At 34.6% G+C, this 70,053-nt stretch overlaps 10 protein-coding genes and 1 long non-coding RNA gene across 12 annotated transcripts in view; 7 read left to right on the forward strand and 4 right to left on the reverse strand.

The window, feature by feature from the left end:
• LOC144572965 (putative disease resistance protein RGA4) overlaps positions 1-1,954 on the forward strand; it is a 2,955-nt gene extending 1,001 nt beyond the window's left edge. Inside the window, exon 2 of the mRNA XM_078322608.1 lies at positions 489-1,954. Within this exon, the coding sequence (XP_078178734.1) occupies positions 489-1,954 (1,466 nt within the window). The remainder of the gene's footprint in view (positions 1-488) is intronic.
• Positions 1,955-2,176: 222 nt separating this feature from the next.
• Positions 2,177-3,376, forward strand: LOC144573080 (putative disease resistance protein RGA3). Its single transcript, XM_078322769.1, has one exon. It carries the CDS (start codon positions 2,177-2,179, stop codon positions 3,374-3,376), a length of 1,200 nt encoding a protein of 399 aa, XP_078178895.1.
• A 9,517-nt stretch (positions 3,377-12,893) lies between these two features.
• Positions 12,894-14,760, forward strand: LOC144573081 (F-box/kelch-repeat protein At1g57790-like). The gene is made up of 3 exons (XM_078322770.1): positions 12,894-13,375; positions 13,466-13,520; positions 13,639-14,760. Exons 1-3 carry the CDS (start codon positions 12,894-12,896, stop codon positions 14,758-14,760), a joined length of 1,659 nt encoding a protein of 552 aa, XP_078178896.1.
• Positions 14,761-17,050: 2,290 nt separating this feature from the next.
• Positions 17,051-21,370, forward strand: LOC144573082 (F-box/kelch-repeat protein At1g57790-like). The gene is made up of 3 exons (XM_078322771.1): positions 17,051-17,227; positions 17,981-18,736; positions 21,290-21,370. Exons 1-3 carry the CDS (start codon positions 17,051-17,053, stop codon positions 21,368-21,370), a joined length of 1,014 nt encoding a protein of 337 aa, XP_078178897.1.
• A 971-nt stretch (positions 21,371-22,341) lies between these two features.
• EMB3126 (Ribosomal protein L1p/L10e family) lies at positions 22,342-26,176 on the forward strand. The gene is made up of 7 exons (XM_078322648.1): positions 22,342-22,813; positions 23,317-23,496; positions 23,698-23,752; positions 24,489-24,616; positions 24,747-24,830; positions 25,424-25,549; positions 25,773-26,176. Exons 1-7 carry the CDS (start codon positions 22,469-22,471, stop codon positions 25,908-25,910), a joined length of 1,056 nt encoding a protein of 351 aa, XP_078178774.1. The 5' UTR covers positions 22,342-22,468; the 3' UTR covers positions 25,911-26,176.
• Positions 26,058-26,368, reverse strand: LOC144572998 (uncharacterized). Its single transcript, XR_013517856.1, has 2 exons — positions 26,258-26,368; positions 26,058-26,218 (listed from the first exon to the last, which is right to left on the reverse strand). It is a non-coding gene; the product is annotated as an uncharacterized LOC144572998 (long non-coding RNA).
• Positions 26,369-31,148: 4,780 nt separating this feature from the next.
• LOC144573065 (protein RETICULATA-RELATED 4, chloroplastic-like) lies at positions 31,149-35,618 on the forward strand. The gene is made up of 8 exons (XM_078322755.1): positions 31,149-31,801; positions 32,449-32,517; positions 32,820-32,951; positions 33,928-33,981; positions 34,089-34,133; positions 34,484-34,623; positions 35,109-35,234; positions 35,315-35,618. The coding sequence occupies exons 1-8, from the start codon at positions 31,262-31,264 to the stop codon at positions 35,349-35,351; spliced, it is 1,143 nt and encodes a 380-aa protein (XP_078178881.1). The 5' UTR covers positions 31,149-31,261; the 3' UTR covers positions 35,352-35,618.
• A 426-nt stretch (positions 35,619-36,044) lies between these two features.
• On the reverse strand, positions 36,045-41,914 carry NADK1 (NAD kinase 1). Of its 2 annotated transcripts, XM_078322754.1 has the most exons (12): positions 41,685-41,914; positions 40,804-41,005; positions 40,321-40,440; positions 39,684-39,880; positions 39,089-39,202; positions 38,886-38,980; positions 38,663-38,769; positions 38,401-38,474; positions 38,038-38,116; positions 37,207-37,514; positions 36,485-36,790; positions 36,358-36,429 (listed from the first exon to the last, which is right to left on the reverse strand). In XM_078322754.1, the coding sequence occupies exons 1-11, from the start codon at positions 41,775-41,777 to the stop codon at positions 36,485-36,487; spliced, it is 1,695 nt and encodes a 564-aa protein (XP_078178880.1). In that variant the 5' UTR covers positions 41,778-41,914; the 3' UTR covers positions 36,358-36,429. The 2 variants fall into 2 exon arrangements, with proteins under 2 accessions (XP_078178879.1, XP_078178880.1); XM_078322753.1 differs by having other exon boundaries at positions 36,045-36,790.
• A 9,062-nt stretch (positions 41,915-50,976) lies between these two features.
• Positions 50,977-53,917, forward strand: LOC144573552 (amino-terminal glutamine amidohydrolase). The gene is made up of 6 exons (XM_078323335.1): positions 50,977-51,261; positions 52,452-52,557; positions 52,803-52,880; positions 52,966-53,105; positions 53,418-53,542; positions 53,628-53,917. Exons 1-6 carry the CDS (start codon positions 51,113-51,115, stop codon positions 53,780-53,782), a joined length of 753 nt encoding a protein of 250 aa, XP_078179461.1. The 5' UTR covers positions 50,977-51,112; the 3' UTR covers positions 53,783-53,917.
• A 1,459-nt stretch (positions 53,918-55,376) lies between these two features.
• On the reverse strand, positions 55,377-57,262 carry LOC144573502 (Protein kinase superfamily protein). The gene has a single exon (XM_078323285.1). The coding sequence runs from the start codon at positions 57,041-57,043 to the stop codon at positions 55,511-55,513; it is 1,533 nt and encodes a 510-aa protein (XP_078179411.1). The 5' UTR covers positions 57,044-57,262; the 3' UTR covers positions 55,377-55,510.
• Positions 57,263-62,238: 4,976 nt separating this feature from the next.
• LOC144573083 (uncharacterized) lies at positions 62,239-63,700 on the reverse strand. The gene is made up of 3 exons (XM_078322772.1): positions 63,525-63,700; positions 62,429-63,347; positions 62,239-62,333 (listed from the first exon to the last, which is right to left on the reverse strand). The coding sequence occupies exons 2-3, from the start codon at positions 63,330-63,332 to the stop codon at positions 62,239-62,241; spliced, it is 999 nt and encodes a 332-aa protein (XP_078178898.1). The 5' UTR covers positions 63,333-63,347; positions 63,525-63,700.
• Between the last annotated feature and the right edge of the window lie 6,353 nt (positions 63,701-70,053).

Genomic DNA, 70,053 nt, shown 5'->3' on the forward strand with positions numbered 1-70,053 from the left:
TGAAGGATGTCTTCCCAATTATTCCAATGTATCATGACAAGTTGACTCCCAGCCAGAACCATATCTATTGAACTAGGAGTAGTTAAGGAAAAGATGATCTCTAGTTTCTAAGTCTATACAAAATTGATATTGTTGGTTCCTTACCCAACCTTTAGCAGTAAGGGTATCTTTGATCAGTATTTTTTTATGCATTGTTAACTACATGAAAATTCTGATTTTTGGATAGGTTTCAATTGTTCAACCGAGATTGGAAGGAAAAAGAAGATATAAAGAAAATAGAGATAGCTCCCAAATTATAGTAGCTCTAATTTCCATAGTCTTGCATAATTACAAAATATGATAAAAGTTTGTCACAGGAAGATGTCAAGCGGGTACGGAGTATAGGCTAAATATACATTAGAATAGCCTCAAATATTTGCCTTAAGATGTTTCAAGTTTCAACACCATGTCGGTGACCTCATCTTCTGTGCCATTCTTTCTGCAGGCAGATCGACGATTGCTATCTCTATTAACATTCATAAAAGATTTAGTTAGTAACTCAACAAGCAAGGTGAAGGATATTCAAGGGAGACTTGATTTTGTTACTGCTGAATTGGAAAGAGCAACAGATTTGTTCGGTTCATCTAACGGATCTACTCCACATGAGACGACCTCATTTGTAACCGAGTCAATGTTGGGCCGTGAGAAAGAAGTGGAAGTGGTACTCCAGCTTATGCAAGAATCAGGTGATCTGGCTGGTTCTTCTAATAGTGCAAAAAGAAGGAAAACAGCAGGTAACTTATTAATTTTGCCAATTGTTGGTATTGGAGGGGTTGGAAAGACAACATTGGCTCAACAGATTTACAATAATGAGAGGGTAAAAAATCATTTTGATTTGAGAATTTGGGTTTGTGTATCGGACCGCTTTGATTTGAAGAAGAAAACCAAGGAAATGATTGAATCAGCAAACAGAGAGTTAAGGAACAAAGAGAGCGAATTTGACATCAATGACAATCTCACTAATCTGGACTCTCTCCAACATACACTAAAAGGAAAGGTACAGTCTAGGAGGTATCTAGTTGTACTCGATGATGTTTGGCATGAAAATTCTAGAGACTTAGAAAGTTTGTATAACCCGCTAAGGTCGGGGCTTCGAGGTAGCATGATATTAGTTACCACTTGTTTGTCAAAGGTTGCTGAGATAGTTGGTACTCATGACCCAATAGAGCTTGGCGGTTTGCCTGATAACATTTATTGGGATCTTTTTAAGAAATGTGCTTTTGGATCTTTGGATCCGAGTTCATTCCCTGAATTAGAGGACATTGGTTTGAAAATTGCTGTCAAGCTCGAGGGGTCTCCTTTGGCTGCTAAAACTCTCGGTGGAATTTTGCGTGCCAACATGACCACACGGCAATGGACGAATATCTTGAACAGCGAACTGTGGCAAATAGAACAAGCTGATGGTGATATTCTACCAGCCCTACGAGTAAGCTATCGATACTTACCTCTACATCTAAAGCAATGCTTTTCCATTTTTTCGTTGTTTCCGAAATATTATCCTTTGTACTTAAATTTTTTGAGCCCGATCTGGTTAGCAGATGGTTTATTCAGTCGAGAAGAGAGAATTTTCTTAGAAGAAGAGAAGGGTCACTGGTATTTTCAAGAATTTAAAAATAGATCCTTCATTGTGAGAGGTGAGGATAACAATACATATTTACATGACCTCATGCATGACCTTGCAAAATCTGTATCTTTGGATATATGTTATTGCCAAGAAGAAGATGAATGGAGTTTACAAAACCACGATACTGTTCGCCACCTATCAGTGTATAGAAAACAGATTGAGTTGATTGATAATGAGATAAGCAAGTGCAAAAAATTGCGGTCCCTTCTATTCATTGATGGCCTTAATTATGAGACCAAGTTGGATTCTTCATCACTCAGGTATTTGTTCAATGAACTGCCATATCTCTGAGTGTTAGACCTGTGGTGCTGTAAAATTGAGGAACTACCGGAGAATATTGGAAACTTGAAACTTCTATTCCACCTTAATCTAAAAGGCACCGAAATTACAAGCTTACCAGAGTCTATCTGTCGGCTTTATAACCTCCAGTTGCTCTATCTAGACGGATGTCCAATTGAGAGTTTTCCCAAACTTTTCACTAATCTTATCAATTTGAGAATAATCACTGAGGAGATGGAGATAAGTTCAATGATACCCAGGATTGGGAAGCTAATTTCTCTCAAAAAACTACCAGAATTCAATGTTCTTCGGGAAGATGGGCATGGGATTAACGAGTTGAAGAATATGACCCGACTTCGGGATTGCATCAAGATTAGTAAGCTAGAGAATGTAAAGGATAAAAAAGATGCTGCTCAAGCTTGCCTTAACAAAAAGAAGCATCTTACTTCCTTGACTCTAAGTTGGTCCATGGGTAGAAATACCAATCCTGGTAAAAAGGAAACTTTTATTGATGAGGATATTTTAGAAGGCCTCGAGCCACATCCAAACCTTGAACAACTAAATGTCAACAACTATGGAGGAATAATACCAGCATCTTGGTTGAAAACTGAAAACCTGCCTAGCTTACATGTTCTCGGTATTAAAGGATGCTCTAACTTAAAAAGCCTTAAAAATTGGTTAGTGCCTTGTCAGCTGTTATCACTCCGGTCGTTGGAGATAAATTGTTGTGTAAATTTAGATTTATTACCAGTGGAATGGATTGGCAGTTCTTCTATCAACTGGCTAATAATAAAAAATTGCCCGTGGCTCAAATGTCCTAACAATCTAACCTTACCTTCCTCCCTGTCTCATCTTGAGCTAGATTCATGCGGTATGCTCGACAAGTCACTTCCAGGCTGCCTTATGAAAGTGCCCTTTCTGAAAAGCTTAAAATTATATAATTGCCAACATGTAACCTCCCTTCCTAGCCAAATAACTCATCATGTAAGGTCCCTTGTGCTTTCGAACTGTGCAGAGCTTCAGTATCTTGAACTGAGTAACCCATCCATAATGGAAATGTTGAGCATTGTAAAGTGCACAAAGCTGATACGAGCTGATGATCCATCGGCAACTGACAACAAAACACCACTGGAACGAATCAAGCAGCTTCATACATTGGTGATTGATAACACTTCTCTTCTGAAGCTACCATTTTTAAGAAACCCACCGCATTCATTGGGTACATTGATAATTCGGGATTCTACCGAGGAAAGCATTTTCACAAGGGATATACAGGGCTGGCTGAATGGACCTGAAAATCTAGTACAACTGATTTTGAGGGATTGTCCCAATTTTGAGTCGTCATCGGAAGAATTACATGCCGTAATTAATGTGAAATGGTTACAAATAAGTAATTGCCCGAAATTGCAGTCCATACCATACTGTCACTTATAGAGCAATTGAAACAGCCTGAAAGAGCAACATATATATATAGCTACAATAAAGGTACTTATTGTTGCTAATTCCAATTTCCATATAATTTTTAATTATACAGCTCCCTTTACATGTATATATAATCCATTATGTTTATGCATTTTGTACTGGGCAATCTGAAGCACCAAAAAATCCATGTACATTATCTAAGATTGATAAAGCATTTGATCACTAGCATAATTCCTATTAGCATTATGAATGAGGTCGTCCTGAGAGTCGCCTTGGTTGTACATTATTCAATGCTCATAATTTTTATTTACGTTCTTGATTGCTTTGCATTCTTTTGTTACTTTGATGGCATCCTGCGTGCTCTGTTTGTTATCAGGAATGAATACTTGTAAATATTACTGCAACCGACTATTCAATTCAACTTCTCTTATCACTAGTGGAGAATGTACAATTAGTGTCGCCTTAAAAAGCCGATACTAATATTTTAGTATCGGTCATTTACAAAAAGCCGACACTAATAATATTAGTGTCGACTGTTTATAAATAGGCGACACTAATAACTGAGAATTAGTGTCGGCTGGTTATAAATAGGCGACACTAATGTATTAGTGTCGGCTGTTTATAAATAACCGACACTAATTATTAAGTATTAGTGTCGGTTGTTTATAAATAGCCGACACTAATACATTAGTGTCGCCTTTTTATAAACAGCCGACACTAATTCTCAGTTATTAGTGTCGCTTATTTATAAACAGCTAACACTAAAGTTAAAAAAATTTCATTTTAAGTCCCGCGCACCTCTTTCACAACGCACACCTAGGGTTTAAAACACAGCCTCCTTTCTCCCTCCGCACATCTCTTCCGCTCAGAAAAACCTAGCCGCCCCTCTCTCTTGAGCGTTCACTTTGCTTCACGCTTCTCTCCGATCTGATCTTCTCAAACCTAGCCGCTTTTTCTAGGCGAATACTAGAAGATGGCGCTGTTTCATTTCGTCAACTGTGCTCTCTCGCTACACCACCTCTCTCTCGCGACACCAGGCGCTGCCTAGATGGCGTTGCCTCTGTGGACTCTGCAGCGAAGTAGCGAAGAGGTGAAAAGAACGCTCTGGTTCACACCAAAACCTCAAACATGGCAGTAGTAAGCTTACTTCAACAACAATGCCTTTTCTTGCATAATCCATCTATAAGAGTGTTAAAGGTCACGACATCAGGTTCATACCCTTTACACATCATGTCATGTAAAAAATCCACTGTTGTCTCAATTTCACCATTCTTGTATAATCCATCTATAAGAATGTTATAGGTTACGACATCATGCTGATGCCCTTTAGAAATCATGTCATGTAGATAATCCATTGCCTTCTCAATTTCAACTTTCTTGCACAGCCCATTTATAAGAATAACGATAAATTATATATGAGCAATTTGGATGATATTTTATTTAGTGAGTTTTATTTGTAAATTATGATGAATTATTTGATATCTTTGTTTTATATATAGTTCAACAAAAATATATGAGCATCCCAGAACAAAAATTTTCATTTTTGAAATTTTCTATGATTTATAGTGAATTTTTGAATTTTTTTTTCTTAAAAAAAGACATTAGTGTCGGCTATTTATTAAAAAGCCGACACTAATACTTATTAGTGTCGACTTTTTAATAAATACCTGACACTAAAAGTTAGTATTAGTATCGGCTATTTAATAAATAGTCGACACTAATGCCTTACTTTTAGTATCGGCTATTTACAAAGTATTAGTATCAGCCTGATTAGTGTCGCCTAATGTCCAACACTAATACCCATAAACAGCCGATATTAATTCCAAGTTCTCCACTAGTGTATGATAAGAGTAGAACTAGGGTGCTCTTAAGTTTATCAAGCCCTTTGGTGAACTCAAGTCTCAAACCCATCAAATCAGTTTCAAATTACGAATTTGAATCGTTGAAACCTGCCTATCGTACGAGTGATGCGTCTACATGTGAAAATTTTAAACATTCAAATTAATTTAGTATAAAGTCGAGCAGTCAAAATAGGTTCAAAAAAAGAATGCATCAAAATTAATTTATTAAGCTTCTAATTTTGACCGCTTGACTTTATACTAAATTAATTAGAATGTTTAAAATTTTCACATGTAGACGCATCACTCGTACGATAGGCAGGTTTCAACGGTTCAAATTCGTAATTTGAAACTGATTTGATGGGTTTGAGACTTGAGTTCACCAAAGGGCTTGATAAACTTAAGAGCACCCTAGTTCTACTCCTTATGATAGTATTTTTTAATGAGTAGGGTTAAAATATATTATTCGTTTTGTATCCAATTAAATTCCACATCTTTATATTAATTTTTAAAGTTCAATCAGTCAATTCAAATAGCTCAACATGATTGGAGATCAAGTTTTATGTTCTTTGGAAAAAAAATACTTTTATTTTTATATAGGTATAAATTACTGCAAAACATTATGGACAATTAAAAAAAAAGTGATTTTGTGGATAAATAAAAAAAATAGTAAGAATATTCTTTTTTAGTTGAGCATTTTAATGTGAAAATTATGTTCAACATTTCAAACGAAGAATACATGACATGAATAAGACACAAAATCAATAAAGTATTTTAACCTTACTCTTTTTTAATATTGTTAAACCAGGTTACCTTATTTTGTCACAATATATTGTTTAACCGTGGCTTAGGAATTAGTTTAGTTACTTCATTTTTAATAAAATAACGCTTCCGCTGATTTTTTTCTGTCATTTGAATTTTAGATACGATGGTAAAAACACTGGTTCTCTCTCAATTTATACGTTATCACGTAGAGTGTTTATTTCTGATCCGACTCAAACGGGTCGGTTTGATCCAAACTTGAATCTTATATGGATCTAGAATTTGTAACCCGTCAAACTACATTGCTAACAAAATGAAAATAATCCACTGTTCTATTTCTAATTGGGCTTGGGCCGCTCAATTCATATTTTTACATCTTTCAATTTTCATCTTATTACATTATATAATGGCCCATTGCATGCTACTTTTGATCTTGCTGACTGGATGATAGAAAGAATATGGGCTTGATTTCTTGATTAGGCCCATTATATGGTGTATATTGAAAATAAGAAAACCAAGCCCAATAAAATTAATTAGTAGTTGGAACAGGCCACAGTTGTTGATCCACACAATGATTCTCTCAGGCGGTGGGGAAGGGGTGATGATCAGGGATTTTTTTATGGAAGCAGCTAACAGTCCCCCAACTCCAATCTCCCAAAAATCCCCGGACTAATTCTGTAAACATCAATACTAAATCCTGTAAACATCAATACTAAATTCTGTAAACTAATTCAACAAATTCTGTCAACATAAAACTTTCAATTATGTGTGGTCCCCAATAACTTCCACTTTAACTACCACTTTAACCACCACTTTAACCACTTTAACTACTTTGATTGGGACTACTTTTAGACCTTTAACCAGGACCACATCTAGAAGATCTAACAGCTTTTCAAAACTAAAACTAACCATGACTACATTAAAACTTTGTAAACAAAAATATGTAAAAAATATTTGAGTTTTTTTTTCAAATTTTTTTTTCAAATTTTTTTTCAAAACTTTATATTCGTAATTTTTATTTTCCAAAATTTATTTTCAAATTTTTTATTTGGAATTTCAAAACTTTTTTCAAAATTCTTTTTTGAATTTTTTCTTCAAAATTTTTTTGTCTCCTTCTAGATACTACTTTTAATTATTTTGAATTCTGTAAATCTTACTACATAATTCTGTAAATAGTTTCGTTTAATCCTATAAACCGGTAAAAAAAAATTCAATTTTTTAATTTTTTCAATATTTTATTTTATTTTTTAAAAATGTACAAAAGAATTCGATTTTTTTTTCAAATTTTTTTTTTCCAAATTTTTTTTTCAAATCTCCTTCTAGATACACATATTATCCTGTGAACATATACATATTATCCTGTGAACATACATATATTATCCTGTGAACATATACATAGTATCCTGTGAACATACACATATTATCCTGTGAACATACACATAGTATCCTGTAAACATACACATATTATCCTGTAAACATTATCACATAACTCTGTAGAGAGTTTCATTGAATCCTATAAACTGATAAAAAAAATTCAAATTCAAATTTTTTTTCAATTTTTTTTTTTTTATATTTACATCTAAATGATACTTTCAATTGTTCTGAATTCTGTAAATATAATCACATAACTCTGTAGACAATTTCGTTGAATACTGTAAACCAGTAAAAAAATTTCAAATTTTTTTTGTTTAAATTTGCATCTAGACGCTACTTTCAATTATTTTAAATTCTATAAACCTTATCACATAACTCTGTAGACAGTTTCATTGAATATTGTAAACTAGTAAAAAAAATTCAATTATAATTTTTTTTTAATTCTATAAATCTTATCATATGACTCTGTAGATAGTTTCATTGAATACTGTAAACCACTAGAAAAAATTCATTTTTTTTTTATTCTAGATCTAGATGCTACTTCCAATTATTTTAAATTTTATAAACCTTATTATATAACAATGTAAACTGTTTATTTGAACACTGCAAATCTAATACATGAATTCAAGTACAAGCATGTAATGGATAAATTCAAGTACAAGCATCTAATACATGAATTCAAGTACAATCTATCTAAGAAAATTATATAATAATATGATGATCCCATGTACAATTCCATCCAGAAACAAGTGACATTCAAACCTTTTAAATGGATAAATCAAATGAATACAAAACTCTGCTCCAGAAACAAAAAAATGATAAATAATTACCATTGCATTGCTCCTGTAAACTAATGGAGCAAATTTGGTAAACTTTAATACTAAATCATGTAAACTAATTAACAATTAAAGAATCATGTAGATATAATTCACCTTCATAAATAACATTTACTAACTTACTATATACAAATCAAAGCAAACATGAAAAAAATCTAACATAACACTACTTATAAAAGTATAGCATAATGATCAGGCCCAGTACATTTGACAACTCTGCATTGCCAAATAAGGCAGAAATTAAGGATACAACGAAGGATGATCATGTCAGGTCCTTGAACAAAAAATTTTACATAAAGAAAAAAACAAAAGAAAGAACAAATATTACTCAAAGTGTCGCTTCTTCCCTGCCTGGTTAGCACCTGATTCTCTAATCACCTGCCAATAAAGTAATTAGTTACTTAGCTTTCTCTCATCAAGCATAATAGACTATATTGAACACCAAACAAATTTTTCTTACCGAAAAAATTTTGTTGCTACAAGAAAATAGAGTATCCAAGTCACACTTTCGATTCCAACCCTAAAATTTTAATCTAATTATTTGATTTGTCTTTTTGTTTAAACGTGTTCATCATGGTCAATCATCTATAATATGAAATGAGTAAAACCATATTCTTTGAGTAATTGACCTGAGGGAGCTCTTTAAATAAGAAACAAACCTCACGATTCTAAGGGCCTTTAATAAGCTCGGAATTGTGAACCTCTTGCCAGCGACGAAGGCATTGCACCTCAGTTCTAACAGTGTTTGGAATACAGGGGCAGACTGGTAAAGTGCTGAAAAATAGTAATTTGTATTCTTAAGATGTGAATTTCCAAAATAGCTAATAAAGAGCTAGAAAATGCTATAAATGTAAAATTTGAGTCTAATTTATTTGTAAAATTTGAGAATACCAAGACCATAAATGTAAAATTTGAGTCTAATTTTGTATTCTCAGGTGGCCAGTCCAACTATCATTTCTGTTCTGGTTTCATTTGCTGGTCATTTAGGGTAGCTCTTGTTCCAGTTGGGTACTCATTATACCATACTTGTGTCAACTACAGGTACAAGCACTCAATCTTGTTTGTAGGTATGTCCAGAGGTCAAGGTACACTTAATTGATGTCTGATAGTAATTGGGTTTGGTGTTTTGGGTCGGCACAACCATTTTTGACCCATAACAGTTAAGAAAAAGAAAATAAAAGGTTCAAAGATTAAGAAGAAAAAAATATCTGCAACACCAGGTAAGTACTGGTACCAGGCTGGTACCTAGTGGTAATCTTTTAGAAATATATCTTTTTTTTATTAAAACGAACAGCCACGATGGATGTAAGAAAGCTAAGCTCTCTTAGATTAGCTCCAGTTGCGGTGTTAAATAAGCATAGCCGGCGAGGTGATAATGATGGTGTCAAAGTTTGGCCTCCACCAGATAGCAACACACTCTCCAATCTGTAACAAAATACACATGACTCCTTCAAATTTTTCTAAATTTTAAAAAGTTTAAACTATTTTGATAAATGAAATTACCTGCCAGTTTTGAGGAACAGAAGGAGAGTTAACAGCAAGTTTGCTACAAAGCTTTCTTTTCAAGCCCTCAATTTCTGTCCAGTAGAATGATTTTTAATTAGTTAAAAAAAATATTTACAAGCGAATTAAAAAGAAGGGCTTATGGGTAATTTTACCATTCTCTCCGGGTTTCAACCTTCCACCAGGAAGTTTGCAAAAGGTATTTCCAATCTGAAGCATTGAAAAATAATACCTGACAATACGCATTGAAAAATAATAGCATTCAAAAACAAAAATCTATTGGATTATCACAAGTTCTTGGACTGACGAGAAAATGAGAGATAAGAAACAAATGCTGATGAGTCGGTACTTGGATTATGTTTCTTGACATGTTTTCAAGTGATGATAGCATTTATGATAATCTCATCTAAAATAACATGTCAAGAATTCTGTAAATCTAATGTATGAATTCTATAAGCCTAAGTAAAAAATTCTGTAAATATTTTGTATTTGTCGGCTTTTCATCCAATTCCTCAATTTCTATAGGAAATCTTATCAACATATACCTGCACCTACTATACCAATCAAAAAGCATGACTATACCATACTAACATCAACCATTAACAGTGTATGAATCCATTCATCAATTACTGTATTAAAAAAAGTTAAATTAACAAAAGTACAAACCTGAAAATGAAAGCTATTGAGACACCGAGCAATCTGCTTGAAGAGTGGGACCATGCATCTCTGAAGCTCAGCTGCCTCGCATGTCGAAGGTGATGGCATGATGCCCCTTCTCGGCTAGTCCAGTGGTGATCCCAGTTTCAGCTCTGCGAGAGAGATCTTGCTCCTCTTCCTACTATCCTGTCATAGAATCACAATGCTATCCCTCAACTAGCTGTGTAATATCCACCCCTACTTAACCTTAAATTGTGAATATGTTGTCAACGAAGGTTCTGTTAAACCTTAAAACACATAATTAGCCTTAAATTACCCTCAACTATGACATCAGAACAAATACATTAATAGAATTTATGAGTATAAAATTATTGGAACTACAAGAAGCGAAGAATTCTGAAACTTACAGGCCGAGTGGTAGCAGCAGCATATAAAATAATTACCTCATAAATTTTCTAAATTTGCAAATTGCAACTCAGTGTAATTGTGCTAAAAATCACTGTCATACCATTTTTCGCTAGTTCAGCGAGTATATGACTAGCAGTCTTAGTGGCGGCCCGATCAGCGCCATGACAGGAGAAACTCCGCTCAAGCACCTCGACCTGAGCTCTGAGCTCACGCAAGATCGCCTGATGGGATCGGCCACAATGGATCTCCCTTTCCTGTCCTGCCATTTCCTCGTCTTCCTCTTTTTCTTCCCCTTCTTCCTCTTCCTCCTCCTCCTCCTCCTCTCCCTGTTCTTCCTCCACCTCCATCGCTACTGCCAGATCCGCCAGCAGCTCCACCAAAGGAGGAAGAAGGAGAATCTTCTTCGTCTAGCTTTCGCTTCAGACCCTTTCTCCTCTGGGTTCGCTCGCACTGCTGATAATCCTCCATGGCAAGAGATAGATAGGTAGAGATAGCGAGAGGAGAATCTCAACTGAGAGAGGTTTGCTCGCACTGCTGATCGTCCTCCAAGCGCCCGACTAGCTCCGATCGAAGGTGCCCATGCTCGATTGAGATCAGCGGAGGCGGGGTATATCGATAGGAAATTTGTACGGGGAGAGATCAAAAGAGAAAACGGGAATATGGGAGAGAGATTCAAAATTTGTAAAATCAAAATCGTGCTGCGGTAAAGGAAGTTTTTATTTAAGGTAGTGTGGGAGATGAAACGCGTGAGAAAAACCGTTGCCGTTAACGTCAGTTGAAACCGCGTAAAAATAGTGGGCGGGGATTATCGGGGGACTGAAGGCCGGGGGACAATACCTTTTCTCTTTTTTTATTATTTCCATTTGTATGATTAGTAATATGGAATCTGTGATGCTATAATCGCCGAGAAACTTGGAGAACAAGTTAGGGTTTCTGAAACAAGAACATACATATCGAGGTCTTCTTGTAAAACAGTAAAAGGCATTAATTGGAATTGACGAAGAAAAGAAGCGGTATGTATATTCACACTCATTTTTCATCATATAATTGTTTCTTTCCAAAATTCACTACGGATCCCTGTTTGTTTATTAGGGTTTGAATTTGAAGAATATTGGAATTGATCTGAGGCCATATTCTTCTTTGTTCCAGTGTGTTTATTTTTTTTGAGAAAATTTGTTCCAGTGTTTTAGGCAGCATGCAAGAAAATTGTGTCAGGATTAATTATGAAAATAGAAAATTAGTGAACATGCTTTATAAGTTGATCACATGTTGATTCAATGAATAGAGTTAAATTTTAAATTAGCAACTAATTTATTTTCTCCTGAGATGAGATGGACAATTTGTCCAATTTTCAATCAATTCTTCAGAATCTGCAATTAAATGCCAAATTCCAAGAAAAAAAAAATCAACTTTAAAAGAGCATAAGAGTAGATAAACAGAGGAGAAAGATTAGTCAAAGCTCAATTGCCTGTTACTCCTCACAATTTATGAAATATTTTACAGTGTACAGATACCAAAATTGTGTGGTATAACCGGCAATTGAGCCTTTATTAATCGAGGCACAAACTAGATAGGAGAAACAATATTGGAAATCTAATTAATATTTTGAACCTGAAATAATTCTGATTAAAGTTTGTTTGAATTTGCATTTCTCAGGTGATGAAGCCTCAACGTGGGGAAATCCCACCTTTTAAAAAATCCCCTGTTCTACCCAGTTTCAGCCAGCAGCCGTGGTTCCTCCAGTTGCATGGAACGAAAGAGCGCACAATAAGTTTCATAAATCCTTCTAATGGCAGCATCGAGGAACGTTCGGTACCAGAGATGCAAAGGAAGGTATGCCTTGGATGCTTTGGAGAGTGGATCCTATTGCTCCATAGAAAGAGTAAAGGAATGTCTCTCTTGGACCTCACCTCATTTAATGAAATCGAGCTTCCCGCAATGCCAGAGCCGTTAGAATCCCTCGGTTCTTTTGCAATTTCATCACCTCCAACATCTCCCAAGTGTCTTATCATAACTGTCCTTAAGTATCAAGATTTTATCCTTTATTCTAGACCCAACGACCAAAACTGGATCAAAATCCAACCTGTCTTGAATACACATTACAACGGAATAGTTGGTATAAGCCAGGGGAAAGTTTATGCGCTGACTCTTATGGGGCAACTTGCGGTCATTGATTTAGAGTCGTTACCTACAGGTGATATTGTATGTCGATTCATAGACGTCCCTCGTTTATTTCACAACGAAAATTGCCATTTAGTTGTTTCCAACGAGAGCGTCTTCACCGTTTTGGTTAAATTTTCGTCAGGACGGGTCAATGATGTTGAAATTTATACACTGGATACTTCTCTGCTATTTAGTAGACAAGTGTATAATTCTACAGCTAAGAGATGTTCACATTGGGTGAGAGTTGGAAGCATGATTCGTCGCAGCTTCTTGCTCAGTGGGGATTACAATATCTCATTATCTGCAAATTATCCGGGAGTACAATGCAATTGTATCTATGTTTTGCAACCAGACGAGGACAGCCTGAGGCTATATACAATTTGTTTGGACGATCAGACTACCACTTTTAAGGTGCTACTTCCTGAGGAGACTAATGCATGGAACAGATTATACTGGGTGGTACCTTGTTGGTGCGTTTCTTTTTTAGTTTTATACATAAAATTTTAATCTTATTTCTTCAGAAAATTGTTTCAAAATGATCAGTTGAATATTTCTCAAAGGTCAAGAAGCATCCAGTGCAGGCCCACAAAAACATCTACGGTTCTCTCTAGTGAGGTACGAGCATTCTTTATCTTATATTAATCTATTACCATCTGGACAATCTTTTGGTTGTGTGTAATTAATGTTGAAATCTAGGTTCTTATTTGACGTCATGTTATTTTGAATTTATTAGGGTGAAGACAGAACAAATGACATACCGATATCTTGGGCTGATCTACCCGAAGAAATGGTACAAGAACTCTTCTCACTTCTCCCTTTGCCAGATCGTATACGCCTGGCGTCTGTTTGCAAATCATTAAACTCTTTCTCCAAATACATACAAGATTCAAAGGTTTTCCCATGGCTGATGTGCTCCTTAGATTGCGGTTCTCTAAAGTTCTTTGACACTTTCTATGGAGTAGAACACAGTTTACAGATGAAGTGGCTTGGGTCTGATGGGAAGCTTACTTTCCACTTCTCAAAAGATGGTTGGATTATTGCATCTGATAGAAAGCCATATATTGGATTGCCGTCTCTATTTATCTTAAATCCATTAACAAAACAAGGGATCAAACTTCCATCAGTGCATATTTATGAGGATGAGTACATGCCATTTTCGTTTTCCTCTGTCCCAACGAATTCAGATTGCATCGTGCTTAGAGTTTTCACAAATTCTTGGAGCTGTGTATTGTACACATGGCATCGTGGACTGACGAAATGGAAGTCAGTAAAAATAGATCTTTCTGACAATCTTTTTCGGCCTACATCTGCTAGCCCCGTATTCCTTAATGGTGAATTTTACATCCTAGGAAGAGAGGGAGATCTATTGGTCTTCAATCCAATTACAAAGAAGTACAGGTTTCTCAACATATCAGTGCCAGTTCACTCTCACTGGGACCCTATCAAACAAGAAGATTTCTATTTGCTAGAGTTAGCAGGGAAGCTAATTTGTGTGCTCAAAGAAAGCATGATGGCATCACACGCTGTGTATAAATTGGACCAAATAAAGGGAGTCTGGGTCGAACTTGATAATTTGGGGGAAATGACGGCATTTCTCAGCTGTAGGAATTCTCTGTCGAGGCCATCTACACATAGAATGTATGCCAATGGGATGTTATTCCCGAGATTTTACAGAGAAGAAAGGAAGAAGCCAATGTTCTACTCCATGCAAAACCGCGCTTTCCAACCCATGTCTGATGACACGAGGGAAATAATGAATTGTGTTTGGTTTGAGCCCAACTTGTTCATTATTAAGAAGAAAAATATTAGGAAATTTTTTACTGTTACTTTGAAGAAAGAAATATCATATCTGTAATAATACTAATGAATCCTTTTAAAATGTTAATATTAATGAATTGTCACTGATTTTACTGATGTTCTTTGATTTTTGTTTGTTTCGTTGAGGCCATCTAGGAATAAAATGTATGCCAATGGAATATTATTCCCAAGATTTTACAGGGAAGATAGGACTAGACTATGCAAAACCATGCTTTTCAAAAACCAGTGTTCTAGACTATGCAAATTGCAAAACCATGCTTTTCAACCGATGGCTTAAGAAGACATGATGGATATTATGAATTATGTTTGGTTTGAGCCCAACTTGTTCAAAATTAAGAAGAATTTTATTTGCAAAATGTTTAGTTTGGAGAAATAAATTTTGTAATTCTTTAATGACTTGTCTGCGATTTTATTGTTTGGGTTTTATGATACTTAGTCTTATCTATGATGTGCTGCAGAGAAAAGTGCACCATTTGGAAATTAATTAGAAACTCTTCATTATGCATTCCATAGATTTCAGTGAAAATAAATAAGTTTTGAGCAGCTTCTTTTTAAAAATAAAAAAATAAAAAATAAAGAAATGTTTAATTTCAGAGAATAAAGATAGTAGCTAGTATAGTGTAGTAGAAACTTTCTCAAAGTTTTACCATGGTAGAAACAAAATTGACTCATTGATGTATTGAACAAATCCGTATCCATTACTATAACATCAAATTTAAATTTAACATGTGAATTGTTCGATCACAACTTGAATTAATTTGGCTCAATTTAATAATTTAATATAATATATAATAAACTACCTAGTTAAATCCATAAACCGACATGAACTTAATTGTGAAGGAGTCAAGGGGTATTTTATATATATAATATTTATATAATATAATATCTCTCTCACGCGTAGGGGAAGGAGTCAAAGGGGCGTTGACTCAGAATTTGAATAATTTTTTTGCTTCAAAGAATTTGAATATTTCGGTTCTATTATTAATTTATGTGAACTTTTGATTCCATAATCGCCGAGAACTTGGAGAAGAGGCTACGATTTCCGAAACAAGAACATATCGAGGTCATCTAGCTTGTACAGACTGTACAAAGGCACTGGACTTTCAAGACAGAAGAGAAGTAGCGGTATGTATGTATATTCACACACTTCATTTTTCATCTGATATTGTTGCTTTCTAAAATTGACCAAGGATCCCTTTTTGGTAGGGTTGGATTTCAAGAATAGTGGAATTGAATTGAGACTATATTCTTCTTTGTTCCAGTGTATTTTAGGAAGCATGCAAAAGAGTGGTGTCAGGGTTATGAAAATAGAAAATTAAGGCAATAGGAGCCAGTCAGTTATGCAATTTTTAGAGGAGATTTCTTTGTATCTCTGCTCTTTTTTAAAATATTTTGTAATTATCACTCTATTTTTTATTAATATCAATCAAGCTGTTGGTGCCACTTTCGCCGCCAACCATCAAAAAAAAAGAAAATAGAAAATTAATTAGAAGATTGGAATAGATGCAAATGCTTTATAAATTGATCATATATTAATTCAACAACAAAGGTAAATTTTAACTTGACCACTACTTTTAAATTTTTAGTTGCTGGTGCCATATTAATGCCCCAATCTTCTTTCAAAAAATACTAATGCCTCAATAAACACCAAAAATTAAACATAACAAGCACCTTGGTGCTCTTGCCAGTTCACTGAAATGAGATGTACAGTTTGTCCAATTCTTCAAAACTCAATTCTTTAAAAAGAGCATGAGAGTAGATAAATATTAGAGAAAACTTAATCAAGCCTCAATTGCCAGTTTGATCTCATAATTTAAGAAATATATTACTGTATATCAGCCCCCAAAATTGTGTGGTCTAATTGGCAATTGAGCCTTGATTAATTAATTAATTAATTTATTTTTAGAATTTTAGTAGTGGCTACTAAGTTAAGATTACAGGCGCCTACCCCATGCCAGCATGCACGCAGCTCAGGTTCCAGCCATTTTTTGCATAACAGGTTAGGTTTACAACAGAGAACTTAAGGTTGAAAATTAACCTATCCCCCTTCTATTCCTCGTACCAGCAATAATTTTACTTGATTTTTTTGCTTTTCGAAAATACACCATGGAAAAAGTATATTTCAAAAATATTGCGTTACATGCAATAGATCAGTTTCTTTTTCTTCCATTAATTAATATCCAGGATAATATACATGGGTAAAAGGCTCTTCAAATAGCAAAATTGGAAATCTAATTAAATTTTTGAAGCTGAAACAACTCTTTTCCTAAGAAAACAAAAATTTCCTCAAAAGGCTGAAACAATTCTTATTAAATTGGGTGTCTCAGATGATGAAGCCTCAACGTGAGGAAATCCCACCTTCTAGAAGATCCTCCATCCTACCTAGTTTCAGCCAGCAGCCGTGGCTCCTCCAGTTGCATGGTACAAAAGAGGGCACAATAAGCTTCATAAATCCTTCTAATGGCCGCACTGAGGAACGTTCGGTTCCAGAGATGCAAGGGAAGGTATGCCTTGGTTGCTTTGGAGAGTGGATCCTATTGCTCCATAGAAAGAGTAAAGGAATTTCTCTCTTGGACCTCCTCATTTAATGAAATCGAGCTTCCCACAATGCGAGCTGAGCCGTTCGAATCCCTCGGTTCTTTTGCAATTTCATCACCTCCAACATCTTCCAAGTGTCTTATCATAACTGTCCTCAAGGGTCAAGATTTTATCCTTTATTCTAGACGCAACGACCAAAACTGGGTCAAAATCTGACCTGTCTTAAATTCATGTTACAGAGGAATAGTTGGTGTAAGCCAAGGGAAAGTTTATGCGGATACTCAAATAGGGCTTGTGGTCATTGATTTAGAGTCGTTACCTACAGGTGCTATTGTTGGGGGAAATCATAAAAAATTTCGATGGAATCACCATTTAGTTATTTCCTGCGAGTGTATCTTCACCGTTTTCGTAAATTTTTCATCAAGACAAGTCACTGATGTTGATCTTTATACACTGGATACTTCTCTGCTATTAAGTAGAAAGTTTCAAATTTTGGATAGACGAGTGTATAATTTTACACCTAAGAGATGTTCGCATTGGGTGAGACTTGGAAGCATGATTCACAGTGTAAAATTTTACACCTGGTGTCTGTTTGCGAATCATGGGACTCTTTCTCCAAATACATACAAGATTCACAGGTTTTTCTGTGGCTGATGTGCTCTTTAGACGGCTGTCTAAATTTCTTTGACACTTTCTATGGAGTACAACACAATGTACAGATGAAGTGGCTTGGGTCTGATGGGAAGCTTACTATCCACTTCTCAAAAGATGGTTGGATTATTGCATCTAATAGAAAGTGGTCTTTATTTATCTTAAATTCATTAACAAAACAAGGCATCAAACTTCCATTATCTGTGCTGACGTGGTCTTATATGATAAACAAGGTAATATTTTCATTTTCCTCTGTCCCGACTGATTCGGATTGCATCGTGCTTGGAGTTTGCACATATTTTCGGAGCTGTGAATTGTGCGCATGGCATCGTCGACAGCTGTCATCAAATAGAGGGTATGTAGATTTGTCTGGCAATCTTTTTCGGCCTACATCTGCCAGCCCTGTATTCATTAAAGGTGAATTTTACATCCTAGGAAGAGAGGGAGATCTCTTGGTCTTCAATCCAATTACAAAAAAGTTAAGGTTTCTCAGTATACCAGTGCCAATTCATTCTAGAAGAGGCTCTGAAATCAAAGAAGAAGATTGTTATTTGCCAGATTTAGCTGGGGATCAGCTGATTTATGTGCTCAAAGAAAGCACAATGGCATCATACGTCGTGTATAGACTGGACCAATCAAAGATGATCTGGGTCGAGCTTGATGATTTGGGGGACATGACGGCATTTCTCAGCCCTAGGAGTTCTATGTTGAGGCTGTCTAGGAATAAAATGTATGTCAATGGAATGTTATTCCCGAAATTTTACGGGAAAGGTAGGAAGAAGCCAGTGTTCTTCTCTATACAAAACCATGCTTTCCAACCGATGGTTGAAGAAAACATGATGGAAATTATGAATTGTGTTTGGTTTGAGCCCAACTTGTTCAAAATTAAGAAGAAATTTTTTTGCAAAATGTTTAGTTTGGAGAAATAAAATTTGCAAATCTTTGATGACTTGTCTGTGATTTTACTGTTTGGGTTTTATGATACTTAATCTTATCTATGATGCGCCGTAGAGAAGATTGGAACTATATATATTTTCTTGTATAATCGTAGATATTTCTTTGTAGGATTTATTATGCACCATTTAGAAACTCTTCATAATGCATTCCGTCGATTTCAGGGAAATAAATAAGTTTTGAGCAGTTTATTTATTTTATTTTTTAAATAAAGAAAGAGAAATGTTTGGACGGATCGTGATAATTAAAATCGTTTTGATGGTTTTTTACTTTTATTTTATTTTTTTGGTGTACTGCCACGGAAAGGAATAAGAATTAGAATTTAATCCTATGCTATAATAGAATTGAAAAGAAATATAAATTTGAAAATTTTGATGAAAAGACTAATTAATTTTAGAAGAAGAATTGATCAAGAGATATATTAGAAGATGTCGCAATATTTATCTTATCTATCTAGAGGATTGAAATGTTTTCATTTTTTTTGTGTGTCTCTATTATGTCTTCATTTTTAGAATTAAATAACTTGAAAAATACATTGATGTGGAATATTTTTTTTAAACTTATAATCTGTAATACTAAAATCAAAAAGTATTTTTTTTTGTACATGTAGAAAAAAATAATATAGATCACATCTAGCAATTTTATTTTGACATAAATTTTTTAACTCAATTTTATTATTAAATAATTAAGTGGAGTTATTATGAAAACACAAAAATTAAAGGTTTTTGAACCTTCTCATCTAATTTTTTTTTTTTTTTTTTTAAACTTGGTAGAGGCTACCAACTACCAAGGCTTCTCATCTAAAATTATATGTCATTGAAAACTTGGATTATAGTTTAATACAGGAAGGAAAAGATGAACAAAAATAACACACGAGAGCAAAGTGCATTGATGAGTTGAACAAGTCTGTATTCTTTACTTTAACATAGAATTTGAATTTGAAATGTAAATTGTTCGATCAAAATTTGAACTAATTCAGACTAATTTAAAAGAAAATTTTAACACTTGTACCACTTTAAAACACACAAGTTAAAATTAGTTCTGCATACTTGAGTTATTGATACAAATTCTGAATTGAAATAATTATCAAATATCAACTTTTTTTAATGCAAACTTTCAGCGAAATTTACAACAGGTGACCGCGGTTCAGCAACTTTCCAAATGTCCGGTCAGCTCAGATTGGCTATGAAAAAAATCAGTTGATCTACAAAATTTTACAAATTTTACATTTTTGAAAAAAATTTACTATATTTTTAGATGGGTAGAAAATCAGTTAATCTAAAATTTTTTGCACTATTCAGATATTTGATTTTCTACCTATCTAAAAAAATAGTAAAAAATTTCCAAAAAATGTAAAATTTGGTCTCCAAACACATATTAATATGGAGAACAAGATGAACGGTTCGGATCGACCATTGAAATTTTAAAAACTCGAATATTGAGCCATAGCACCGTAGCCCTCTATGCAACCCATAGCACCGTAGCCTTCATTTGGTACCAGCCGAGGTCCAGTCCTAGACCGTCATCTAGCCATCCTAACTGCACAACAATATGCTGAATTATGTTAACTTACTCTAATTATACTAAAATAAATGATAAATTATGCTAATTGTACTAAAATACACTAAATTATGCTAATTATACTAAATTATGCTAAAATATGCTAATTATACTAAAATACACTAAATTACCCTAAATGATGATAAATTTCGAAATTTTTATTCGTATATTCAATAACAAAACAAACATAAAATACTAAAATTCAGCTACAACATAGAATACTACAATCCAATCCAAACCTAAAATAGAGCAAAGCTAGAGTGTATTATGCTCACCAAAAGTTGTTTTGGTGAGCACAACTCCAAAAGAATATCGAATTGGCTTCAAACGAACTTTTGGTGAGCACAACTTCAAAATAATATCGAATTGGCTTCAAACGAATAATCCAAATCATTGAAATCCATGTACTTCATGAGTGATGTATGTACATGCAAAATTTTAAAAGTTTTGAATTCATTTGTTACAAGGTCATCAGTCAAAAAAATAATGAAAAATGAATATATAAAATAACTTATAAAAAGTTCATTTCTTTGACCACTTGACCTTGTAGCAAATGAATTCAAAACATTCAAAAAAATTCATGTACATGTATCATCATGAAGTACATGGATTTCAACGGTTTGAATTATTCGTTTGAAGCCAATCCGATATACTTTAGGAGTTGTGCTCACCAAACTTTTTTAGTGAGCACATCACACTCTAGCTTTGCTCCATAAAATAGCTTAGGAGTAATGGAACTTTCAACCGTCCTCTTCAAAGGCCTGCAGCAGCATGCAACACACTCCCATATTTGAAACCAATAGTCATATATCAGATCTGTATTCTTGTTGATATATTTGAGGGTGAAAGGCTATGCTACATAGATGATAAATGAACATCTCCGCGATATCTCCCTTGACAAGACATGTGGGGCACCTATTCAGGTGGAGGGTCGATATCGCTGAAGTTCTCGTCAAGGATGTCTCTAATAGTCGGATCATCAATGGTCATGTATTCTTCAACATCTTTGAGTGGAAAAAAACGAGATAAATGTCTCTTCAAGCGGACTTCATTTGTCCAAAACTTGTTAGCGACGGATATAGGGGTGGATTAGCCATTTGTGACAAAGCTTTATATCCAAGTGGGCCGCATCGCAGCTCTCAGTGATGAAGAGAAAAACTCAGTAACGAAGAAGAATTGATCAAGAGAAGCATTAATTAATTAGGAGAAGTATTAAAATTTGATAGTAGGAATAATTAATTTTGAAGAAGAATTGATCAGGAGATACATTAATTATAAGATTCCCCAATCTTTATCCTATCTAATTTGTCATTTGAACTAAGAAACTTGGATTTGGTCTAGAGACGAAAAGATGACATATATATCGCTTTATCCTTGGTTAAATACAAACGACGCACCTATGAATTTAAAAATTCACGTTCCAGTTTTAAAATTTGTGCTAATTTAAAACAGACAGTGCAGATTCTTTAGGCTAATTTAAATTTGTGCAAATTTAAAACGTATAAGTTGCCGCATACAATACAAAATTACAAATTAATTCTGAATCGAACTCCAACCGAATATCAACCTTTTTCCTGCAAATTTTCGGTGAATTAAAATTTGCACCTCTCAAATAGTCAAATCATGTTGAATCCTTCTTGTTTTTTTCTTTCGCACCAGATAAGATCAATTGCTTGCCGAAAAAGTGAATTCTTCACGGTACAAATGAGGAACAAATCATTCAAGCACATCTGGATCACCTTTAGCCGTCCATTTATCACAGAAAACAAACTGTAGAATTCTTTTATAAAATGATGAAAAATAATTTCCAAAAATTGCACGGATAGGGACTGCCACTAATCAATACCCCGTAAACCCGCACCGTTAAGTTATCGGATTCGGGTCATGCCTTAAAAGGCGAAGGCTCTAAGTGGAAGAAGATAGCGCGAGGCCACAGTCACAGTCACAAGCTTAAAACGCTTGCTCTTTCTTCTTATCTTCTTTCTCTTCACCCCAAGAAAACCTTGCACGGAGTAGGATATATAGAGCATCGCCTCTCGGCAATGGCGTCATCCATCGTCGCCACTCCATCTCACACTCTCTCTCCACCCGCCGCACTCTCCCCCGCCAAGCACGGCGCTGTTCCGCCTTCTCTGTTCCTCGCTCTCTCTTCACATCACTCTCCCTTCCCTTCTCTGACTCTCAGCTGCCCCAACTCGCGCTTTCTGGTCTCGATCAAACAGCTGACTCATCGGGCCGTGGCTGGGGCGACTGCGGCCGAGTTGGATGACACAGAGGAAGAGGAAAAGGAAGAGAAGAATGATGGGTCTGTAACAAAGGGGCTCGCTTATACGCCTCCTACCAAGCCTAAGAAAGGAAAGGCTGCTCTTCCCTATAAGAGAGATAGAGTAATTTTTATCTTCTTATATCTTTTAATTTTGTTCTATTTTTAAACAGGTAGCCACCTGTTTGTTCATAATTTTTCCAATGGAGAGCTCATAGATGACCTCTATAATGTTTAAGACCCTCTGGAAAGGTACTGGTGTGATGCCTGTATAGCTAGGTACAGAACCTATAATGGTTACTCTCAGGAGCATTTCGTCAAACACCTCGCGAGTAAATATTATAGCTCCTTACAAGCTTGGTACTGAGTCCCTAGTGGTTGCTCTTACAAACATTTTTCCGAACACCTTGCAAATATAACCTGCAAAAAGAGAACTGATCAATTGTAATACTAGAGGCTCTTATTATGGCCTATGACTGAATATCATTGAGGCTTAGGAAGCAGCTGGTGCTAAACAGTCAAGGCTCTGTACAGTTAATTTGACCTGGTACAATGCCACAAAATTCTTATTCCTGCATAACTTGATGTAGTATTTTTTTTCTTTTTCTTTTTCTTGTTTTTTTGAAGACCCGTTCAAAGCGCTTTTTGGAGGTGCAGAAGTTAAGAGACTGGAGGAAAGATCATGATGTGCCCTCAGCCATTATGCTTATGAAGCAGATGGCAAGCACAAAATTTGTGGAGTCAGCTGAGGCACATTTCAGGCTCAATCTAGATCCAAAGTACGCTGACCAACAGCTTCGTGCATCAGTATGTTCCTTAATTTTTACTTTATTTTTGCTCATTTTTATATTTTTTTTAGCTGATGAACCGCTAAAACATTATGCTGGTAAATTTGAGCAATGGTTTTTATAATACACAAGAGATAGGGATCTAAACTCACTAAAATTGACTACCAGCATGGTATAAACTTATACTGACTGTTGTTTATCTCCTGTTATGGATTTACAGGTCAATTTGCCGAAGGGTACTGGTCAAAAAGTTAAAGTGGCTGTCCTTGCTACAGGTAATGGTCTTCTTTCTCTCTTTTATATATTTCACTTGCATCAGTTCCTAAATTGATTTTTGCATAGATATTCTTAAACTCGTTTAATTTGTTACCTTTGTGTAAAGAGTGAAATTGTTTAAATACATCTTGTGCAAGGAGGTGAGAGAACACAAAGAAGTCAGTTTTGTCAAGTTGTAGATGCAACCCATAGAAAGGGTTCAAGAGTTTGCTTCTGCTTATTAGAAAATTAACAAACGAAAACCTAAACCTTGCGTTACAGATTAAAAACCGTTAGATGTGATCTATATCACTTTCTCTTTCAGATGTTGCAATATATTGGTTTCATTTTTATGGTCATCATGAGTTCTGATAAGTACTGTCATGGACAATTTTGTACGTTCATTTTTCTAATGTGCTCTTGATTTCTCTCAGAACAAGACCAAGATACCGCAATCATTTTCATGCACATTAAGAAAATTATATAGATCACGTCCAATGGTTTTAATATTGCATTTGAGCTTTGCCTCTTTTTATCATGTTAAAGGCAATTAAACCCTCGAATAGAAAATCTTAGTTTCCTATTGTAACTCCTATTTTGTACTTTTATCATGGTTGCTAACTGTTGACTCCAATAGTTTGTCCCTTTCCGAGCATTCTACATTTCTGGATGTATCATACTCCTTTCTTATGTTACATTTTCATAATTTTGTGTTTACATTTAAACCTAAAATATCTTCTACTTAAAATTTGGAAGGTGAGAAGCTAGATGAGGCAGAAAAAGCAGGGGCTGATATATTTGGTGCAGATGAGCTAATCGAAAAGATAAAAGAAGGATTCATGGATTTCGATAAATTAATTGCTTCTCCTGAAATGATGCCAAAGGTGGGGATTTGGGAATAGTAACTTCATATTTTACAGTTTAACTATTATTGCCTCCTTTTGTTTTTTATACGCATCTTGTTACCATTAGTTTGGCCTTTAATATGCTTCATGTTTCAATTCTCTCTCTCAGGTGGCTACTTTGGGTCGAATTTTAGGTCCCCGTGGTCTCATGCCTAACCCAAAAGCAGGCACTGTCAGTACTGACATTACTCAGGTATACAATTTTTGACTGAAACAAGAAAGCGGAAATAAATGCTGCAGGAAACTAAGAGGAATTAGCAAAGCCCCAAATTGACAACAGAACAATACAGAAAATAAAGCAGCTCAAAAGACAAAAAAAAAAAATTGAAGTAAATTAGCAGAGATCCAAGTATGTTAAAATTCTTAGAAGCTCTTAAGAAAGGTAGCATGAGTAATATCCTATCATTATCTATAAATAGTAATGTGATGCTGCTAATACAGTGGTACTAATTACCCTATACAATCTTTTGTTTGCTATATTGTCATTTCTGTTTTGCTTCTCTTGCTTCAGTAGGTTCAAAATACTAATAAAAGAGGAGCATTTCTTTTCTTTATATTTCTGAACAAAAGTGGCCTTAAAGTGCATGCCTAAATCCGTGTAATATGAGGACCAGTGGAGATGAAGAGCCAATTTATATTACATAGCTAATATAATACCCCATCCTGAAACCCGTTCTGCCCCAAACCACCAGCAAGAAAATATCAATACCCCAACCCAACGAGCTCAGAGTATTAAAACTGACTTGTAACACTTACTATTACTTTTTTTCAAAAAAATTCTTCCAGGCAATTAATGAGTTCAAGAAAGGCAAGGTTGAATATCGTGTGGACAAGACGGGAATTGTTCATGTACTTTTTGGGAAAGTCAATTTTCCTGAGGAAGACCTCATTGAGAATTTCATGGAAATAGTGGTATGCATTTCACACTAATGGGTTTTAAGACTTGCATGCAAGTAGGATAACTTGAGGCCGATCTGGAAATAATTATCAAGTAGTACCACCTTATGGCAAAAAGAAATTATTGCAATAAAACAAATAGATAGCAATAAGGCCAGATTCACAGAGATGAAATAATGTGCAATGATTCACCTCTTTTATATCAGAATTGAAATTTAATCTCTTAATGGTATTTCAGCGATCTGTGGAAACAAACAAGCCAAAAGGTGCAAAAGGAGTATATTGGAGGAGTGCATATATCTGCTCAACAATGGGGCCTTCAATTAGGCTAAACTCAAAGCAAATGCTTGAATATAAGCCCGTTCCAGCTGTATAAACTCTTGCAAAAATTAAAAGAGAAGGCAAGTTTTTCAACGAGCTTTTTTGCCTTGGTCCATATTTTGACTGTGGACCAGAAATATCGGGGCTTTTAATTTGCTGAATTTAGGGGTATGCAGTTTTTCTGTATTTATTCATTTATCAGTTCTTTTTTTTTTTTTTGCTTAAATGCTAATGGATTTATGTGTCTATAATCATAAAGCCTTTTGTTCAGAGGTCTACGGTGCAAAAATAAATAATCGATATTTTTTTCTTCCGAGATCCAAGATAGGTGACTTGATTGGTGAGGTAAACGTGATTTAGGGTCTCTATTAGAGTATTAGGTGAGAACTCTTGCTTATCCACATTGTTAGGTGACATGAGCATATATTACTTGGGTATAGTTCTTTTATACGAGTGAGGCTCCAATACTACCTGCAATGCATACTGGTTTGTATTATGAATTAATAGTTCAATACATCCATTTGCAAAGTTCAAATATCAATCTGAAACGTTTAACATGATTTTTGTATGAAAATGTACTTCTAATCAAATTATATTTTTTTTAAGAAAAAAATACTATTCTTTTAACTGAGGTAGAAATTACTTGATCTAAATATTATAATCTACTCAAAAGTAGTGTTTTTTTTATCTATCTGAAAAGGTAGTAAAAAAATTCTAAAATATAAAATTTAGTCTTCAAGTCCATTTTCATATGGAGATTATGTTGAACAGTTCATATTGACTATTTGAACATTAAAAATGAAAATATTAATACATAGTATGGATCAATCTACACCGTGCATAGTACTGTGGCCTCACTCGTTTTATATTATATTTACAGTTGTCATAAATCAAATTTTAATTTGTTGAAAATTAATGAAAATTGTCAAAGTCCGTTTCTGAGGTTGGTATCACTTCAGATATAAGAGATTTTTCATCAGGAGAAACAGCCATTTTGAAATGGTCTTTCTCTTACTAATTTTTTAAATCAACCTTTTCCCTTTTGTGAATTAAGAAGGATATAGCAATTTTTGAAACTTGCTTTTATTTCCCTAAGAAAAGATAAAAAGAAAAGTTAATATTTGATGAAGACGGTACTTGTTTATGTCCTCGATTTGCTATTTTTGTTCGGTTCATGTGTCTATTTTGTTACTGATTGAGCCCAACATAAACTTACTATTTTTGTTCAGTTCCTTGTACCAACTTTGTTACTGATTGAGCCCAATATAAACTTTATATAGAAGGCCTCCGGTTTTATTTTGGGCTGTTACTACTCACTACTAATTGATGGAGCTTATTATCGTGACACTGCTTACCGGGGAAATTATAATTGGGTCCGTTTCTTTTTCATAATTGCAATTATCATAGGGGCAGTTTAAAAGCGAGAATTAATTTTCTAAGATTTCATCTTCACTCTGCGTTATAATCTAATTAAAATATGATTTGCATATAAAACTGAAAAGCTGCTTCTATCTTTTGATACGTTTAAGATCAAACTAATATTTTCGTGTACTCTTTCTCAAAAAAGTATTTTTGCACGACGTGATTTTTTTTTTTAAATACACGGCCATGTATGCTGTATATACGTATATCCTCTTTATACTCATGCGAGATGGTGATACCAAGTTACCAACCCCGTGCATAATACACTAGTAAAATACTAAAAACCTAACAAATATAACAATTAGTGCGTGTCGCTTTCGGGCAAGTGACAACACGGTTTAGATCAGTGTGGCTATATTAATAAAACAAAATAATTTTCAAATTGTAAGTATCATCCTAGGTCATGAGAAGACGGTCAAGTCACAAAGCCATGAATTTCTATGTAATTTAGTAGAATGCCAACTTGGACTGAAGACTTGGCTTCTATAGAATATGTCATGAACAAAAATTAGAGAGGTCCAGAACTGTAAAAAAATATTTTTAGCAACTATCTCGCCTTCATAAATTTTTTTTAAAAAAAAAGGTTGCCATGACTGCTTATGTACAAATTGAGGAAAATTCTTTTGGTACAGTTACAAAAGATAATATTAATTGTGTTAGAATTCGCATGGTCGAAACTCGGATGAAATTGTTCTTGTGAATATTAGATATTTTTCAACAGAAAATGTTTTATAACCATTACATTAATTGGAACTAAATTGGATCCTGGGTTCTTGAACTGGAGAGAGAAAGCACAATCAAAATATTCCAATCTCCATTCGCTTTTCTCTACCAACTTTTTCCCAAGAATAAAGGAAAAAAAAAAATAGATTCCCCATACCACCAAACCCCGAGCTCAGATTCTCAGAATCTCCAGTGCTGACTGGTTAGGTGGTGCTGGAGCGTCGATCTGCAGCGAATTTCTTACCTGCGCAGATCTCAACACGATCAACGGTCCAGATCATAGAACGACGGGTCAAATTTTGCACCCGAGTCCTCGGCTCCTTGCTTCTTTTCCTTGAAAACAAAAGGCAAATAAAAATAAAAGGGTAAATTTTGCATAAGGTCACTAAACTTTGTTATTTGTCACAAATTGTCACTTAATTTAAATTTGTTCATTTTGAGTCACTTAATTTTGTTATTTGTCCCAATCAAGTTCCTCTGTACTTTTCCATTCAAAATTTTAACGGAATATTCCTATTCCGTCCAAAAAATTAACGGAATATACTCATTCCATCCAAAATATTAACGGAATGAGCATATTCCATCCAAAATACTAACGGAATTAGCATATTCCGTTAAAATTTTGGATAGAAAAAGAGAGAGACTTGATTGGGACAAATAACAAAGTTGAGTGACTCAAAAGAGACAAATCAAACTTGAGTGACTAATTTGTGACAAATAACAAAATTTAGTGACCTAAAGCGAAATTTACCCAAAAATAAAATGAACAATACTAGGTGAACCGAATGTTGCCCCTCATATTGCCACGCGTGCATATACGCTTTAGAGCCACATCAGGGACAATAATGGGAGCACCGTATCAGTACTGAATTAAGTTTTTTTATTATTTAAGTACAGAACTAGGTAAAATGCAGCATAGAGAAAATCGGCTGTTATTCCAAAGGAATAACAGGAACCTGTTATCCAGATCTCAACCGTTCAAATTTTTCCCTGCGCGAATCGTAACAATGAAACGGTTGGGATTTGGATAACAGGTTCCTGTTATTCATTCGGAATAACAGCAGATTTATTTCCAAGAACGTGGGTACTATAAAGGCGAAATTGCATCGCATTGGGGAAACCGAGGTTCAAATTTCAACCCATCAGTTCACAACCACGCTGAGCTATGCTATCGGCAAAACCTGGTCTGTAATTGAATTTCAAGTAGAATAGGTTGTTGTCAAGATTACGAAGCCTTCATTGAGGTTAATTTCAAAATCTGACCAAATTATTTCAAATGAAAAATTTACACCGTTGAAATTGATTTATTTTAAAAATAATCTGTTTACCTATTAAATTTATAAATTTATGAATTAATTTAGTATAAATTTAAGTGGTCAAAATAATAAAGTTTACAAGTTAAATTTTAATACGTACATTTTTAATTGTTCTTTTATCACTTGATTTTCTACTAAATTAGTTTGAAGTTTATAGATTTAACATGTAAATGCATCATGAAATAGATCGATTTTTATAATTTGAATTCGTCAATTAAAATCAATCCGATAAATTTTGAAATTAAGCTTATTAAAGAACTTGGTGAGCTTAAGAACACCTTAGTACTAGTCTTAAATTTTTGTCATCACTTGAGAATACTGCACTAATTTTGTAAACGAGTCGAGTTGAATGGACTTAGATAAATTTTTAAATCAGCTCATGTCAGAACATGTCGAGTCGCATTAAGCTTAATTTTAGTCAAATCAATCATGAGCAAAACCAAGTCAGCTTACTAACAATTCGTTCGTACGTCAAACCACACACTAAATAAAGAGATAAATTTTTAAATCAGCTCATGTCAGAACATGTCGAGACGCATTAAGCTTAATTTTAGTCAAATCAATCATGAGCAAAACCAAGTCAGCTTACTAACAATTCGTTCGTACGTCAAACCACACACTAAATAAAGAGATAAATTTTTAAATCAGCTCATGTCAGAACATGTCGAGTCGCATTAAGCTTAATTTTAGTCAAATCAATCATGAGCAAAACCAAGTCAGCTTACTAACAATTCGTTCGTACATCAAACCACACACTAAATAAAGATTTTTTTTTTAATTTGATGCTATGAATCTCTCATAAACCACAAACCATAAAAAAATATCTTCTTGTAACGATTTTCATCTTTCCAAAATAGACACAGAGAATTGAAAATTTTGAAATAGTTTTATTTTTTTAATTATGAGCTGAATCAAGCTTAAATTTGCTAATAATGAGCTGAGTTAGAATCGAGCAAGCAAATTATAAAATTTTTCTGAGTTTATCTCAACCAAACCACAAACTATAAGCTGTTTATCAACCTTAATAACAACTATAATAATATCTTTTGAGCTTGAACACTATTATTTAAAAATGATGAAAACATATTTGTAGATGAGGAGGGTTCAAATGCCTTCATTTTTTGTGCCTCCACCATGCCTCTATTTTTTAAAACTTTAATAACTCAAATTTTAAAACTTAAAAGTCAAAATAAAACCGTTGGATATGATCTACATCATTTTATTTATGCACGTGTAAAAAATTATGACATTTCAATTTTATTTTGATTGTCATCAAGAGCTTGTAAAAAATGCATTAATATGGATGATTTTTAGACGTTGATTTTTGAACTTATTGATTCACATATATACAAAATTGAAATGTGATATTTTTTTATGAGCACATAGATAAAATAACATAGATCACATCTAACGATTTTATTTTGACTTTTAAGTTTTAAATTTTGAGTTATTAAAGTTTTAAAAAATGGAGGCATGATGGAGGTACAAAAAATGAAAGCATTTAAACCCTCCTCTTTGTAGATAATAACATTGTTATATTTTATTTTGTTTGTTGTTTTCTATCCATTTCTTTCTTTAATGTTTTAAGCATGACTCAAAAATGAAAATCTTTTAATCATTGATGAAAAGCGTAATAAAACGGCAATAAAATTAAAGAGAATAAATTTCGAAATTTAATTATCAAACAAATAGGCGCGGTTCCAAATTAGGAACGCCAACCAAACATCCGTTCACGAAATTAGATTTAAACCTGTTTTACTCAAGAGTTCCCCACTTGGCACTTGCCATTTCAACAACTCTCGTCAAACTTGAAAAAAAATTGAAAATAAAATATAAATAAAAAATAAAACCAAGACAAAATAAGACAAACAAAAACACAGATCCGCTCTTCGAACGGTGCGCGCGCTTGTCAACCCAAACTACACTCCGAAGTCCGAACCCAGCCATGGCCGCCGCCTCTTCTCCGCTCTCCTCTTCTCTCTCCTCCTCCTCGCTCGGCCACTTCATCTCCAATCCCCACCGACCATCTCCTCCCTCCGCCTTTTCTATCCCAGTCCGATCTCCTCTTCCCTCCCGTTTCCCTTCTCTCAGCTCTCTCCGTCTCCGCCTCCCTCCCCTCCCTTCTCTCTCAAATGGAAGTGGGAATAACGGAGGTAAATCCAATGGTAGTGGAAATCAAGGTGGAGGAGGTGGAGGCGGGGGAGACGACGAGGACGACGAGTCGGGATGGGAAAAAAACCGCGACCAAGCGTTGTTCGTGCTTGCAAATCTCGGCCGTTCGTTGGACAGCTTGCCGTTGGATCTGGCGGAGGCGGTCAGGGATGGAAAGGTTACTGGAGAGATTATCACGAGGTTTGTTAATCTGGAAAAATCGCCTCTGTTTAGGTGGTTGATGAATTTCGGAGGGTTTAAGGAGAGGTTGCTTGCGGATGATCTCTTCTTGGCGAAGGTTTTGATGGAATGTGGTGTTGGTATCTTCACTAAGGTAATGCATGTATTTTTCTCCCTCTTTAATCTCGTTTTATTATAATTTGTTGTTCTTTTTTTTTTTTCAAGTTGCATAGTGGAAATTATATATGGAGCAGCCCATTGGCATTTGCAAATAAAAACATTCTTACAGAAAAGCTCTAGTTGAGAACAGGTATTGGATCAGTCCGAGAATCCAGAATTGAAAAGTTTTTTTCCCATAATTTTCAGGTTACATGATCTGAGTTTTATTTACAATTTGTCAGGTTTGGATTTGATCATGTGGGGGTTAGAGTTCATTGCGGGCCAGTTCAGTGTTTGTCTGGTTTATGTTTTTTTTGAAGAGGGTTTATGACGGGTTATTTGCAATCTAATTACAACTTTAGAAGGAAATACTAAAAGCCTTTTCTATTCACGTATCATGGTTTTGTCTTGTGCTCATTAATTTTAGTTATCCAATAACATATTATTCAGTCTATTGCTTAGTTTAACGCTAATAACTGTTTTAACATTGAAAATAATATCATTGTTTGTCATCACTCACCACTCGCCACACTGTTTCATAATTCTTTCTTTGTAATTCATCAGTCCAATAATACAGTTGTTCCAGTGCTGATAGGGTGCGCTGCTATTTCCTAGTTCTAATGTACTCTTTCTAATTTTTAGACTGCTGCTGAGTATCAGAAGAGAAAAGAAAACTTTGTCAAAGAGCTGGATTTCGTAATCGCCGATGTGGTAAAATTCCAACCTCTTGTTTGTTAATTAAACTTGTCATAGAATCAGATTTGCAGTGCGGGTATCTGAAAATTAAGAGAAAATTCAAAACACGAATCGTCTCCACTAAATAATCAGATAAGGATGTTTGATCTATTTTGATTGGTTGTATGTCTGTTTATTTGTGCACTCAATTACCTGTATGAAAAACTTGCATGAAATGCTTCCATAATACAAATTCTTGGTCACCTTCTTCTTAAAGTCATTAAATTTAAATTTATATAGTTTTCTTTGATTATTTTAAGAATGGTGCACTTTTTCAGGTGATGGCCATAGTTGCAGATTTCATGCTTGTCTGGCTTCCTGCTCCAACTGTATCCTTGAGATCCTCTATTGCAGTGGGTGCAGGGCCCATTGCTAAATTTTTCCATGGCTGCCCTGACAATGCTTTCCAGGTATGACCTTGTATCTTTACCTATACTCTCTCTATGACCAGACGTGACCTGCCTGGAACAATATTTTCTTATCTGTTTATCAACACGAAAGGCCCAAATTCTAATTGGGCCTGGGGAACCTGATTGTCTTTCCTTAACAAATACAAGTCAAAAACTCAATTATGCATGGATTGTATACTACTACGCTGTATTGGCGGATTGCATTTTGTTCAAGATTAAAATCCTCTTGACCCACTAGGGCTCTGTTTGGACGGGGGTAAGTAGGGAATAAAGTAATGTCACCTCTGATAGGGGATGACTTTATCCACTAGTTATCCCCAACTTATTCTCCTCCCAAACAGGGCTTAATGCTCAGGTCGTGTCAGTTTTTTTATTTTTAAAATAAAGTCATCAATTGATCCTACTCATTTCCATCCTGTGTACAAACCAGATAAAAATCGGTTCGTATGGAACCGCTAATTTGGTTATAGAACTTTGGTCATCTTCAAAGTATATTAATTTTTGGAGTAAGGCTTGGGTGCTATGGATAGCATAAGGTCATCCGTGCTACTGTCTCAAAAACTTATCGTATAAACTTCAAACTTCAATTTAAGTAGCTCAATAAATTGATTATATAATAAACTTGTAGAATACTAATTTTTACTATTTTTGAATTTTTTTTACTATTTTTTATGATTTATGAAAGATGGTAAAAAATAGCCTGAAATATTGACAATTTTCTTTTATTTTTAGGCCATCTTTCATAAATCATAAAAAATAGTAAAAAAATTCCAAAAATAGTAAAAATTAGTAACTTATAAGCTTATTATATAACTAATTTATTGAGCTACTTAAATCGAAGTTTGAAGTTTATATGAGAGATTTTTGAGGCCGTAGTACGGAAGTCCTTATGCTATCCATAGCACCCAAGCCTTACTCTAATTTTTGTATAATTTTTTTTTTTAACTTTCTGAACTTTGTAATGGTTTGGTTTTAGGTTGCTTTGGCTGGAAGGTCATATTCACTTGTGCAAAGAATAGGTGCTATTGTGGTAAAGTGTTCTATTATTTAGCTTATCGATGTTATGCCTTCTATTGAATCTTTATGCAAAGAAACAAATTTATATTCTTATTTATAATCAATATTTCTGTTTTACAGAGAAATGGGTCCAAGCTTTTTGTTGTAGGGACTGCTTCTTCATTGGTATGTCCCCCGTTTTGTTTTATTGTTATTTTCTCAACTCTGAATTGATTTAGGTTAGTTTGTATAGAGCAACTTTGATTTCTGGCACCCATGATAGTAGTGAAATTTTAAATCTTGTCCCACGTTTTTGTCTTGTTTTACTTCCTTCAGTTGACATACTAATTAAAACATTTTTTTGTTCTTATATCTGGCTCTCTTATTTTATCATTATAACAGAAGCAGATGTTTTATTGATGCTATGCTGCGCACTACAACCTTTTGAATTTTCCGCTATTTAAGATTTGAGCCGAATAGTTGATTATTTTCTAAGATTTGAGCTTATTATTATAATTTTGTATTTTGTATGTTAGATTGGGACCGGAGTAACAAATGCCTTGATAAAGGCAAGAAAGGCTGTTGACAAGGAAAATGCTCATGAAGGGGAGGATATACCTATTATATCAACTAGCGTTGGCTATGGTGTTTACATGGCGGTCTCTAGCAATCTCAGGTACATATTCACCTGCTTTTATTGCGGTGCCATCACAATTTATACAAATGTAGCTTCATGTCTCATCCATATTTGATTATAAATAAAGTATCAGGTTGTCCTGATTTGAATCATGAACATGATGGTTGCCCAGAGTATCGGGTTACACAATTGAATTGGGTTGGTTCAGATTTGGCTTGCTAATAGTAGGAAATTATGTGGCAAATTGGTGTCTGGACTTGAATCCGCATTGCTCCGTTTTATGTCTTCTTTTTAATGGGAGTATATAGTTGGTGGTTCAGGTTTTTATTTCAACATCCATAGTAAGTAATAAACCAATATAACAATCTTCCCAATTGAACAATATTTTCTAATCGTGTCAGTCAATATCACCTGGCCAAATTTTCTAATTTCATTGCTTCTCTTTATGTGTTATTTTTAACAATGAAAATTAGGTAACAACCTCACAGTCTGGTCTCACTAACGTGTGCATTTTATTTTAACAGGTACCAGATACTAGCAGGAGTGATTGAACAAAGAATGTTGGAGCCACTGTTGCATAACAACAAGGCATTGCTGAGTGCTATGTGCTTTGCAGTCCGTACAGGAAATACCTTCCTAGGATCCTTATTGTAAGTATTCAATTTAAATTATTCCGAAAATTTATTTTGTAACAGTTTGTATTTATTTAACAGTTCCTTTTCAAAAACAGGTGGGTTGATTATGCCAGATGGGTTGGCATCCAGTAGTAGGTGTGTGAGTTGAGCAAGTACAGCACCCAATTGAAATGCATTGGTGTGTGATACTATGATTTCTCATTTTGTTCCATGCTATATACTTTAGGGAACCTTTTTTTAACCTTTTCAAACTTAAATTGGGGTAGTTTTTGATGATTCTTTCTGGATGAACAATATAGGGCCTTTGCTTTTCCAATCTGTCGATTATCTTTAATTGAACATTTCTGTTTTGGGTTGTCACTGATAGTGCTTGTCATAATAAAATGGCAGTTTCTTGCTTTGATCCTAGTGAAAATTGTGGATGAATACATGGTTGCTCTTGCTTTTGTAATTAGTTTTCATGGGTCACGCTTATTGTAAGTTCAGATTCTGTGCTTTGGATTGCATCTTTATTACAAGTATAATTGAGTGATTCTAACCTGAGCTTCAACTGAAAATAAGTGACATCCTACGTAAACAAAGAATAAGTTTTTTTCTTTTATTAAAGTGCATGAAATGAATATTGTAAATGTTTACCATCCACCATTTTGACATTATGAAGTCAGGTTGACTTTCATTTTCAAGTAAAATCTTCTTCTACAACAACATCACTGACATGATGTTACTGTCGCGAGAATATTATTAGAAGAATTAATCAAAGAGAAGATTATTTAATTGGAAACTGGAGCAGCTTCAACGGAAAATTGTCTGATAAAAAAAAGTGACTTGTATATAACAAAATTGGTAACAACCAGAATAAATAAAAGTTCAATACATTTCTTTAACCTTTTTCCTTAAATTTACACATATAATTAACTACAAGCGGGATCTTTCCCTATTTTGCTACAATTATTATCAAGGACAACTCTCATCTCATCTTAAACTACTTGAAACTCACAAACATTTCTCTTGTTCCCGCTGGAGAAATTAGACAGGTAACAATTAAGGTAAAATAAGCCATTCAAACAGTGGCTACTCTACACTAGGGGGCATATATGGGGGTGCTTACAGCCATTACAATACCACAATTGGAGGAACCAAAAAAAAAAAAAAAAAAACATAGACTAGGCCTCCCACTAAAAAAAAAAACTCATGGTGTACCAGCACTAGACTAAAGAATATCCCCAATCTCCATTCCACACACCATATGTTAGAGGAAATAGAACTCAAGCAAAGGGGCCGTCAGCGGCCTGGCTCTTGCGGAGATTCCAATGGAGGCCCTCATGAATGCTGCGCAAGAAATCGGTGGTGGAGTCCACAAGGCAGGCTGTGGGGACCGGCCACGGTGCCATACTACAGATCAATGCATCACCGGGGGCCAGCTGCTTGCGGTCCTTGCCGTCGAATGAGGCCCAGGCCTGGCCACGGCTGTTGAAAGGCACTTGCACACGCAATGTCACGTACTCTGGGAGAATCAAGGGACGGAATGAGAGAGAGTGTGGGCAGATTGGTGTGAAGAGTATTGCTGGAACCTGCATGTGTGATTTTATCAAGAATTAATAAGCGTTCTTTAGTCAGGCAGCCCAAGGACTCTCAATTAGTTTTCTTCTAATTCTGTACTTCCAGAATTATATTTCAACAATTATAATGTAATTTCCCCAAATTGGCAACCACAGGACCTGATCGTACCAGTAACACAGTCTGACAATAGCAAGAGCATTATTTATCACGGAGGTTGATGTTTGACACTTTTAAGAAAACTTGAATAATTCATTCGGTCAGCTATCCACTGAACAAAGTAAGAAAGGTGCATTCTAAAATAAGTAATTATTTTTTTAGAATGCAGTAAATATTTGCTGTTTAAAATAAAAACACGTACCAAAATTACAGTAATTCTTTTGTTATGTATTTCAAAAACAGGAGGGGCAAAATGGATATTAATGATTACCTGAGGATGGACCATAGATCCTCCTGCAGCTAAGGAGTAAGCTGTACTGCCAGATGTAGTGGATATAATCAACCCATCCCCTTGCACACATGTAACAAAGGAGCTGTCACAGTAGCACTCAAGGAAAGTGAGGTAAGACGAGATCCCACGATCGATCGTGACCTCGTTCAGAACCAGGATCGGCTCCTCCTTCTGCAGTTCGTCCTTGTCTGCATCACGTATGACCTGGCACTGGAGCCTGCTTCGTAGTGTTATGCTGAAGGGGCCTTTAAGTATGTTTCCCAGGCTCTCATGGTATTGCTCACTATCTAAACATTCCGTTAAGTATTAACAGCATTTTTAACTGTTAATAGTTAGCTAGATGATACCTAGCTAATCGGAGACTTTTTAAATTGTAAATACTTTCTCTCTTTTTAATATTATAACTGTTAATGGGCTCCTTGCCCGTTAGCATTCAAAAAAGAAGTATTGACAGCATTTGTTCTAAACATGTCCACTGCAGTAAATACAGAACTCCACAGAAATATAACCTTAATATTCTGAATTATACCCGTAATAGATGGATTTCGAGTTTTAACAAAAGATACATGATTATGCACATCCCTGGATATTAAGCTAGGATTAATGTAGTTTGATTGATTGCAGTAAGACCATCCCAGAATATCCATGAGCTACTCAATTAAACTAAATACTTCGGTTAGTTGATCAATATGTTTTAGTTCAAGTTGCAAATTTGATTTGTAGACCAATTTAGGTGTTATACATTCAATAAGCCTGGAATTAACTCTTTCAGTTAAGGAAATTCTAGTTATAAAACCAAATAAAGGATACGGAAAGGAGTCATGAAGCCCAAAGAACCTAGTGCAAATGCAACAACTGGGGGGACTGGTCCTTTAAACAGTGAGGCAGCCTGCAAATTAAAATGGGAATGTTGTGTTACAAAACAGGATAAAAATGGGGCGAAACTAATTCCACAAAAAGGATAACATAAGAATAAGAAGTTGAACTATGTACAGTTTAAGAATTGATCGATGCAATAAAAACTCAGTTAAGAAAAAACACAGAAAAGAGAAATTAAAACAAAAGCTCATAAATTCTCCATCCTAATGCAACATTTTCTAGTTTCAGATATTTAGCTCCAATATATAATTCGATAGAAATTAAGGATAGAATATAGTTTTATGTTGTACATACCCAAAGAACTGTTCCGTCACCACCAAGAGTCAAGACAAGATCAACCTTTGTGTGCAGTAGCTTTAAATCATCATCTGTGATCCCAGCTTTGTCAGTGCATGTTATATTATTGGAACAGATACCAAGCTAGGTTTGTCTAATTAAAGTTCAAATCAAAGTGCCTTTTTTTGTTACACAGGTGATTGGGAACAAATTTAATTTTCTACAAGATAACTATCGAATTGATAAAATATCCATACTTTAAGAAATTAACAGGGCTCACCATCTTGCCACGTTTGGACAAAGTCAAAGTATGAGTCCTCGGCCAAAAGTTCTTTCCTCAAGCGTGGCTCCACAAGTACATTTATGTTCTGATGCCCTTTCAACCATCTGTGCAACATCCAAAAAGGTAGTAATGAAAATGTTATCTTTGTAAAAAAGTTCAAAAGGTTAATTTAGCTATATAACAGTAATGATTGAATATGCATTGAAATTACTCAACACACCTGGCAATATCAGGCAAGATAAGTCGCACTTCATTTGAGTTTGGTTTAGTGATGATTAACACAGTCTGAGGCTGGGTTTCCCATTTTAGCAAAATCTGCCATCATTTAATTTTAAAACATGTTATTTGGTGAAGATAATAACTTGCAGGATATTCAAACATAATAAGAACATTAATAAGGTTGATAGATGAAAGTTCATATACTTGTTTATTGCTTCTACTGGCAGTTGTAATGTCTCCTTGCTCGAAAGATACAACATCATGCTTATGCCGACCATTTTGTTCCCCATTGTATCCCCACGAAAGTCTAAATGATGCCTGTAACCATCAGAAGTTATCAACAAGTGAATTATTTTTTTAAATGATTCATGTTTTCTCTGTCTTTTGTGGATGGGGTGTAGTTCTTCCTGTGAAATTTTTTTTTGGGGGGAGGGGGGGACAGCACTATGGGTCACTTGCAAAAGCTTGTTTCCTTCAAAAAGTTGGGACAACTTTCCAACAGCTTCCATTTCAAAGAAACAAAAGCAAAAAAAGTAAAGCCAGAAAAAAAAAATAATAATAATTGTTCCCCCATTCTCATGGAAAATCAAGCAAACACCTAATTAATGCTGTCTTTGACATTTCCTTAATAAAGGGAGTTTTATTCAGTACTTTCTATATTCCAGTGCTCTCTAGTGGGGCTAGTGGGAAAAAGAAACAAACAACTTCTCCTGGATTTGCTTCAGCTTACCAACACGAGTCAAATTGCAACCTTCCTCAATTTTAATAATTAAACAATAAGAATCAGGGTAAACCTCACCTTTCTGGTGACCATCTTGAAAGCTGAGTTGGCAATAGGGCCAGAGGCTTCATCACCAAGGATCTGATGGGAGCAAATTCCATGGTTACCGCAGCATCCATTCTGGTCAGGAGATGCATCACGCACTGTCAGTTTATCAAATGAATTCTCCAGTGTGCCATTCATGCAGCAAAAACAATCTTCAGGTTCTACCTCCACTGTACAAATTATAAAAATATATCACCATCGTGCTTCCATCAGAGTTTATGTTGGTAAGTCAACTTAGTGGTGCATTAATCAAAACCCTAGCTTTAATATATAGAATAATAATCACTCATCAGAAACAGAAAAAAAAAATTGCTCTTTTAGATATTTCTAAAACAAGCTTCCCATAAGGTTAAATTTACAAAACTTAAGTTTTGGTGCAGTTCATGTCAAAACCCTGACAAGAGCATTGTCAGTATAGAAGCCCAAAATTTGAGATTTTTTTACAAATTAAAAAAACTGTTGTACATTAGGGATCACAAAGTCCGTAAGCAGTTGTAATACAATATGTGCAAGTCTGATCCATGGTCAAGGACTAGACTAATTGTCAAATTTTCTTTTGTTTAAAGAAAAAGGACTAGACGGGCATCGCTTTCAGCACAGAAACCCTAACCTTCATTTTTGTGCTTAAGGTTGCGTGCCTTCTCCAATTCATACTTACGCTTCCACTCAGCCGCCTCCATCTGAGCTGTAGCCTTTCCTTCAGCAACTCGCCTAAGTGCCTTCGCAACAGCTTACAATTTGAATAGTAATATGTTTAGAATTGCATGTTAGCATTTAGATACATAAATGCAAATTTCCACCATGCCCCTTAAAAAAGGTATCCTCTTGCAACTAAAGGCGCTAAGTGATTCGCCTAACTGGCTTAATATCCAGCAATCCCATTAAATTACAAATGTTTTTAAACTGTAAAGCCAAAATGCTAGCTTCCAAATTCAAATTATAAGTTCTCTGGAGCACAACACCATAACCAGTAAGGGAAGTGCTTGTAGGTCTGCATTATTGCTTTAAATGTATCTCAAAACTAAGTAAATAAAAAACAAAACAAAGTGGCATGTAAGAAGTAATTCAAGTAAATGGTGAAGTAAACTCGTACTTCTCATGGCCTCAGAGAATTCGACCAGATGTGCATCATTTGACCTGATTGGAGTTTGTGGAAGTAAAGCATAAGCTGCTTTTAATGACTCTGACGAACTAAGCGTTGATGCTGACGAACCAACCGTTTCCAGCTGTGCATTCTCTGTTCCAAATCCACTCTCCGTTCCACTCGGAGAGCCATTGGCAACCAAACTCAAAGACTGAAACATAGAAATCCTGGTCAATGGGATGAGTACTTGATAAAATAATATGTCTAATTCCATCTATTTTGAGATATTGTATTTACTATTTACAAACTGATTTCATACTTCGAGGTACTGATCATGTATTTTTGACCAGCACAACTGTTTGAGTCCTTGAGGTGCTTAATCATTAGAATCTCAAAATCAAAAGGCATCTCTTCTAAATTTTCCAAATTTTAGAATATAAAATCAGGATTGCCATTGGAGAAAGAGTTTAAAATTTAAGAAATCAAATAAAACCACTGATTAGAATTGAGAATGAAGCAACTTAATTCACAATAAATCTGTTTACCAGTTTGCCCACATTGAGATTTACACTTGACTAAAGAAAACAGAATCACTTGCTCCTCAATAAAATTATGGAAATTTTTGTGAAGGCATTGAGATTCGGACAAATTAAGCATATAATTCTCCAAATGAAAGACATACACTTAAATAAAAATAATCTACTACGAAAAGTATATATTATTTTCTCAATAATCTAGATATTTGTAAAGTCGAGAAAGACAAATGCACTTTATGTCCTAAATTAAATGACACAACAGTACAATTCTCCAAGAAATTCGGAGAAAAGTAGCTAAAATTGGGACCGCACAATCTAATATACTGTCATTCTTTGCGTATACAAACGAACTACCTCTTTAGTAATATCCTCCGGAGAAAATGCAGGAGGAGAAATTGCAGAAAGTCCCAGTCTCGATCCCAAGTTCCTTCTCTCCTTATTCTCCATCTCTTTCTCCTCTCTCGCTCTCTCTTGCAAGAGTTAGGAGAGGGGTTGGTGAGTGCAGAGAGAGAAATCAGAGGCAACAAACGTCTCGGCCTCTCGGGTCGGGTAGGAGAGAGCACGAAATAAAACCACCGCGGTTCGTTTAGTTAGTGCTTTCGATCTCTTATTGTGATTTTCTTTATATAATCATTGTCTGGATTTGGACCAGACACAAAGGTAGACGTACCATTTGACGCGGGCCCCACATTCAGTGAGATTAAGTGCAATCGAGAAGGCGTATTCAACTTCCCTCGGTCTTGCATTAGCAATTCGGGACTACACTCCGAGATGAGAAAAAAAGCGATGTGTCACTGTCGGCGTCATGTATCAGAAGTTGGGGACTGACAAGGTATCTTTTGTGACATGGGTCCCACCTGTAAGTGAGGTAATTTTGATATTGAGCGGCCTGGTCACCGACTCACCTGGTACAGGAAGGGGAACAAAGGAGACAGTTTGAGGAACTTTTTAGTTTTAATCCCTGCTTTTTGACAAAATTGTATTATAAAATAATATGTCTAAAAGTTTGATAACTAACTTAGTAACTTGGTACCTTTCAATCAACATTAGCAAAGTATCAAGTGATAATAATTCTATCCACTTAAAAGATTAGATATTAATTTTAGGGTTTTCATTCGAAAAATTTGATTCAGATCAAACCTAATTTTCTCAACACGTTGTTGTTCTCATTCCACGTCTCAATCATATGTTGTAGACTTGCAGTTGAGTGGACCTAAAGGCAAACAAAATTTCCCACATTGCCCCCCTCTATAAAAAAAAATTCGTAAAATTTAAATGGGTAAGGCTAAGGTGCAATGGGTTGCATAGAGACCTACGGCGCTACAGTTCAATATTCGAGTTTTCAAAATTCAAACGGTCGATCCAAACCGTTCATCTTGTTCTCCATATTAATATGTGTTTGGAGACCAAATTTTACATTTTTTTGGAAATTTTTTATTATTTTTTTAGATAGGTAGAAAATCAAATATCTGAATGGTGCAGAATCTTTTAGATCAAGTAATTTTCTACCTATCTAAAAAAATAGTAAATTTTTTTCAAAAAATATTAAATTTGATTTTCAAACACATATTAATATGAAGAACAAAATAAACTATTCGGATCGACCGTTTAAATTTTAAAAATTCAAATATTGAGCCGTAGCACCGTAAATTTCTATGCAACCCAAAGCATCTTGGCCTTACCCAATTTAAATTGATAAATGGATCGCCGAAAGGTTACTTGAGGAAGGACGCGTTCTATATTTCTATTGCTTCGTTGACTGGTCAACAAGTAACCAACGATTGTTTCGGCTCCAATTCACCATCCAACACAAATCATTGCTTTTCTCCATTATTCCCAATTTAGAAAAATATTGGCCAAACAATTTTATTTTTTTCTAGGCACGCAAGACTGACATTATTTTATATCACTATTAAATAAAATTATAAAATTTTAGTAGTATTTTTGTAGTACTTTTCCATTGTTCTCTGTTTGTTACGGGCCAAGTCCCCTATTCAAACATAGACAAGAGATGTCAATTTTGAACTCTTTTATCTCATTTTTTTAGTCCACTAAAATATAATTTAAATTATGAGCAATCGAGCAATAGGATTGGGAAATTGCAGACTTGCAGTGTAAGTTTCAATTTCAAATCATTAATATATATATATATCTATTTGTATCGTGTCCGTGCATTGCAACAGAATATATTATAAAAAGAAAAACATATTTTTATAAAAAAAACATATCAATGAAAATAATAATTATTCAAAAATTGAGGAACATGCTAATAAAGAATTTATATAATTCTGTAATTTTAATTACCTTAAACCATGATCTCTGATAATAATTTGATAATGTGATGGTTTTGTATCATCTGAGGACTTGTTTGATAACTATTGAATCATGGTAAGAGATCTTATAAATGTGAAAGTTTACGAATTATTGTTTTAAACTTGCAAAAATAAAAATAAAAGTATAGAATAGTGTACTAATATACTGTTCGGTTGTATCGTGAAAATTATATTGAAATGAGTTATTCCTAGAACATGTTAATTTAAATATAAGTACAAAATTGTATGTGTTTTTTTAAATAGAGAGAGAGAGCATATATTTTTCTTTTTTTTCACACAAAATGAAGATAATATATTTGTATAATAAAAGTGAGATAAAGCAGTGTCTTGCATATCATGGAATAATATTACTAGTCTAAGTTAGGTTTAAAATTTTCACATGCTACAAAGATTTGAGTGGTTTTTATAGAAACTTTCATATAAATAATTAATTGGCAGTAGAATAATATTGGAAAAAACTATCTAATGGATTAAATGTCAAACATCTCATTTTCAAACCTCCTGTCTCCTATCATGCACCCCCTAAAAAAATATGATAGAGATCAAATTCGATTCTATAGTAATTTCTATTAGCACCACCAATTGGTAGTTCAGGCATCCCTATTTTTCATTCATTTATTCTTCAGTTTCTTTCTTTTTTTCAGAGAATGAAAGACGTGTGTTAGTTGAGCAAAATGATTAGCATTTTAAGTCACATATTTATTAGATGAATGTAGATGCAATGATAATTATGTCAACTTGACATACCTAATACCATCTAGTCAAACTATAATAACACCATTTTCATTTTTTCTCTCCATTCATATGTTATATATCTTCACTCTTATACTATTAAGCATGCAGATGTGCTGATGCACCAATGATTTTGATTCAAAGAAGAAATTTCAGATTGAATATCAGTTATCCGGTCAAATATTCTAATTCGATACATCTTTTTTATGTTTTATTACGCGTAGAAATCTAAATTTATTTAGCCACGTACTCACTGGATGTACTCTTTATATGCAAATTGTATCATATTTCTGATTGGTCATGATTTCTTTCTATTTTTTTAAATGTCATTTAAGAAAATTTTGAATTAATTGATAATTGATTGGTCGTGTCTTCATTTTTTTTTATATCATTTAAGAAATGTTATTTGTTATTTAATATGACATTTTGTTTGAGATTTTTCTATAAAAACATGTCAATAAAATAAATAAATAAATGAAATTCAAGAAATACTATTTGTCATTTATTTAAATTTTTTTTAAAATATGTTATTTTGTATGAATTTTTAAATTTTATTATAATATATTTTTGTTACAACACACAACACGATGCTAATAATTAGAAATACACGCATCAAACGATATTAAAGAGATCCTTTTAATATTATCCGATAATGCAAAAAATAAATATAGACATTAAAACTGTTCACTTGACTCTCAGTACGGTTGAAAATGGAGAGAATAAGGGGAAAAAAATTCAATATGTTTTCCAAGAAAGTTGCGACCAAGAACATGCTCAAATTCGAAACCCGAGTCAACGAGCCCCACATTAATTATTTCCCTTCAAATTCCAACTAGGCCAACAACTAGAGTACACCAATTTCTATTTGAAAAATTACAGTAGTGGAGTTCATGTCTATAAATATAACAATATTATATAATTTCCAATGAAAGCAGTAGACCAACCGAACCAACGACCTTCGCAATAATGTTCAAACCTAAGAATTAAATTTTTTGGATTTCCGTACCAGTAACTAACTAGCATGGCTGGCCCTGGTGCTGGGCAGCCAGGGTGACCGTCCGGGCTCCAAAATTCAAGGGGTCCCAAAAAATAAAAATGTTTGTGTATATATAAAAAAAAATTGTATATATTAAAAATAAATAAAATATTAAGGCCCAAAGTTTGTATATATAAATGGCTCAAATTTTTCTATAAATAAGTATGATTTTTCTATAAAAATTAGACCGGCTAATCGCTTCTATAAATACTTTAACACCATATGCTTCTAAGTCGTTTTTGCATTTTAAAAGTCTAAATAATCGATTCAAACCGTTCAACATGATATCCATATTAAAACGTGTTCGGAGACCAAATTTTACATTTTTTTTACTATTTTTAAGGTAGGTAGAAAATCATTGTTTTTTATGGTTCAGAATCTTCTGAATCAATGGATTTTCTACCTATCTTAAAAATAGTAAAAAAAAAATCTAAAAAAATCTAAAATTTGGTCTCCAAGCACGTTCTAATATGAATATCATATTGAACGGTTCGGATCGACTGTTTGGACTTTAAAAATACAAAAATAACTTAATAGACATATGGTTTCATAAAAAAAAAATGAGTGAGTCTATGGTACTATGCATATTACGATTTGGTAACGTGCTACGGCTCTATATTCGAGTTTTCAAATCCTAACGGTCGATCAGAACGGTTCATCTTGTTCTCCATATTAATATGTCTTTGGAGACCAAATTTTACATTTTTTGAAATTTATTTACTATTTTTTTAGATTTATTGAAAATCACTGTTTTTGGATGATCCAGAATTTTCAGATCAAGTGATTTTCTAAATATCTAAAAAAATAGTAAAAAAATTTCAAAAAATGTAAAATTTGGTTTCCAAACACATATTAATATGGAGAACAAGATGAATGGTTCGGATCGACCGTTAGAATTTGAAAACTCGAATATAGAGCCGTAGCACGATAACAACCCGTGATATGCATAGTACCATAGACTCACTCAAAAAAAATTGTATATATAAAAGGCCCAAAATTTTCTCCCGCCCCGGGCCCCAAAAACTTCAGGACCGGCCCTGCTAACTAGCTGGCTGGTTTGAGTTACGAGTGAGCTGATTCTAGAGGTTCGAGTTGAAATTAAAATTTGAAATCGTCATGAGTTGGATCGAGCTAACTTGCGAGCTGGCGAACTGACTCGTTGAATTTGACTGGATTTTATTTTAAGAAGAAAATAAATTTTACAAAAATTTTGAACCGGTATAAATCGAACTGCTTTTACAAATTTTATAAATAAGTTTTAAAAAAGAATTATTAAGTTTTAATATACAGTATAAAATTCACACAAACTTATATAGACTTACAAACTGATGTCTAGTCGAGTTAGCTCACGAACTGGTTAGCGAGCTAGGCTCCAGTTTGAATTCGTTAATTCTACATTGAGTTAGTAGCGAGTGAGCTAGGCTCCAGCTTGAACTCGTTAATTCTAAACCGAGTTAGTGGCGAACGAGTTAAGCTTCAACTCTGTCAAATAACGAACAAATTATTAACAAACGTGTCATCTGTGAGTCACGATCAGGCCACGAACCAGGAGCATTATTTTTGCCAGGATGAAATTGGCATTTTGAAATGCTGATTTTTATTTTATTAACTGCTTATATAAAAAAAAATATGCATGGTATCGTCAAAACAAGCACGAACGGGATGAACTACACCAGCCGCTTTATTTAAAAGAATGAATTTCATGTGTTTTTTATTAATCATATCAGGCCGGGATGAATCACACCGCTCTTTGTTTTTTCTTAAAAGAAGAATGAATTTGATTTTTTTTAATGTACCAGGCTGAAATATATTTCATGCGTTTTTTTTTAAATGTTATTAATTAAAAAGCAGTTTCAATGAGGCCCTGTTCGGCTGCATAGTGGGAATGGGAATAGGAACGGGAATATAAAAAGTTTGAACTAAAATTTACTGTTCACGTGGGAAAAAAAAAAATTCAGTCTAAGTGAATTTTTTTTTTCCCACGTGAACAGTATTTTCGGGATTACATCCGAATAGGCCCTGAGACTCTGATAAAATGAGAAAATTGTTTATTTTAGATAAATCTCTTAAGAGGAATCTGATTTTATTACTGTACCGGGCCAAATGATTGTTTATTTTAGAGAATTATTTAAACTAATGAATTTGATTTGTTTTTAATTTAATTGTATTAGGCCGGGATGAATCGTAACGGCCACATATTTTAATTTTTTTAAGTTAGAAAATAAAAGGATGAATATAAAAGTCATACTCATCCCGAATTGATTTCATGCGTTTAATTTTTTTATATTATTAATAAAAAAATGCTGTTTGAAATGAGACTCCGATTAAATGTAAAATTTGTTTATTTTTAAGATAAATCTCGCAGGATTAAGCCCACGGTTTTTTTTGTGCATGCCACGTCACCATCTTTCTCAGTAGATAGTGATCCAATGGCTACATTTGTTCGTTTACTTTTTTTTTTATCGAGAATACCGCTGCACTAAGCAGCAATTAATATGGTCTGTGTGATTTACTGTAGGTACTTTCATGTAGATATTTGTGTAGCAAGTCTTCTTCTGACCTTCGTTCAACTAAAAAGAAACTTTTTGCCACTTTAATTGTTCCAACACCTCTATATTTTGTGTCTCCATTATGTCTTCATTTTTAAAACTACAATAACTTACATGTCAAAATAAAATCATTAGATATGATCTATACTATTTTTTTTATGCACATGTAAAAGATCATGATATTTTAATTTTTTTATTAGTCTCGAAAGCATGCAAACATGTGCCGACGTAGATAAATTATGGTTTATCAATTCATATAAAAGCTAAATCGAAAAATAATATTTTTTTAATATGCACATAGAGAAAATAATATGTATGACATCTAATAATTTTATTTTGACATATTAATTTTTTTTTAAATATTATTAAAAAAATTAAAGACAAAAGCATAATGAAGGTACAAAAATTAATGTATTTGAACCCTCTTAAACAATTCTAAGTGATGAGAACATTTTATAATGGGACTATGGGAGTATTAAAAAATAACACAAACTTGAAATTATTTATCTAGCTCATATCAAGTATAGTGTATTGGTTCTATATTTATATATTTATTTTACGAAAGCAAATATCATTTGGCACTTTTAGCTATCAAAACATTTGATAGTGTATTTATGACTACAATTTTCTTTTTAAATTCAGTCAATATTGCAATGCTTTCGTTACTTTCGTATATCATAAGTCATAGCGACAAATTGTTAGATAAAGGGACTGAATCGTCTGCTCCCCTAGGGGTAGAAAATTTCTGCCCCCAGAGTCACTGCGGATAGGCTCAAATTTAAAAACAGTAACAGTAATTAAACTCTTTAACAGTAACTGGTTCCACTCCACAATGACTCTGGAGGCAGAAATTTTCTGCAATGGGGACAGGAGATTCGGTTCCTCGGATAAAATAGTGTGGTTTGAACTGAAAGTCTGAAAGAAGAAAAAAATTAAATGTGTGAGAAAGATCAAAGGTCAAAGTCAAAGCTGACAGAAGCACCAGTAAAGACTGGTCACAGTTTAATTTTATCTGGTGTGGGGTAGTGGGTGGTGATGGATTTGTTCCCGCGTGTCCTGTCATGGTGTGCATGATTTCAGGATATTTGTTTCACCATGTATGATTCCTTTCTTTTGCTCCATGTTGCATTATCATTGATTATAAAAGCTGTTCCTGATTTGACCTTTAATTTCCTTTTGGTGGAATTTTGACACGCAGTTTCAAAAGCATGTCAAAAGATCTTTTAAGTTTGACTTCACCATGTAAATGATTTTGTGATGTACCTTTTTAAAACTAGATTTTAGATTTGTTCACATAAAATCTTCACCCAATTTGGCAATAATTTTTTTTTATTGCGCGTTTAACTTTCTAAAAATTAAAAAAAGCAAAATGTAAAAGCTGAATACGCGTTCAAGTTTTCAACAACGGATCTAACAGACTAATACTCGTCAAACTCAATATAAAAATACAATTGTAAAGTATGTTTGAATGGAAAAAAGATAACAAAATAAAATAAAAAATCAATACTATTCGGAATAATGCTAACTCAAACCAAGTTCAGTTTTCCATTTTTCTGATTCTCATAATTCTTAAATTTCAATTGAAACTTGAAGTTCCGAGCAAATTAAATACTAAAATTAGAATTATTTTTTCTATAATCCATATACATTATACAGTGTTTCCTTTGTTCTCGGAACTCTATCATTACTCTCTTTTTTTCTACAAAAAAATAAGGAATGTTATACAATTCTCAAGTTTTCATCCTGCTAATTATTTTTGGCCATCTCTTTAAAAAAAAAAATTAACAATAGCAAGTGTAAAATTATGTAGTATTCAAGCGGCGCTGTACAACAAATCAAATGTGCATCATGGAATAGTCAAATGCCTATTTAAATTAGTCTAGACAATGGAGTAGAACTAAGGTGTTCTTTTAAGTTTACTAAATTTCTTTGTGAACTCAACTTTAAAATTTATCAGATTAGTTTCAAATCACTAATTTAAACTATTAAAATCATTATATCTTATGAGTGATGCATCTACATGTGAAAATTTCAAATTAATTTAGTATAAAGTTAAGTGGTCAAAATTAGAAGGTTTTTAAATTAATTTTAATATATTTATTTTTCGACGCCTTTTGACATGTAGGTACATCACTCGTAATGATTTTAACGATTTTGATTCATCGTTTGAAGGCAATCCAATAAATTTTATAGTTGATTTCAAACAACAAATGTGCATATCAAACACAAACTTTAAGAGCACAACCAATTTGTGAAGAGAAAGAGATGAAAAAAAGATGATGTATTGACGGATCTTAATGCAAATCAGAATATTCCGAATTTAAAGCAGAAAAATCTTGATGTATTTTTACCTGTTCAACGAAAAATGCTTACAGCATTAATTCATGGAGGTTGTTATAATAAAAAGTTAGGCTTCTAATATTTTCATGAATGGATTAAACATGCTCAGAACGACGTCGTGTTTTATTTGCCTATTTCTATATATAGATAGCCTCAACGATGTTGAGATATTATTGGTTGACATGCTTGGTGGATGCTTCCATGATTAACAAATTTGTGGCTATTATTACAACACACATGATCCCTATTATGTTTTTCTGAACATCAATTAAATTAATCTAGTGTGATAGATAGGAATTCATATCATCTAATCTAAGGTAACTCAAATTTTGAGTTTAGATCTGGACCATCCGATTTAATCTCAAAATTTGAGTTTTACTTGAGAGGGTTGGGGGACTCGCATTATCCCATAGTCCATATGATTTGATACAGGTCTAATTATAAGACCATTTTACTAGTGGGCCGAGTAATTGGGCCTACTAGTGACTGAGTGTTTGGGCCATCTGTCCAGTTCAAACAATGCCATCGAGCATTTCCTTCATTTCATTTCATTTTTTCTCACTTTATTTTTCTGAATGGGCCTAGTAATTAGGCCTAGTAGTGACTGAATGTGGGCCATCAGTATAGTTTAAACCAATTCTATCGACCTTTTCGGCTTTTCCTTTCCTTCTCGTGCTAGTCGTATATTTTGAACAAATTTGTCAATCTGACGACTGACGTTTACTCACGAGTCACGCCTCAGTACCTCGGGAGCAAAACCCTAATAAACAAACAATTTTAGATCTGCTAATCATGTCGCGAGCATCAATGGCGAATGAACACGAAGTCGAAGTCGAAATTGATCGATTGGGTGACGTAAGAACTCTGACTCGGCCTCCATCATCAACATCTACGGTTTCTTCAATTGGCGCCGCTACCTTCACACACACTCCTTGCTACTGGTAAGCCTCCATCTTCTCTCTACCTCTTTTTACCCTTATCTGTAGAACTGTTCAGAATCAGCATTTATCGTTGATGAGATGAATATGGGTGATTTTCCCTATATTTGATTTATTAATTGGTTATATCATTTACTATACTGGATGGATATGAATTTGGCAATGTGAAAGTTTCTCAAAAAAGTTGGATGTAAATAATTGGTTTCTGTTGATGTGTTATGTTAATTTTTTGATAAAAATGTGTTATGTTAATTTATTAACATTATGAGTTTATCTTGTGGAAACTTTATATTATTTCAATTTCAAGTAAATGAGTTAACATGGTAAATTTATCTTGAGAAAATTTTATAATATTTCTTATTCAAACAAAGGCCTTGGGTTTACTTGTTATTGATATTCAGCTCGGCTCAATTCCGAAGAGAAATTCAAGCATTGAAATTTGACCAGCTGATGTTGACTTAATTCATGCTGAATGCCAACTAGCAAAGAACCCAACATTCTTCCTGACGTTTACTGAAACATTCTAACAACAATTAATATATCAAACGGTGATATTTAGATGCACTGTGTTCATAATTGTTCTGATATTTTAGGCCAAATAACTCTGATCCACCACTATATGTACATGCAAGCTAAGGCATACTTTAGTAATTTGGTGTTGTATACTTATGTACTGGGATATTGGTATGACTCACTGTCTGCAGTGTCCTCTTCACATTATTGTACCAAAAAGGATAAAATGGGAACTATTTTCTAGGCACATCATGTCAACATATTATTTTTCGCTAATAATTCAAATTCCAAATGTCAATTGACAAAATCACTTGTGTTGTTCTTTGTCACAACTCACAAGTAATGCTTGCTCACTGGTAAAATTCAGGAGTCCATTTGGTACAAAATTAAGAGCTGAAAAATAAATCGACATAACTGATTGCAACTAAGAGCGGCTGTTTATTTTTTGCTCCTTGATCTTGTACTAAATTAACTCTAAATTTAATAATATTTTATGCTTATGTGCTGCTTGTGGAATAGAACAAGATCAACTGTTAAGCTTTATATTTTAGAATTTCGGAATGAATTAGTAGTGAAACAAATAGTAATATCATGATGTGTCACCATAGAAGTTGTAACTCTTAATTATATTACATGTGTTTAGAGAGAAGTTCTGAGCAAGTTATTTTATTTTATTTTAGCGAAGAGAATGTCTACTTACTGTGTAAGAAACTTGGTTCTATGGGAGTTGCTGAACCTATAGGGCTTGATTTATTTGTCGTTTTCATATCCAATGAAGGAAATAAGGTAAACAATTTAACCGCCTGTTTTTTATTGCTTCTTTGCAAACTATTTTAATGAAAATTCAGATTAAAAAAAAATTTAGTAAGCTGACTCATAAGTCATCCAAATAATTTTAAGGCCCTGGAAGTAAACATGTAGATACCACAATACCACATTAACCTATGTTTGCTTAAAAGAAACAATTATCTATATATGGAATATTAATGCATAGAAATATAAAATGTTCTGTTTGTTTTTTTCATAACTAGATTCCTCTATGGCATCAAAAAGCAAGTCAAATAGAAGAAGGGCTTGTTGTGTGGGACTACCATGTGATTTGTGTCCAGGTAAATTGAATTATTTCCTAGCTTGAGTCATGTTTTATCATTTGAGTGAGCTACTTCTGAATTTTTGAACTATTGAAGCCATTAGGTTAAGTCAAAAGAAACTAAAGAGAGCACAGTGGATTTGGTATGGGATTTGGATTCAACTCTTCCTTTTCCTTTGGCGCTTGACCAGTACATCCATAAAGCCATCCGGCCACTTTCATTTGAGAATTCCATGTACAGAAGGTATAAATATTTACTATTTGCAGAATGCTTTTTGTCATTTGTGCATTCCTTTTAGTCAATTGTAGATATTATGCAGTACATATATATTTACAGGAGGGACCTTTTTTGGATTTTTCTTAGAAAATAGTCTTTTCCAACTGATTAAGGAGCATTTTACTGCACCATGTACCTGTAAAGTACAACTGTGCTTCCTCACTGACATCTAAATTGTAATTGTCTAGTTAAATCCTATCGACTAGTATTTTATGGCAATTTCTTGTAATTTGTGGTCTTTTTTGACGAATTCATGTGATTTGTTAACAAATTCAACAGGCTATTTCGAATTGTTCACGCCCCTACATTTCTCCAATACTTCGCATCAGATAGAAGCCATATGAAGGATGCCTCTGGAAACTGGATTTCCCCACCCCCTGCATATAATCCAATCATTGCTGAAGGTAAATAAAAATATTCTTGCTAGTTGTTAAAAATCAAACATTTTATAATTCTTGGTTTTTGCCTTTTTGGCCTTCTTTTTCTCAGATGGAACGACACATAACCTCAATGAGTACATGAAAATGCATTCGCCAGATGATTGTAGCGTGAAAGAGTTGGTAGATTCTGTGTATACTAACAAGTATGGTGTTGTTGTGAGTGAGGCAATGCTGGAAGAATTCTTTTCTCAAATCCATGTATAAACTTGCATTCTTTCCAAGTTGCCAAGTAAATTGTTTTTTCAAGCTAGGGTTTTAGCTGATTGGGTTTACAAAGGTTTCATTCACCATAGTCATTTGTACTTGCAGTACTTTTACAAAGGTTCTATCATGCTGTTATCCTAAGCTTTCATTGTTATTTAATTTGATTGGTTGCAAATTATGAGTATATATAATTGATTGACAAGGACTATACAGTACCATTTGGTACCAAGTAATTGGACAACAAAAGGAGATGTTGACTAAAACACCTGAAAAATAATCGTATAATTGAATCTTGTATCAACTGATGCTATGTTACCATCACAAAGAATTTAACTGTCCCGGGATAATTGTCCTCAATTAACATTTTCAAAAGGACTTGTAATACTCTTATTGTAATAGTTATTGACTGAAAACAAAGTAACATGCCTCATATGATTTTGTGACTTACAATTATTGAGATGCAAATGCTTCCTAGAGACAATGGTACATTCAGTAATGAGATGAGTTGTACTGGATTGCATCTGTTTCGTATCAGACAGGCCCATTTTAAAAAAAAAAAAATACATATTGCATGCGAAATCAGGGCAGAAGGATACCTACCATAAAACAGGGCTGTTGTACTAGTACTGGTGATTACTAACTTGACACCTACCAGTTGGGTAAGCAATGGTTGTTTTACCTGCTCTATTGCTTATCATCTCAGCAGTAATTTCAAATTTGCACTCTGGATTTGGAGGAACAACAGGGCAGCTCATGTTATAAGTGCCATTTATTAATCTGTACTGACTCTTTCACAGCAGGGAAGTGAAATGAAAAAGAGAGTAACGAGTACATACAATGTATGAAAACACTAGTATCATGAGGGTACAGTTTGCTTTTATTTAATTGCAACAACAACAGCCCACATAAAACAAACTTAATAGAGACGTAAAGAAGAAAAGGATGGAATTCAATGTTACAAAGGCAGGAGTTAATGTCTTTTTTATCCGAAATCATTTACTCTAATCACGCGTATAACATTTACCATTGCAATCACAAGCACTATTAACCGATGTGTGATGCTCTTCGTTTATTTCATCTTGCGTACAACCTTTAACATTGCAATAAAAAGCACTGTTAACTGATGTGTGATGCTCTAAATAAGAAACGCAATTTAAATTTGAGTGATGCTTCTATGGACATAAGGACCAATTTGTAAAATAAATATATTTTTATTTTCAAAATTCAAACAGTTGATCCGAACCGTTCATCTTGTTCTCCATATTAATGTGCTTGGAGACCAAATTTTATATTTTTCTAAATTTTATTACTATTTATTAAAATGAATACAAAAAATATCAAATTCAGACATTAAATTTTGTATCCATCTTAATAAATAGTAAAAAAATTCAGAAAAATATAAAATTTGGTCTCCAAGCACATTAATATGGAGAACAAGATGAACGGTTCGAATCAACTGTTTGAACTTTAAAAATAAAAATATGTTCATTTTACTAACAGGTCCTTATGTCCATATAAGCCTTTGCCTTTAAATTTAGTAGGCATCAAATCAAATGCGGCCCTTGAAATCCGTAAAACTATTTTGCTCATTACATACAGCAAAAAAATTACATTCAGGACAAACTCTGAATCTTTTTTTTTCCCTTCTTTTCTCTTACTTTAAAAAAAAAAAAATTGGGTAAGCATCAATGAAAATATAAAAAAAAAAATACAATAGAACAAAATAATCTACTTAACATCTTCAACTTTAGCACCGGTTTTAACATCAGACCCATCCGAATTATCTGATTTGGACAATGGTACCAACTTCTCTTCCTTTGAACTTGAAATTTTAACCAAAACCTCTCCATTTTTCTCAATTTTCTCATCGACTTCACAATCAGCACGAACTGCCTTAACCCGAGTGGTTAAACCTGGCTTACCAGTAATTGCCACATCCAAGTCAATTCGAGCCATTAGCTCTTTCAATTTCCTACTGTCTCTCGGACCCGTCTCAGAAATAACTACAGCATGTTTTACCGGCCTCGGTGGCTTTTTCACAGTAACCACTGCCAATTCTCCATCCCCACCAATCCTCACTACCAGGTTTGACTCATGCTTTGGGTTTGAATTCAAATCTGAACTTTTCAAACCATCTCTGCTTATCTTCGAAATGGTATTCTCTGCATCCACCACTGCACAAGGGTTGCCGACTAGACCTATACCATTCCATATCCTAGCTGATACGGTACGGCAGAGCACCTTCAATTGGTCGACCACTTCAGCCATGGATGGCCGCTTATCTTTATTAGGCCTGACACAACTTGCAGCCAATGCAGCCAGCTGATGCCGTACAACTGGATCCCGCGGTGGTTGGATGCGTGGGTCATATATGGCAGCCACTTTTCCCTTTCTAAGCATCGGCACTGCCCATTCCACAACCGAAGGTGGTGAATGTGCAACATCAATGGCTTTCCTCCCACTCATAATTTCAAACAAAAGAATTCCAAAACTAAATACATCTGTTTTGGTACTTAGATTCTCTGGCGTGACATAAGCCGGGTCGAGGTAACCAAGGGTCCCAGCAGGGGGAGTTGACATATCACTACCTGGCCCGTTAGTAGGCCGAAGAGCCAATCCAAAATCTCCCAACCGGGCATCCAAGTTCTGGTCCAACAAAACATTGGCTGCCTTAATGTCCCGGTGTATGACAGGTGGGGTACATGAATGAAGGGTCATGATCGCTCGGGCCACTTGTAAGGCCAATCTCATACGCCGGGACCATCCGGGTGGCCGTGGGTTGGAGTGGAGGAGATCATATAGGGTTCCATTAGGCATCAATTCTACCACAAGTAAAAGCGAAGGGGTAGAATCGGGAGAAGAAGCAAAACCTAAGAGATTTACCAGGCGGGGGCTGTGGAGAGAAGAGAGAATCAAGAGCTCGTTTTGAGCCTCATCGGGGCGGCGAGACGGGCGCTTGACGGCAACTTGACGGCCGGACTTGAGCACAGCCTTGTAGACAGCGCCATGACTGCCTCGGCCGAGTAGAAGTGAGCTGGAGAAGTTGGAGGTGGCGGCGCAGAGATCGGCGTAGTCGAATTTGTGAAGAGAAGGCGTCGAAGTAGAGGATGAAGAAGAAGAAGGTGCGGCAGTGTCTTCTTCAGCGGAGGAGGAGGGGTCGGAGTGGGATTTGGAGAGTTTGTGAGGTTGGATTGGCGAAATGGAGGCAATGGAGCGACAAGTGGCGATCGAGGACTCGGCGCGGCATGAGAGATAACCCATTGAATCGAGTCGAGAGAGAGAGAGAGAGAGAGATCTGGTACGAAGAGTAGAGGCTAGAGAGGTGAAGTGTAGCAGAGGAGAGGGAATAATTAAAGAAAGAAAGCAAAAGTGGTAGTGGGATTGATTTGTATAGCTGCTAAGAGCTACCTATTTTGGGGAATGATTGAAAGGAGAGAAAGAAGAGGGAAGTGGGAGGAAGAACAACTGGAGACTCGTAGGAATATACAGCACAGCAGGTTGTTTCTTCATGTTCGTAAACATATTTTAAGAACCAAAAAAAAATATTAAACATATTTTGGTTTCTGGACATTTTGCTTGCATACCCTTCAAAAGTGTGTGTTTCTGTGTTTGGAACTTTTTAGAGAAACTTTTTACATGCGCCTCAAATCTTGGTTCTTTCATAGTTGCTTTCTGGCGCAGGCAAGTATATTGGAAGCTTCAATTTTTTGTTTCTATTTTTTTTTTTAATTTGTTGGGAATCAACTAATAAGTTGACTAGAAATAATCAATATTAAATCAGAAAGGAGAATTTCTTAGGTTGGCTGTTGGCATTAAAGGGATGTATTTTGACAGCAGAATTTTTTTTAATTTTTTTGGAAAAGAGGCTAGCGAGAATTAGTCATTTGTGTTTTATGTTCCTGTATGGAAATTATTTTTGAGATATGGATGGTCAAGTCACCCAATACATTTTAAATTCTTAAATATTAATAGAGAAGGGATTCAATTACCATAATTTTGAGTTACTAGAAAGTTACCATGACTATTTTTTACATTTTCAAAGTCTAAATCGCCAATCCAAACCGTTCAACATGATCTCCACAATAAAATGTGCTTGCAAATCAAATTTTACATTTTTTTGAATTTTTTTACTATTTATTAAGATTGGTCATTTTATTGTGAAAATCATGTTGAATGGTTTTGATCAACGATTTGGACTTTGAATTTGTAGAAAATTGTTCTGGTAACTTAAATTGTGGTAATCAAATCTCTTTTTATATTAATATAGAGAATTTTCGGCCATTTTTATTAATACCCAAAAAAAAAAACATTTTTACAATAATAACCTGACAATTTTTTTTTTTTTAAATCTGACCAGACCGCCGGTAATTGGGGCGGTCCGATTCCATACCAGACCGCCAGGACCCTGGGCGGTCCAGTAGGGACCAGACCGCCGGTAATTGGGGCGGTCCACTATGCTGCCAGATACCCGACCCGTTAGCCCCCCCTCCCCTTCTTCCTTTCTCTGTTTACCGAACCAGAACGAAAAAAAAAAAGAAAAGCGCAGCGCCGCGCCCCCCACCCCGCCCAGCTCCGCCACGCCCGCCCAGCTCCGCCACGCCCGCCGCTCGGCTCCGCCAGGTGCACTCTCTCTCTCTGCTGCCCCTCTCTCTCTCTTCTGCCTCTCTCTCTCCCTCTCTCTCTCTTTCTGCCTCACTCTCCCTCTCTCTCTCTCTAACCAATTTTGAATATTTTTGCCCCTCTCTCTCTCGTAGGGGTGTCTTTGTGGTACATTGATCGTGATTTGGTGCTTTTGGGAAGGTTTGGAGGCGAAGCGAAGGATCTCGAAACCGACCGCAACCCGCTGACTCGTTGTGTGTTCAAGCTATCTCAGGTAATTATCTAAATCAAAACTCGTTATGAATTGGTTGTTCCGAATTGCTTGTGACCTTCCCGGGTTGTTGATTTTCCCGGAAGGCGACCCGATTAGGGTTTAGGGTTTGGGTTAATTGGTTAAATTTGTAAATGAATTGTGTTAATTGGTTGGTTTTGTAAATTAATCGGTTGAATCTGTAAATTAATTGGTTTAGTTCGTAAGATTGTTGTTGGTTGAATTTGTATGGAATTGGGGCCATGACTTTGTTGTTGGGCTATATTTGAATAAAATTAGTTGGATATCGGCTTTAGAATTGTAAAATTGTGGTCGAATTTGTCGAATTGGTTAAAATTTGGGTTATTAATAAAAATTTATGGTTAGGGTTTACGGATAAAAACTCAAATTGATAGTTTAGGGTTTTAAGAACAAAATTGATAATTTTTAAGAATTTGTAAGAATTGATTAGGAATTATAAGTCATAACTCTGTTAAATTGTATGTTTATGGAAGCTTCTCCTTTAATAACTATTTATGTATCTATTATTCTATTTATGCACTTGTAATTGGTTATACTTATAATTTTAAGCCTTATATATCTGATATGAGGACCCTACTATTTGTAGCTTGGATTGACCACTTAAATACAAATATTAATATATTATATCATTTAATATAATGGTTCCGAATATTCTTAGGAAAATCATAATTTTTTTTTATATTATGCAACATTGTTGTTTGAATTTAGAAATTTAAAAATTGTAAGTATGTTATTTAGTTAATTATTTTTTAAATATTTCTTTTAATTATTTGTAAAAATTGTAAATATTTCTTTTAATTAATTTTTAAATATTTATTTTAATTATTTTTAAAATATTTATTTTAATTATTTTTAAAATATTTATGTCAATTATTTTTTAAATATTTTGTAATTATTTTCTAATTAGTCGTTGATTACTGTACAGTTAGTATTTAATTACGCACATAATTAGCCTTCCTAATCAATTACTGTACAGTTAGTATTTAATTACGCACATAATTAGCCTTCCTAATCAATTGTTGTCACTTGAAACCCTAGTTATAATGGCACCCAAAGTTGGAAAAAATAGAGGAAGAACTGAAACCGAACGCGAAGCAAAAAGAGCACTCATTAATAATTTTTGGACGGCTGAAGCCTACGCGATGCGGAATTTGGAAAGATTGTTTTCACCCAAAAATAATGAAGAATTTCTGAGCACTCTTGATTCATCAATTAGAAAAATGCTGATGGAAGGCTGGGTGGACAGGGTCCCTCCACCTGGATGGGGACAGTGCTGCTTATGTGAGCTGAAGGGAGATATGGTGGATATGTTCTTCTGTTATAAATGTGGCAAAGCTGTTCATCCCAATTGCATGGACCTGCATGCAGATCTGCTGAATGACGCTCGTCTCACTACGTGGGAGTGTCCTGCGTGCGTGCGTCGGGGTGAGGAAAAAAAGGGAGCAAGCTCCTCGTCTCGTAAGGCTTAGACCCCAATTGTATGTTGTTGTAGTATTTTATGTTTTAACTGTAACGGTTTGTATAATTGCTATTTGAACTGGTTGTTGCTGTATTAATTTTATGTTACCTTATTCTATGGACTCGACGGTTCTGTATTATTTAGTAATGTATATGGATTTTATGAATTTTAAATTCCTGGTATTTTAGTTGAACATGAGCTGCATTATTTTTGAATATGCTAGAAATAAGTGTATGTGTATGTGTATATTATACATATAGTTCACCAAACAAATAAAAATAAAAATAAAAATCAAAGTTATAAAAATTTACGATATCACTTCGTAAATATATCAAATATTTTATCTTTTGGCATACACATACACATATACATAATATTTTATTTTTTGAACTGTTTAATTTTTTTTTTTTAAATGTAGTATGCCTAAATCTAGACGGTGGGGACTACGGCCTACGCCTGGAGCGGGTCCGGGTGGAGCGGGCCCGTCGTCTGATGAGGATGTGGCTGGAGATGGAGCAGGATTTGAGCATCCGACTGGAGCGGGTCAGTCGTCTGAGGCCGAGCCTAGTTATCGCTGCCACGATCCTGACACCTTCAGTCCTCTTCTGTGGACCCATCATGTTAAGCACCGTGTCTCATTGGCATCTCTTGAGGTACGTGATTATTATGCGTAATGTACATATTACTAAAAAAATAACACGATTTGAGTCTCATAAATTTATAATAAATACAGGACGATGGCTTACTTATGGTGAGGCACCGCAGGTCTGAGATTCCGTTTGTTCCCCATCCGCTGATGACCCAATGCCTCTTGCAGCTTGGGTTGTATCAGATTGCCATGATGCCACAGAGTAATATCAATCCGTATCTGATGCACGGTCTAGCGGAGAGATGGCGACCTGAGACGCATACATTTCATCTCCCGCCTGGGGAGATGACAGTCACCCTCGGTGATGTGAGCGCATTGTGGGGATTGCCTATCGATGGCGAGCCCATAGGTGGCGTCTCAGACCATCCAGACCTGCAGAGGATGATACCGGAGTTGTTAGGGTGTCATCCGAATCAGCTACAGAAGAAGTTCAACAAGAAGAAGGGGGAGGAGGAAGAGGCCCGGTCTTCTGCTTACTGTATTTCTCTGAGATCACTCCGGGCTCACTTCTTCCAGAATCAGAATCAGATATTCCCTGAGACAGACGATGTTGAGGCGGTCAGGAGGTACCATTACGCTTTTCAATATTGTTAATATTGTTCATATTCGTAATCTCAATAATTTCAATGTTTTATATTGATTGTTTCATGTTGCAGGTATATTAGGGCTTTTGTGCTGGATCTGTGCGGTGCCGTCATGTTCGTGGACTCTAGCGGTGATTCGGTCCCGATTATGTTTCTCTCATTGCTGAGGGACCTTGATAAGCCTAAGAGGTGGAACTGGGGTGGAGCCGTTCTCGCCCATTTATACAGATCCCTGTGTCATGCTTGTTTGGTAAGTCTGTACTAATTTTGTTGTTACTTTAAAGTTGAAAATTCATACCGAGTTCATATTTACAGTTAAAATTTCAGGTGAAGAACAAGCAGATTCAAGGGCCACTTCTTCTACTCCAGCATTGGTCGTGGTCACATCTGCCCATATGTCGGCCAGATATACCACATCCACCTCCCCGTTGGAGAGTTCCAGACCCAGACAGATGCCCCGCATATGCTGCTATATGGGGCAGGGATCACGACTACCAGGAGACGGGCAAGGGGGTTTCTTATGTCCGGGGTCAACTCCAGATGCTCCGACATTGTAACATCGATTGGTTCCCGTATCGTGCATTTTATCGTAGCGGTCTTCTGAGTCGGTTGACATTGGAGCAGAGACCACTCTCGTTTTATCAGGGACCGTTAGTTTGTTACTGGATAGTGGAGTACCATTATCCCGATCGGGTGTCCCGACAGTTCGGCTTGGATGCCTTCATCCCGGAGTACCCGCTGATTGGTCAGGATGAGACGGACAGGTTCCACAAGTAAGTACTATCGTCAAAGGAACAAATATCGTTATCACTTTACTATTGTCATTTTAATTTCGTTTCTGGACTTTCTAATTAATTGTACTTGCAGAACGACTCACTGCAAGCCCAAAGTCGACTGGAGGCAGCGTTTCAGCTTGGAGTACGACTGGGCTGGACATCCGGAGCAGCACTTATGGAGTCCGCCATCTCCTGAACGTGAGTCTCATAGATTTTCTTTACAAGTTCATCTATGTTGGTATAGACTTGCCCTGGGGCAAGTTCACGATTGTATACAACACGAGGACCAAAGAAACTAATGTCAGCCTCTTCAAAAGCTGTGGTATCGTTGAATGTGGCGACAGGATGCCTATTCCCTCGACCCCTGATTGGGAATTTTTCTTCCCTGGACAAACCTGGTACATTTGCATCACCATCTGATAAGTCATCAGATTCCCAAATTCCTTGGTATTCATCTCCGGTTTCCATTTCTCTTTCCGGTATGGCATCAATAGCATCAACATCAATATTAGTATCATTTGGATTAACGGATAACTGTATCGGTAATGACTCTGGTATAGCTGGAAATGTAGGGATTATGGGTGTCTGTCTGGGCGGTGGTGGTGGTGGTGGTACAACTTCAGTAAACTCACGGGAGTTATGGTACCCCGGGTTGTCATAACAGGGACTGTGGTACCCCTGGTTGTCATGAGGGGAGTGGTGGTACCCCTGACTGTCATGAGGGGAGTGGTGGTACCCCTGGCTGTCATGAGGGGAGTGGTGGTACCCCTGGCTGTCATAAGCCGAATTGTCATAACCTGAAGGTCCAGCAGGGGGAGCCCTAGAAGGTCCAGCCCCAGCCGCACTAAAAGGTCTAGCCCCGGCCTGGGGAACCCTCCTGGAATATAAGTCTATCATAGCGACCCCCCTAGACTCAAATTGTTGGTACACAGCCTTCCACAACTCCTCATCTGTTATAGGAAAACTCACAAAGTAAGGTCTACCCGCCCCAGCCCGTTGTGTGTCAATTCGGGTAGCCAATTCTAATTCATACCGGTCGGGGTTCACACCAGTCTTTTCATATACTAGTTGCTTAAGTTCAATAAATGTGGTTCTTTCATTAACCTGCAAGCCGAATGAGGCATCTTTCGAGTAATACACGCCATCTGCACCCTTAATTAGCCTACCGCCCACGTACAGTGCAACCAGCATTTTGTCCTTAACAAACTACATTTAAAAAAAAACATTCATAAGAATTACAGTATAATAGATTCATTATTTTTTGGAATTTAAAAGTTAATTATAATATTACTTAAAGCCTAATTTATAGTTTTTACAGACTGCGGGTATAATAATTATTAATTAAAAATTAAACATAAAATAATTAAATAAAAAATAATATACCTGTAGCAATCGCCTCTAAATCGCTTAAAATCGCTTCAAAATCGCTCTCTCTTTCTTCTCTGTGGTTTAATAAATGATACTGTGCTAGAGAGACAGCAGACAGAGCTGCTATATGGCAGCATAGTGGACCGCCCCAATTACCGGCGGTCTGGTCCCTACTGGACCGCCCAGGGTCCTGGCGGTCTGGTATGGAATCGGACCGCCCCAATTACCGGCGGTCTGGTCAGATTTAAAAAAAAAAAAATTGTCAGGTTATTATTGTAAAAATGTTTTTTTTTTTGGGTATTAATAAAAATGGCCGGAGAATTTTCTTACGTTGTGAGTTTCGAACTCATGACTTTCTACATAGAACTCATTTGTCTTTTCCACTAAATCAAAGTCAAGTTTTTCTCTATGAAAACTATAACTCGTAATTTATACAATGTACAGAGATCAAATTAATTTGAGATATTTTTAACTTGAATAATGGCAAGGGACTATGTCTTAAATTAAATTCTCTGGGGGATCTTTGAGAGAGTTGTTTAGTGGTGTCTAAAGAAGATTGAATTGGGTGTCAGATCTGTGTCGTGCTGTTATCTGAATCATATAAAATACGAGGAATAATATAATTTTCTAAGGGGGAGGACATTATTCTCGGCAGAGTATTTTTTTTTTTTAAACTTATTTGATATGGGGAAAGGTCTGAATTGAAGAGATGCAGTTGTTGTGGAGGAAGGATCTGACTTTTGAGTGCTCTGTTGATGGGGTTGTCTCACCAAGCTTCTATTTTGCATAGGGTTCTTTGGGTAGATGTGGAAGGAATTTTCTTTTAATTTGTTTGTGATTATGTTTTTAAGTGCATTTGAATGTAGCTCTTGTTTTGATATTTTGTGTTTATTAAAACTCTTTTTTTAACTTTGTCCTGAAAAAAATGCTGAAAGAATCATTAGTTTTAAAATAAAAAATTATATAAAAGTGGTTTGCATTTAGCAAAATTTTAGACATAAATATATTTTTGTTTGAAACACCATAGACATGGGATTGAAATCTACTCATTTTCTTAAGAAAAGTAGCACTCTCATATTCTTTCATCTGAACCGTTCAAAATCTGATTCGTTTTACTAGATTATATTGATATAAAAGAAAAAAGTAATTGAAGCTGTGTGATCGATTTTGAACGGTTCGGATAGAAGAATAGGAGGGTACTCCCAGATTTGAATCTACAGACATGTACAATGATAAATTTGAATAACTAATCTATAAACTTAAAAATTAAGTGGATAAAATTGGTAGATTTTAAAAACAATATATTTTTCTACTTTTAAGTTTTTTTTACTCCTTATTCGCATACATATATATAATTGAAAATTCAATATGAGGAAGTATTGTCAACTCTGTTTTGCTCCTATGTATATGTGGAAAAAAAATGTTAGGGTCATTATTTGAATCATTTTGACTTGTAAAACAAAATGTAAATAATAATAAAAATACATTCTCATTAAACTATCTTGAATATATCAAGTAGAATAATATATATAAAAAAAAAATCTCACATGGGAGATATATGAAGCACAAAAAGTAGGAACCAATAGCATGTGCAATTAAATAGCAACTTTGAAAGGGTACCTATGCAAAACCAAACTTTTCTCTTTAATTTCGTAATAAAGGATTAATTGCTTGGTTAACAGGCTGTGCACTAGTGCAGATAATCAGAAATATAATTTGTCCTCAAGTGAGGTATCTTTGCTTGCGTGCTCATTAGGGCAACTACTAACACCTTTTTTTTTCTTTTTTTTTTTCTAACCAAACCAATTTTTAATTGGACAATTGATACGTGGTATACTATATCACCTTTCAGATAAACTGTTATTTCACTTTGTTATCTAAAATTGTCGTTATTGTCTTTCAGTCAAGGTGTTTCATTTCTGACAAATCCATGTTGTCCTTTTCCTTTCTTTCTTTCTTTGCCTTAGTAAAATTAAAGGGAGCAGATCACCTGCCCCGGGTGCAGGATTTTTCTGTCTCCTCAGTCACTGTGGGGTGGGGTCGGATTTAGAGTGAGTGGGGCCGGGTTTAGGGTTTAGAGTTTAGGGAGCCCACTAACAATGACTCTGAGAGCAGGAGATTCGATCCCAAAATTAAAAGCATATGATGTTCCTATCTTGCAAGTTTGGATAATTGTTTCATTATTGTTAATTACTTCATGAGAAATTTATATGCAACTACAACAATATAATTAAAATAAAATTAATTGTAGTTGTTATAAAAATAATAGAAATTAATTATAAATTGTCATACTGCACTAGAAATTTGAATAGGAAGTTATAAAATTAGCAATTGAAAATCAGCGAATGAGAATTCATAATTTTGTGATGTTGGATAAAAAAAAAAAAAAAAAGATGAAACATTATTTTGCTATTCACCCTTAAGAAATACAAAACCATTACCACTGGCCCGTTGTCAAAAATTAAAAATTATCATACAAAAATGTCATTTTTAAGGGAAAAAAAAAACTATACTTTATGATTGATAAAATATTCACCAAAGAATGTTTGAGCAGGACATAGTGGCTCTGTGAAATACTGTCATGTTTCACAGTAGTAGCAAAAGTTGATTCCTTAAAATAATCATTCATTGTTTAACCCTGACTAGTTTTTGACATGTGCTCCTATTTTTTAATTAACCAAATTATCTACAAAAAAAGGTATAACAGGGACAGAGATATTGCTCTGTTGGGACCTGAGTCAGCTCTGTCCCTTAGAGGGGGACCTTGAATCCAAATCTAATGAGTAATAACTCAAGATGCCCCAAAGCAGTTGCTTGTCTCGCTTTTTTTTTGAGGCCATTTATTTTGCTAGGTTCAATCCCAATTTGGGGCGCTTTAATTAAAATTAATTAACTGGTTCAAATCCTACTTGATAGTTCAATCTTGGTAACACTGTACAATGATTCCTAATGCATTGTGTATTTGTATTTTTTTATTGCTAATGTTTGATTAATTCCTTCTTAAGCAAGTTCCCTACACATATAATGATCGAGGGGGATCAAATGTCCATTTTTTTACAATATAATTCACTAAGAATTTGTAATTATTCTATACTGTGAGATTAAAAAAAAAAATCAGATAAAAGTGTATTGGGTAAATTTTGATCCGAATTCATAAGATCTACTACATCTGATTTGAAACAATACTTAAAAATTTACCTGAATTAGTTTCTGTTTTATTTAGTGAGCAAGAAAAAAACTCTATAATTACGCCGTAATAATTAATTTTTAGAAGAGCAATAACTTCAACCAACTGAAGTCTTGACCCGATTGATTTGATACCCGAATCCGTTCAATTCAGGATCCAAATAATCCAAATTCAAATGAATTTAAACCCAAATCGATGCAAGTTTTGAGAGATAATTCGGAATTTTATCCGATCCGAATCTATGTAATAGTAACTCCATCCAAAATGGTTCCATTTAAATTCGATCCAATCCGAACCGTTAAAGATTCACAACAAGGGCTTCTGAATTTTACCCAAAAAAGTTAAAAATTTGTGATGTTTTGGGAACCAAATATGCGTAATTTTATTACTCAATTTTTGTGGGTTTTTTGCACCTAATTCTCTTCATTATAAAGACTAGGAATTTGGTAGCGAGAAAATGAGATCCTTGATTTGCGCAATAACTAGCGAGAAAATAATAGGCTTTTACTGTGTTCTGATCAAACAAACACAAAACATTTTGATTGTTGAAAAGGCAATATATGATTGCCGGGTCATTAATTATAACATGTAATGACTGAAAAAGAAAGAGAAACGTGTCAACATTTATTGCTTAACTAATGAAATGTCCTTTAGTTTAGTTGTAGATTGGATTTATTAATGCGATGGTTACATAACCATATAATATGTCCTGGATTAGTTGGGGGTAGAGTAGAAAAATATTGTAAGAGGGATATGTTTTTATAATTATTTTGAATTGTAAATGTCATTTTTTTTTCTTCAAAAAATCATACCAAAAGTATATATATTTTTGTAATTTTTTCTGAGTCAAGAAGATAATTGCCATCATTACGTGTCATTGTGTCTCTCCAGTCTCCACTAAAATTAGTCATTGATTTATATATTTTTTTTCAGAATTGCCATCATAACATGTAATGACTGGAAAAGAGAGAGATGTGCCAACATTTATTGCTTAGCTAATGACATGTCCTTTAATAGTTCTAGATTGTATTTATTAATGCGATGTTCACGTGATTATATAATATGTACAGTATTAGGTAAGGGTAGATCAGTAAAAATATCGTAAATGGACATAATTTTATAATTATTTTGAATTAAAAATGTATTTTTTTTCTTACAAAAATTCATACAAAAATTATATGTATTTTGTAAACTTTTTTGAGTTGAGGACAAGTGCCTTCAAAATTTTTAAAGATACACTCATAAAATAAATAAATAAAAAAACCACTGATTTTTGAGAATTCCAAAATTACCCATGTCATTATTTGTTGTTGCGGATTTCAAGATTGGGTCCGCCATTTTTCGTTGCAGACTCCATTATTGAGTCCGCAATTTCACATTGCGACCTCTATTTTTTTTTTAAAGAAAACATAATAGGTTATAAGATTTATAGCAATAGAGGCCGCAATGCGAAATTACGGATTTATTATTGGATCCGCAATGACAAATAGCGGACCCAATCTTAAAGTCCGCAACGTGAAACGACGATCCTGTTAATTCTGGAATTCCCAGAATTCAATGGTCTTTAGTTTATTTTTTATTTTTTGAAAAAATATATTTTAAAAATTTCGGCAAGTGCCTTCCTATCATATAAAAGTGGGTCTACCTTAAAATTTGTCATTAAATTTATATAAAAATTTAGCATTGCTCAACTTCATTTTCTTTTACCTAACATATAAAAGAACAAATAATTCTTTGTACTAATTTTCTGACATAGTGCACACATAACTTAGAGACAAAATTGGAAAATTAAAATTGGGAGTACTGAAACGTAAGATGAATAACAAATTGCAATTGATATTTGAACTCTAAGTTTCCATAACAACAAAGTGAATTATATTCATTAAGTTACAAGTACACATAAAATTATAGGCTTAGTGCAGTGTCACAAGCCTTAGTCTCTCTTAAGAGAGACACATGTTTAATTATCGAGAATAACATCTAAAATATGCTGACACATGTTCAATTGTCGAGAATAGCATATAAAATATGCTGGAATGTACAAATACATATTTAGCATCTTATGAGAATGACTGAATTGTATAAACACGTTTTAAAAAAAATAAATTAGATTTTAATATGCACAATTAAAATTTTTAAGATCACGAAGATGAGTAATAACCTATGATCTAGAAGAGTGAATAAGGGGAGAGGAGAGATGACCGGACCTAACTGACCGTTGTTTACTTGCTTCAAAATATTAAATTTTGAGTGGAGAAGAGGAGAGAGAGGAGGTGAGCTTTATTTGAAAATGATTCAAAATTTTCTCATATTTAGAGTGTAGAGAAAGTAAGCTCTCTACGTTACTCTTTGTTCATAAACACATACATTTCTTGACTTGGCAATAAATTTGCCCTGTTAATCCTCTCTGAAGTTAATGGTATATAAATGTAAAATTAAAAATTAATGAACTAATGAGATGATTACATGAAAGAGAGGTACTAATAATCTATAATGGTATATAAATGTAAAATTAAAAATTAATGAACTAATGAGATGATTACATGAAAGAGAGGTACTAATAATCTATAATGGTATATAAATGTAAAATTAAAAATTAATGAACTAATGAGATGATTACATGAAAGAGAGGTACTAATAATCTATAGGGTGCCATTCATCTCTGACTCGCCTATGTTAAAATGTGTGACATATTGTCTGGAATTGTTAACTATATCCTAATGGATATTAAAATAAAATAGATACGTTTGGATGCATTCTAGAATAGCTAGAATAACTACTATTGAGAATAATAAATTAAGAATAGCTAAAATAGCTACTATTTGAGAATAGCGCTAACTCAAAGCTATTCGGAATAGCTAAAAAGTTATCTAGATGCACTATTTGCAACAGTCGCTATTCCTATTTTCTGTTGGAACAGCGGAATAGCGCTGTTATGCTTGTTCGGAATAACAAATGTGGTTGTTTGAATGGACTTGATTTAGAATAGCACTGTTATTATGAGAATATCACTATTTTCATACCATCCAAACATACTGCACCAATTATATGTATACAAATAGGTATCAATGGATACAAATTCGAATTTATTGACAGCAATAACAAAAGAAATTCAGAGAGGATATTCATATTGATATTCAAGATCTGAATTTATTTCTATCCACATCTGAATTTATTTACATCTCGTTTGAAATTTGAATTCTTTCATAGTCTCATTCTCTCAGAGAATGAGGGGCCAACAAAAAGCATTTATTGGGCACCTGCCATCCCATCCCATCCCAATTCATACCATACCTACAAGCAGGGTAATATCAAAGTTGGATTGGATATACTCATATACACAATGTACCTCGACCC

This window comes from Carex rostrata, chromosome 21 (assembly GCF_964058835.1).
Source record: "Carex rostrata chromosome 21, lpCarRost1.2, whole genome shotgun sequence".
Taxonomy (NCBI): Eukaryota; Viridiplantae; Streptophyta; class Magnoliopsida; order Poales; family Cyperaceae; genus Carex; species Carex rostrata.

Coding starts and splice junctions, on each gene's coding strand:
- LOC144573081 (XM_078322770.1), top strand. CDS start 12,894: ATGGGGCAACTTGCGGTCATTGATTTAGAGTCGTTACCTACAGGTGAT. Junction 13,376..13,465: donor TACTGGGTGGTACCTTGTTG/GTGCGTTTCTTT, acceptor TATTTCTCAAAG/GTCAAGAAGCATCCAGTGCA. Junction 13,521..13,638: donor CTACGGTTCTCTCTAGTGAG/GTACGAGCATTC, acceptor TGAATTTATTAG/GGTGAAGACAGAACAAATGA.
- NADK1 (XM_078322753.1), bottom strand. CDS start 41,777: ATGGAGAATAAGGAGAGAAGGAACTTGGGATCGAGACTGGGACTTTCT. Junction 39,881..40,320: donor CCTTAAGCACAAAAATGAAG/GTTAGGGTTTCT, acceptor TAATTTGTACAG/TGGAGGTAGAACCTGAAGAT. Junction 37,515..38,037: donor GGGCTTCATGACTCCTTTCC/GTATCCTTTATT, acceptor CGGAATGTTTAG/ATAGTGAGCAATACCATGAG.
- EMB3126 (XM_078322648.1), top strand. CDS start 22,469: ATGGCGTCATCCATCGTCGCCACTCCATCTCACACTCTCTCTCCACCC. Junction 22,814..23,316: donor TTCCCTATAAGAGAGATAGA/GTAATTTTTATC, acceptor GTTTTTTTGAAG/ACCCGTTCAAAGCGCTTTTT. Junction 24,831..25,423: donor TCAGTACTGACATTACTCAG/GTATACAATTTT, acceptor AAATTCTTCCAG/GCAATTAATGAGTTCAAGAA.
- LOC144573082 (XM_078322771.1), top strand. CDS start 17,051: ATGATGAAGCCTCAACGTGAGGAAATCCCACCTTCTAGAAGATCCTCC. Junction 17,228..17,980: donor TTCCAGAGATGCAAGGGAAG/GTATGCCTTGGT, acceptor CACAATGTACAG/ATGAAGTGGCTTGGGTCTGA. Junction 18,737..21,289: donor ACCATGCTTTCCAACCGATG/GTTGAAGAAAAC, acceptor TATGCTACATAG/ATGATAAATGAACATCTCCG.
- LOC144573502 (XM_078323285.1), bottom strand. CDS start 57,043: ATGGGTTATCTCTCATGCCGCGCCGAGTCCTCGATCGCCACTTGTCGC.
- LOC144573065 (XM_078322755.1), top strand. CDS start 31,262: ATGGCCGCCGCCTCTTCTCCGCTCTCCTCTTCTCTCTCCTCCTCCTCG. Junction 34,134..34,483: donor TAGGGACTGCTTCTTCATTG/GTATGTCCCCCG, acceptor TTTGTATGTTAG/ATTGGGACCGGAGTAACAAA. Junction 35,235..35,314: donor ACCTTCCTAGGATCCTTATT/GTAAGTATTCAA, acceptor TTTCAAAAACAG/GTGGGTTGATTATGCCAGAT.
- LOC144573083 (XM_078322772.1), bottom strand. CDS start 63,332: ATGCTGGTTGCACTGTACGTGGGCGGTAGGCTAATTAAGGGTGCAGAT. Junction 62,334..62,428: donor GGCTGACATTAGTTTCTTTG/GTCCTCGTGTTG, acceptor ACTCACGTTCAG/GAGATGGCGGACTCCATAAG.
- LOC144573080 (XM_078322769.1), top strand. CDS start 2,177: ATGGAGATAAGTTCAATGATACCCAGGATTGGGAAGCTAATTTCTCTC.
- LOC144573552 (XM_078323335.1), top strand. CDS start 51,113: ATGTCGCGAGCATCAATGGCGAATGAACACGAAGTCGAAGTCGAAATT. Junction 52,881..52,965: donor ACCATGTGATTTGTGTCCAG/GTAAATTGAATT, acceptor TGAAGCCATTAG/GTTAAGTCAAAAGAAACTAA. Junction 53,106..53,417: donor GAGAATTCCATGTACAGAAG/GTATAAATATTT, acceptor CAAATTCAACAG/GCTATTTCGAATTGTTCACG.